Source organism: Helianthus annuus, chromosome 6, assembly GCF_002127325.2.
Source record: "Helianthus annuus cultivar XRQ/B chromosome 6, HanXRQr2.0-SUNRISE, whole genome shotgun sequence".
NCBI classification, from domain to species: Eukaryota; Viridiplantae; Streptophyta; class Magnoliopsida; order Asterales; family Asteraceae; genus Helianthus; species Helianthus annuus.
The window spans coordinates 25,724,395-25,796,483 of NC_035438.2; the positions used below are offsets into that span (position 1 = coordinate 25,724,395).

The window sequence follows — 72,089 nt, forward strand, 5'->3', positions numbered from 1 at the left end:
GATGATGTTATACTATGAGTTATGGACCGAATTGTTTACAAGCATGATGACCAATTAATTCTGATTGTTGGCATGATCATACGGGTTTAATGAGGTATAGATGTGTGTTAGAGATGTTTGGATAAAATGATGAAAACCCTAACATGATGAACAATATGAATGTGGTATGAACATGTTATGAATATTTGAAGATGCCTTGTTTGATCTATTTTTGTTATAAATCAGACAACAAAACATGTTTATGATATCCTATTGGCTAGTACACAATTACACAAAAACACAATTCTATTGGTTTGTACATGTGACAGGTTCTAGAAGGATTATGTGCACGTAACTGTGGTTGCGAGTCGAGACCTTTGGTTGCGACTCGAGACCACCTCATGATGACTCGAGACGAACTTCAGGGACTCGAGACCAGCAAGGTCTCGACTTGAGACTTCATGATCTCGACTCGAGACTGGACTCGAGACCTTTGAGGTTGCGACTCCTAACCGGCACCACCCGAGACCAAAACATGATAACACGAGATCTCCTGGTTGCGACTCGAGACCGTGTGTTCTCGAGTCGAGACCGTCTTGTCTCGACTGGGCTGCCCACTATGGTTATTGGGCCACATCATGTTTATTTGGGCTACCTGTTTAACTGGACTATGTGTTGCTGAACTCTGAATGACTGTGTAAATATTAGGGCCGGCCCAATGACCCAATGTATGTTTGTATGCATGCTATGTGTTAGCTATGTGTAGGTTATATGTGATTACTTGTACCCCAACTTGACCTATTTTTGGTAACCATGCTAGGACGTGGTGACCAACGTGATTGACCGGGTAATTAATCTACCGAGCAACCCAAGGTGAGTTCACAACCTAAAGCATGCGTTCCCGGTGGTTTGGGAAACGGAACTAAAAACAACACTATCTCCTTATGAGGGATACAACTTACTTTTCTTCCCTCGTTATTGGGAACCTTAGTTAATTACTGTTTATACGGATTGCAACAAACGGCACTAAACGAAACTCTATCACTCAAGTCCCTACTACATAATACCGATTAGTCGCCGGGGCCAGGCGAACGGGTTATTAGTTGATAGCGCTATTTAGGTTTTACCAGCCTCACACCGTGCCCGTGTATGGGATCGGGCGTGAACTAATGGACTCAGGCATCCGTCAATGATGATAGAACATTGGCGTCGGGGCATCCTGCGGAAACGCAACGGTTACCTAGTGTTCGGTATTGGAAAAACAGTTTAGTCGCTAACTTTTGGGGTAGCTCCCCACGGTATGTATAAACGGATAAATTAACTGGTGAAACAAGTTTTTGGTAATTAAAACTGGACAACTAGTGAACTCGCTCAACATTATTGTTGACACCTTACTACATGCTTTGCAGGTAACCAGTGACTGAGGAGCTTGCTGCTTGGGGATGTGTAGTGTTCGTCTACCCCTGTGTTGGGTGTTAAATAAACATGAACTACGAACCTTGTTTAAAACTGTTTTACTTATGCTTCCGCTACTTACTACTATTTGAACTTAAAACTTTAAGCTCTGAACATGATATTTGCTAATCGTATGGTTAGTAAGTATTACTTTGGTTACTAATTCAATTATTCAGTATAATTGGTGGTTGGATCCTGGTCAGTCACGCCCTCAAGCGGATGATACTCCGTAGGTGGAATTTGGGGGTGTGACAGATTGGTATCAGAGCCATTGGTTATAGTGAACTTGGTTTTAAAAAAAAGGGGGGGAAAATCTTTTTGAGAAAAACCTGACTATAACCCGTGACTCGTAACGACACTACACTCCAAGTGCAAGACTCGACTTATCTGACCTCATAGCTCGGACCCATGTTTACTTGCTTGTTTGTCTTATGCTTTCTGCTCTACTATACGTACTAGTTTGCCTAATTAGATAGATATGCCTCCCCTCTTCTATCTCATTCTCGCTATATTACGACATCACACTCATACTATGTTTTCTGGCTATGAAGACAATGAGTGGACGCGGACGCGGGAACGTCAACATGACTCAGGCTCAGTTCACTAACTTGATCAACACGGTGGCTGCAGCTTTCGCAGCTCACCCTGGAGGTAAGCGCGTTGTTTTAGGATGTTTAGATCCTACCGCCGCATCGTCTTTTCACCTCTAAACCCATTTCGCTTCACTCCTCACAACAGGTCAGCATGCGCCTGTGCAACCACGTGTTTGTACTTTCAAGACCTTCATGGATTGCAAGCCTCTTCCTTTCAATGGCACTGAGGGTGCCATAGGGCTTCTGCACTGGATCGAGAAGGTGGAAGTTGTCTTTGCTGTCTGCGAATGTCCCCCTGCTAATTGGGTGAAGTTTGCTACTGGTACCCTTGAGGGAAGCGCGCTTTCGTGGTGGAAGGCGCAAATTCAAATGCTTGGTTTGGAGACTGCTAATGCTACTGCATGGGAGGATTTCAAGGATATGATCAAGGAAGAGTATTGTCACCGGGATGACATCCACAAACTCGAGGACGAGTACTATGGTCTCAAGATGGTTGGGTCAGAGATTGAGACCTACACCAAGCTGTCCAACGACTATGCTGCACTTGCCCAAACATGTCCCGACCCATGTATCGAAGGATCGAATTGTACATCAAAGGCTTAGTCCCAGAAATCCGGAGCCATGTAACCTCGGCCAACCTCACTACTATACAGCCCGTGGCTCGTCTTGCCCACAAACTCACCAACCAGGCTGTGGAAGAGGGCAAGTTGCCCAAGAGGATCAGTGTTACGGAAGGAACATCCAGTGACGGCAAACGAAAGTGGGATGGAAATCAGGGCAAGAATGCCAACTCTACTCAGGCCCCAGCCCAGCAAAGGAAAACTGAGAACAACAAAGGCCCTCAGTAACAGGGTGGCTACCGGGGAAGCTACCCTAAGTGCAACAAGTGTAACAGGCACCACAATAGGGCATGTAACAAAGGCCAGTGCCAGCGATGCAACAAGATGGGGCATGAAGCCAAGGATTGTAGAAGTCAGTTCCCGGCAAGGCAGAATCAGCAACAACCCCAACAGCAACAGCAGCAGCGAAACAACCGCGGATGTTTTAAATGTGGGGCAACAAGGCACATGCGAAAGGATTGCCCTGAACTGAATCAGAATCGCAACAACAACCAGGGAGCTGGGAACAATGAACAAAACAACAATGCTGGGAATGGTGCAAGGGGAAGAGCTTTTGTGATTGGGGCTGGAGAAGCAAGGAATGACCCCAACGTCGTGGCGGGTAAGTTCCTACTTGATGATCATTATGTTTCTGTGTTATTTGATTCTGGAGCCGATGCTAGTTATGTGTCCCTACGTATTAGTAAGAAGCTTAAGCACCCACCTGCATTATTAAGTTCTAAGCACATCGTTGAGATAGCCAATGCTAGAAACATCGAGGCCTCGCACGTGATCCACGACTGCAAGCTAGAATTGTCTGGTCAGACGTTTAGTATCGACCTTTTCCCTGTCAAACTCGGAAGCTTCGACGTCGTCATCGGTATGGATTGGTTATCCAAACATCGCGCTGAGATCCTCTGTCAAGAGAAAGCAGTTCGTATTCCTCGTCGTTCTGGCAAACCCCTCATCGTTCAAGGTAACAAAGGCGGAGAAGTCACAGGCATTATCTCGCTTCTAAAAGCCCAGAAGTGTTTACAAAAAGGGCACACCGCTATCTTAGCACTTGTCACCGACACCCACGAAAAGGAAAAGAGGATTGATGATTTTCCAGTAGTGCGTGACTACCCCGAGGTATATCCTGAGGAACTACCTGGACTCCCTCCCCACCGTCAGGTCGAATTTCAAATCGAGCTAGCTCCCGGAGCAGCGCCTATAGCTCGTGCGCCTTATCGACTAGCCCCTGCAGAATTGAAGGAACTCTCTACGCAATTACAAGAACTGTTAGACAAAGGATTTATCCGTCCAAGTTCGTCGCCCTGGGGAGCGCCAGTACTCTTTGTCAAGAAGAAGGATGGCACATTCCGAATGTGCATCGACTATCGTGAGTTGAACAAAGTTACCGTCAAGAATCGTTACCCTCTCCCACGCATCGACGACCTATTCGATCAGTTGCAAGGATCGAGCTACTATTCTAAGATTGACCTGCGATCAGGTTATCATCAGTTGAGAGTTCGTAATGAAGACATCTCCAAGACTGCGTTCAGGACTCGCTACGGTCATTACGAGTTCCTCGTCATGCCTTTCGGAATGACTAACGCGCCTGCGGTTTTTATGGATCTCATGAACCGAGTGTGTAAGCCTTACCTCGACAAGTTCGTGATTGTGTTTATCGACGACATCCTGATCTACTCGAAAAGTCAAGAAGAGCATGAACAGCACCTACGTCTTATCCTCGAACTCTTACGCAACGAGCAATTGTACGCCAAATTCTCGAAGTGTGACTTCTGGCTTCGAGAGGTCCATTTCCTTGGGCACGTGGTCAATAAGGACGGGATTCACGTCGACCCCGCTAAGATCGACTCGATAAAGAATTGGCCTACGCCCAAGACTCCAACCGAAGTTCGCCAATTCTTGGGATTGGCAGGATACTACCGCAGATTCATCAAAGGATTCTCAAAGACTGCTCAACCCCTCACGACTCTCACTCAGAAAGGCATTGCTTACAAGTGGAATGAAGCTCAGGAATCGGCCTTTCAAAGGCTAAAGGATAACCTCTGTAGTGCTCCTATTCTCTCGTTGCCTGAAGGCACTGACGACTTTGTGGTTTACTGCGACGCGTCTATCCATGGGCTCGGTTGCGTGTTGATGCAACGCGAGAAAGTTATTGCCTACGCTTCTCGACAACTTAAGACGCATGAAAGAAACTACACTACGCATGACTTGGAACTGGGAGCAGTGATTTTTGCTCTTAAGATATGGAGACACTACCTGTACGGTACCAAGTGCACTATTTACACCGATCACAGGAGTCTCAAACATATCTTTAGGCAAAAGGAATTGAATATGCGACAGCGTCGATGGGTCGAACTCTTGAATGATTACGAATGCGCCATCAAGTACCATCCGGGCAAAGCCAATGTCGTGGCAGATGCCCTTAGCCGAAAGGACACTACACCAAAGCGCGTTCGAGCGCTACAACTTACCATCTAGTCTAACCTCCCGACTCAGACCCGAAATGCCCAGGTTGAAGCATTGAAACCGGAAAACATCAGGGCTGAGTCCCTGCGAGGATCGAGACAGCGACTAGAACAGAAAGAAGATGGCGCTTACTATGTAACAGGGCGCATTTGGGTTCCACTCTATGGAGATTTACGTGAACTCGTGATGGACGAAGCCCATAAGTCCCGTTACTCAGTACATCCTGGCTCGGATAAGATGTACCATGACTTAAGGACTACATATTGGTGGCCTGGTATGAAAGCTCACATAGCAACATATGTCAGCAAATGTTTGACTTGCGCAAGAGTCAAGACAGAATACCAGAAACCAGCAGGCCTACTCCAACAGCCAGAAATCCCGAAATGGAAATGGGAGCAAATTTCCATGGATTTTGTTACAGGGCTACCTAGGTCTCAACGCGGAAATGACACTATTTGGGTAATAGTAGATCGATTGACCAAGTCCGCACACTTTTTGGCTATTAAGGAGACAGACAAGTTTTCTACCTTGGCGGAAGTTTACTTAAAGGAAGTAGTTTCGAGGCACGGGGTGCCAACCTCAATTATTTCCGACCGAGACGCTCGTTTTACTTCGGATTTGTGGCAAGCTATGCACAAATCCTTTGGCTCACGTTTGGACATGAGCACCGCTTATCACCCGCAAACGGATGGGCAGTCTGAACGCACCATCCAAACCCTGGAAGACATGCTTAGGGCATGTGTGATCGACTTTGGCAAGAATTGGGAAAAGCACCTACCACTAGTAGAGTTCTCGTATAATAACAGCTACCACACTAGCATTCAGGCAGCACCTTTCGAGGCATTGTACGGTCGTAAATGCCGGTCACCTCTTTGCTGGGCAGAAGTCGGTGATAGTCAAATCACGGGCCCAGAGATGGTGGTAGATACGACGGAAAAGATTGCCCAGATCAGACAACGCATGGCGGCAGCTCGTGACCGTCAGAAAGACTACGCTGATAAGCGTAGGAAACCACTAGAATTCCAGGTCGGTGACCGGGTTCTACTTAAAGTCTCACCCTGGAAGGGTGTAGTTCGCTTTGGTAAGCGGGGCAAGCTTAATCCGCGATATATCGGGCCGTTCGAAATTACCGAGAAAATCGGTAAGGTGGCTTATAGATTGAATCTGCCTGAAGAACTGAGTGCGGTGCACAACGTCTTTCACGTGTCTAATCTGAAGAAGTGTCTGTCAGATGAAACACTTGTAATTCCTTTCAAGGAACTCTCTATCGATGAACAGCTACACTTTACTGAGGAACCGATTGAGATCACGGATCGAGAGATCAAAATCCTCAAACGTAGCCAGATACCTCTTGTACGAGTCCGTTGGAACTCGCGACGTGGCCCAGAGTTTACCTGGGAGCGGGAAGACCAGATGAAGCACAAGTATCCCCAGTTGTTCCCAAATGAAACCTCCGGCACTGAAGCTACAACCGAATTTCGGGACGAAATTCCAAACTAACGGGGGGATGATGTGACACCCCGTTGAAACGTTCTCATTTACACTAGCTTGTCAGTGGCTGCCTTAACTTTCGGGACGAAAGTTCTTAAAACTTGGGGATAATGTGACACTTCGGGTTTTCCCGGGCAACCTTCTTGATTTAACATTGTGTGTAAGTATATTATTAAATGAAAACTATGGATTATCTGTTATTATGTGTTGTATGTATGTATATTATATATGTGTGTGTTACAAGTGAGCCGAGACCCCAAGGATCCGACTCGAGACCACTCCCGGTCTCGAGTGAACAGTAACAAGCGGGCCGGTTGGGCCATGCAACCGAGAAGCCCATTCGGGAGCCCTCAACCCACTCGAGACGGGTATATAACCCTTATGGATAGCCAATCTTGCCATTTTTGGGCAACCAACATTCCCTTACATTCTCCTTCACTCTCTCTCAACAAAACCCTAGCATCATCACTCTCTTCTCTTGTCTCGGATCACTAGTAGCGGCTCACATTCTAAGCTAGGAGGTTCCCTTTGGCCGATTCCACAACACTCTCACACTCGAACACCATCCGGTTAGTATTTCACATTATTTGATATGTTGATGATTTTTTGATGAATGATACACATGATTAGTCTAAATGTCTCCTTGCATGATTTTGGTATGATAAACATGATAACTTGGCGAATAGATTACATGATAAAGGATAGGTGCAATGATGGTTCATAAGGGTGTGCTATTGTATATTATATGAATCAATGTAGATGATGTTATACTATGAGTTATGGACCGAATTGTTTACAAGCATGATGACCAGTTAATTCTAATTGTTGGCATGATCATACGGGTTTAATGAGGTATAGATGTGTGTTAGAGATGTTTGGATAAAATGATGAAAACCCTAACATGATGAACAATATGAATGTGGTATGAACATGTTATGAATATTTGAAGATGCCTTGTTTGATCTATTTTTGTTATAAATCAGACAACAAAACATGTTTATGATATCCTATTGGCTAGTACACAATTACACAAAAACACAATTCTATTGGTTAGTACATGTGACAGGTTCTAGAAGGATTATGTGCACGTAACTGTGGTTGCGAGTCGAGACCTTTGGTTGCGAATCGAGACCACCTCATGATGACTCGAGACGAACTTCAGGGACTCGAGACCAGCAAGGTCTCGACTTGAGACTTCATGATCTCGACTCGAGACTGGACTCGAGACCTCTGAGGTTGCGACTCCTAACCGGCACCACCCGAGACCAAAACATGATAACACGAGATCTCCTGGTTGCGACTCGAGACCGTGTGTTCTCGAGTCGAGACCGTCTTGTCTCGACTGGGCTGCCCACTATGGTTATTGGGCCACATCATGTTTATTTGGGCTACCTGTTTAACTGGACTATGTGTTGCTGAACTCTGAATGACTGTGTAAATATTAGGGCCGGCCCAATGACCCAATGTATGTTTGTATGCATGCTATATGTTAGCTATGTGTAGGTTATATGTGATTACTTGTACCCCAACTTGACCTATTTTTGGTAACCATGCTAGGACGTGGTGACCAACGTGATTGACCGGGTAATTAATCTACCGAGAAACCCAAGGTGAGTTCACAACCTAAAGCATGCGTTCCCGGTGGTTTGGGAAACGGAACTAAAAACAACACTATCTCCTTATGAGGGATACAACTTACTTTTCTTCCCTCGTTATTGGGAACCTTAGTTAATTACTGTTTATACGGATTGCAACAAACGGCACTAAACGAAACTCTATCACTCAAGTCCCTACTACATAATACCGATTAGTCGCCGGGGCCAGGCGAACGGGTTATTAGTTGATAGCGCTATTTAGGTTTTACCAGCCTCACACCGTGCCCGTGTATGGGATCGGGCGTGAACTAATGGACTCAGGCATCCGTCAATGATGATAGAACATTGGCATCGGGGCATCCTGTGGAAACGCAACGGTTACCTAGTGTTCGGTATTGGAAAAACAGTTTAGTCGCTAACTTTTGGGGTAGCTCCCCACGGTATGTATAAACGGATAAATTAACTGGTGAAACAAGTTTTTGGTAATTAAAACTGGACAACTAGTGAACTCGCTCAACATTATTGTTGACACGTTACTACATGCTTTGCAGGTAACCAGTGACTGAGGAGCTTGCTGCTTGGGGATGTGTAGTGTTCGTCTACCCCTGTGTTGGGTGTTAAATAAACATGAACTACGAACCTTGTTTAAAACTGTTTTACTTATGCTTCCGCTACTTACTACTATTTGAACTTAAAACTTTAAGCTCTGAACATGATATTTGCTAATCGTATGGTTAGTAAGTATTACTTTGGTTACTAATTCAATTATTCAGTATAATTGGTGGTTGGATCCTGGTCAGTCACGCCCTCAAGCGGATGATACTCCGTAGGTGGAATTTGGGGGTGTGACAAAACCTAACCCCCCCAAGCTAAAATGCTAAAAACTAAACCCCCAAAAAACCTAAAAAAATCTAAAAAAAATCTAAAAAAATAAAAAAAAAATCTAAATTTTTTTTTTAATATTTTTTATGCTCAAATCGCTACTTTTAGTGGCTAAAAAATATATTTTTTTTAAAAAAAAAATTAATTTTTTTTGGCTTCGAAAAGTAGCGATTTTTATATAAAAAATATTAAAAAAAAATTGTGTGATTTTTAGCTATTTTTAGGCATTTTTGGTTGTGTTCACATTGGTTCTCGCGGTTCTCGCAATAAGAGGTGGTTCTCGCATGATCTTCTACCTATATATATATATATATATAGGGAGATGATCATGAGAAAACTAGAGAACTAACTAAAAAAAACCTAAAAAAACATACCAAATTTTTTTTTACAATTTTTTATAAAAAAAATCGCTAGTTTTTATATATAAAAAAATTCAAATTTTTTGTTGTTGTACTGCACATGTGCATTATATGTGTACTACACATGTGCACTATATCCGTAATAGTGCACATGTGCAATACAACAAAAAACCTTTTTTTAATTTTTTGTTTTGAAAATTTTTTTCCATTCATAAAAAGCTGCGATTTTTTTATAAAAATTTAAAAAAAATTGGTATGTTTTTTTTGGCTTTTTTAGTTAGTTTTTTGGTTTTCTCATTTAAACTAGTTTTCTTATGATCCATCCCTTATATATATATATATATATATATATATATATATAGGGTAAGGATAGTGTAAAAAGGGCCTAAAGTGTGAGAAGTGTGAGAAGTGTATTATAACACTATATATAATACTATATAACACCCTATAAACACCGTATAACAATATGTAACACCATATAATACCATATAACACTATGTAACACTATATATCATTATATAACAAATATAACACTATACATCTATCATAGGCATGCTATCAGACAACCTATAGTGTTATATTTGTTATATAATGATATATAGTGGTACAAAGTGTTATATGGTATTATATGGTGTTACATATTGTTATACTGTGTTTATAGGGTGTTATATAGTATTATATATAGTGTTATAATACACTTCTCACACTTTGAGCACTTTTTACAGGATCCTCTACCTATATATATATATATATATATATATATATAGAGTAAGGTTAACATACAAAAAGCCTTATCATGCATCACGTAGGAGACAATGGTAACCGTTGGATCAGGGGTATAATCACGCATGGGACCACATAATCACGCATGGGACTATAATCACGCACGTTCTATGATAATAACGCACGTTATATTTTTTGTCATGTATGTTAATATAGGTTAAGCCTTGAAGTATATCTATACTACTTTAATAAGGATATAGGAAGGACAGAATGGTAATTCGGCAATGTGTTGAAAACACCCTCAATGCACAATGTACAAGTCTTAAGGCATAAACAAACACAATACTTTTACCCTTCACCCGGATCCATCAAGAGCCGTCCATTTTCTTTCACTTTTTCACACGGATCATTATCTGACGGCTGTTTTTGTGTTCACACGGATCCAGCTTTCCCATTCCTTCTCTCTCACAACTCCAGATGTCTCACAAAACTCCAGATCTTCTCTCTCTCACTCTCTCTCCTTCTCTCGCTCTACGACTCAAGAACATCATGCCAGATCTCTCATCAGATGCCGTTTCATGACAAGATCGTTGAAGGTCTGCAACCTTTGTTCTAGGAATCTTGAAAATCTTTCGTTATTACAATTTTCTGTAATCATTGTGACCACTACCGGTTGTAATGCAGTGGTTCCGACACCTGAGCTCTGGTGGAGGAGACTAGGGTTTCGGCGAAGATAAAGCCATCGGAGGCTAAACAACTCAAAAAGGTAACGGTTGTAAGATTGTTGATTTTGATAACGCGAGTTTTTTTTTCCTATAGCTTGTTTTATTCATCGATGTTGTCTATGTTTTATGTTTTCAGGCTGTTTAATTTGGTTTTTTGTCACCTGAAACCCTAATTCATTCATTGGAGGAAGTAAGTGACCCTTTTCAGCTCATAGTCACAGAATTCGCCCAAAATAGCACGAATTTCGAATTGGTACGTTTCGTATGGTACGGAATTCGTATACGAACCAATTCGCTATCAATTCGCGAATTAAAGGTTTGATTCGTCGTTTCAATTCGTTAATTTGGATCGTTCCAATTCTTGTTTCTAGAGCTGTTCGTAACTTGGGAATCCTGGTTCTGGTGCTGCAATATCAGCAGGAAAGAAGTAGAATAGCGGCTGTGCGTAGGGTTTCAACTTTAGGTTTAAATAAGTTTAGAAATTTTTAACATTTAGCCCCTTTATCTTTTACTACTTTACATTTAGTATGTAAAGCTTTAAATTTTTACATATAAAGTGTATAACTAGTTGTTTTATTTTAACATTTAACCCCCTCTATCTTCACTAGTTTACATTTGGTCTTCAAACTTATAAGTTTGTACACAAAAAAAATATAAAATGAACATTATAAATGGTACACCGTACCGGAATAGCGTACCGGATCGTACCGAAATGAACCTACCCCCGTCCGTACCGAATTCGTGCCATCTAGCGAATCGCGAACCCGAACCGCGTACCCGAACCGGAGCGAACCACGAATTAGGTGACTATGTTTCAGCTTTTTTACTGTTCTGGTTTGTTGTTTATTAGTTCTCAGTTTGAGTTAATTTGTTGTATGTTTTATTGGGTTATGGGTCAAAGAATGTAAATCGATGTTAACCCTGGTGAAATTGTAACATAGACAAAGTACAAGTGACATATTAGATAAAATTGTAATATTTTGGAGTTGATGAATAATTATGTAGTAGCTACGGTTCTAGATTATAAATTTCATTGTTCATTTGCTACATTTAGTTACTTAAAATTTAGAAATGACCGCACCTCTAACATAGAAAAACTGAAAAATCATAATTAAAATATATGGGTGATGATGAACTTTATCAGACTCAAGGAGATTTCAGTTGTGTTCTCTTAATGCTGACAATCCCATTTGAAATATTAATTCATCACTTCTGACACGTTCTTTCTTTATCACAGACTGCAGGTGTTGTGTCTGAAGGTGGTAGGGGCCTGAGCATTTGGGATGTTTTCTGCCTCACAAATCCAGGTTTGTCTTCTTCACCATGAGCACATACAGTAAGGTGTGTTAAATAGGTAGTGTTTGCCGGTTGACGGCTCCAACCCGACACTAACCTGAATACGACAAACCTTGGTTTAAAAAGCGGGAAGAACACAAAAGCAATGAGGTCTAAAATTATTTATTGGATTATTTTGAATTTAATGTTAGGTGACTGATGCGATTGAGATGTTGGTCCGTATGTTACATAGAGTTTAAGTAGAGGGTAATATATACTTATCTTTGCTGCAATAGATTGTTAATGTTTAATAATTTGAATTACAATCTCTATATTCTCAATGTAGATCAGATCCACCATCCAATGTGCCTAAAGAAGCTTCTAAAGTGATAAATCCTAGATGAAGCTTCGAGGAAAGAATATCTGGTCAATAAAGCTCTTTCTCAGATTTTATAGTTGTTTTTAGAGAGCTTGAAAATAAATGTGTTTTGTTTTCATATAGGAAAGAAAATACCTGAATCAAAGAATTGTTTGAAAATATTGAAAAGTTGGGGTAAAGTTTGATTCAATTGAAAGGCTGAATCTTGGAATGGAGAATCCTGATGGGAATTTGTAAACTTTGAAGTTATTTTAACAAAAAAAACCTTTTTTAAACCAACCCGACCCGAAACCCACTCCGGCCCGAACCCATTCTGACCTGAACCCATCCCGACCCTAACCCATTCCGACCCGCCACCCAATCCGACCCGAATCAAAGATTCGCTACCTTTTTTGGATGATTCCATGTCGGATCTGTGTAATATTTTCAGAATGTTGAATTTGATTTATGTGAAGGTGTTTTGTTGTTCGTTGTTTCTTCGAATCTCCATTTGTTGTTTTATTTTTCTTCGAAGCTCCATGTGCGGATGTTAAGTTGACTGAACAAAATAACGACTCAACGGTAAGATTATTGAGCAGATCGGTTGCAACTGAGACGAGATCCTTTAGCAGTACATGGCTGTCAAGGTTGGTTCCGACAACTCGATTCCGATTTAGCGGCCGCATGTATATTTTTCCAGAACAAAGGTACGTCTGGGATGACAGCCGTGATGACCCCTGTTCTTAAAGTTAAGCTTTCAACTATTCAGTCAAAGGCAACATCTTTGATTCTGCCCAGATTAGAATTAGTTTATGTAGTTCTCATGATATTTACTCTTTTTTTAGGTACTTTTCGTTTTCTTAATGTAACTGTATTACACGTGGTGGTGTACTTGCAGCAGTGGTCTGCAATCAAGGTGACGTTCCTCTCTTTTTTTATAATTCTAAATTTAAACGTGTTTTGTTTACTTTTTTAGGATCGTCCTGATATTATAGCAAAATATACTTGTGGTATTGTGGATGACAGGTCATTGCACCCTATGTGGTTATCCAATGGAAACCTTATTGAGAAAGGAGACCTAGAGGTGAAAATCTTTTGTGTATGGTAAGCTTTCGTTGTCGAGATAGGTCGTTGTAGTTCAAGAATCAATTGTCCCTTTATAGTTTGTATTGTCACATGTTTAATATTTAACTTATAGATCATTTGTTTTATCAGGTTGCTGCTATGAAGAAAATGAAAGATCTTGGAAATGTTTGCATGGAACAAGCAGCAGAGATTGAGAAGTTAAATAATCTGGTAAGATTTCTCTTCACAAATATGCAAGTTTAATTACTATTGTGCCACCGCATTCAATTGAAGGCCTAGATTAGATCAGATGTGCGGTTGAGATGCTCGCGTACGCATCACATGATAAGGTGGTCTGTACGTTAACTGGCCTCTTTGCATTGTTTATGTCTCTTAAATCAGTTTATTAACTAAAAAAATCATTTCCAGGGAACAGATATTTTAGAGGGTGACAGAGAACCTAAAAGTGGCCCGAGTGTTTACAACTTTGGTGGAGGAGATGAAGGCGTCAAGGCGTCAAGGTGACATGGGGGCTGGAAAGAGCACAGCTCTAAAGGACATTCTTCAAGAGTAAGTCGTTAAGTATATTATACAAATGACTCCCTCGAGGTAAGTTGAACGGGTTAGATAATAGGTCAAAACAGATATATAAAAAATAACGAGTAGGATATGCTTAAAAAAACAATATTAATATTTTATTAATCCAAATCTTTGAATTAAACAACTTAAAGGTTTTTCACATAAAAAATAGAATTGAGCTACTTTCAATGTGTTTAATACTTTCAACCCATTTGACCCACATGCAAGGCGGTTTCAGTTTAGAAAATAATAAGAATTATGGCGTTAAAAATATTGATTTTTGTTAGATTTTAAAAGTGTAAGGTTACATTTGTTACAAATAAAAGGTTTTTAAGAGTTATAATGTGGCTTTGAATGTACACAGACCAGTTTGGGCAGGAGCATCAGCAAATGCAGTTGTAATAGAAGCTTGGGTTTGGCCTAAACGGGTTTGGGCAGGAGCATCAGCAAATGCAGTTTTATCTCAAAACTATACGTCTATATAACATTCTTCTTTTCTTTTGAGACCGAAACACAATTAATAATTTTTCTTTCTATTTTAAACGACAGATGCAGACATGGGAATTATCTAATATCAAACACCTGCTTGAGTTTCTCAGATTATAAAAAAACAAATACCAAATAGATAACAGACATCACTATATATTTCTGGTTGATTGCTTTTAACCACAATACCTACTATTAATCCAATTGTTTTGACCCAAATAGTCAGAATATCAAATTCGGAAAGTTTTTCCCAATAAGATACATTGAATTTTGAATTATTGACGCAATAATCACTTTAGGCCAGTAGCCAAACAACCCCTAATAAGGGTAGCTGGATACAGTGTGTATCAACCTTTAAATAGTTGAATTTGCTGCCATATGATATGTAGATATATTCATTTTTCATTTAAATAGTTGAATTTGCTGCAATATGATATGCTGATATATTAATTTTTCATTAGAAAGGGAAGATCATGAGTGTTGCCATAGTTCCATGTGTTATCACAGTTGGATGTATGTATCCACGCATTCTTCGCTGATCTTCGTGATCCAAATACTCGCCTACTAGGTGGACGATCTTTGCCACCACTCTTTAATTTCAAGCCTCAAGGTTAGTTCCCAATGATCCTTATCTAATCAATGTGACTTATTATTATCAAGTGTCATTCTCATGCCGTTAATTACATTTTTTAGATCTAGAAGGTGCATCAGCTAAATTCATGCCATATAGCAACGCCGTAGCCAGTGCAGCTGCAACGGCGTAGCGAACGCCGCGGGCGCAGCCGCAACGGCGCAGCGAACGCCGCGGGCGCAGCCGCAACGGCGCAGCGAACGCCGCGGGCGCAGCCGCAACGGCGCAGCGAACACAGTTTTTAAATAATTACAGTTTAGGCGCTTGTCTACCCGTTTGCCTTAAATACGGGTACAAATTGACAGTTTTTTATCATTCTTTTCTTCTCACCAGGTACTTGTTGAAGGCAACCATGGATGGCGACGACATCGGGTTTTAGGCGAAACAAATTGCAAGTGATGATGGGAAAATGGGCTGGTTGGGCTGATGGATTTTGTGCGGGCCGAAACAGGCCTGGTTAGGTTGATCCAAGACAGTTGTTCAACATATTTATCTTTTTAATAAATAATTAGTTTAAGATATGATCACATATATTCCCTGAGCTAAATTTTCGAATGAAATAACTAAAAGAGATTTTAGCATTAAAAATGGAAGTTGGACGGTTGTTGACCCGTTTGATCATTTGATCCATTTCTTTTAAAGCTATTTTATATGAATTTTACCTGTTAGAAATACGACATAATCTCTAATAAAAGTGGTAAAGGGGCACTTCTTTTTTTGGATTTTAGGCAAGAAATTGAGAGAATATGATGAATGATATGAAGTAAGAGGTCAAGGGTGCTGGTCAAAAGAATTTAAAGACTAAAATTTAGTTTATAATTCAGGAAGTCAAAGTTGCGTTGAAGTTTATAATTCGGTTTGGATTTAAAGTTGAGGTGAGGTTAGATTGAAAGTTGGTGTTAAATCGGTTTTGGTTAAGAATGGTGTCAATGCTGCCAAAAAGATTAGGTTTAAGACTGTTGCCTTGAAGACCATTAATTGGGCTTGGCGTGTTATGGCTGCAACTATAGGAATGGATATGCAGATTGAAGATGAGGCTGCCACTTGCTGTTATTTCTGTCTTTGTTTTGAGTATTATGTTTACGTTTTTCATTAAAATCAAGTTGTGAATATCCCAATTGGCATATCTTTTTGTATTGCTATATCGAATGTTGGTGTCGTACCATGTACCATTACTGGAATGAACCAAAACGATACAGGCGTACTATACAAAAAATTACAAAGCGATTGATAAACTAACTATGAACAACAACCGGGTTGTAAATTGTCATCGCCGCTGCATCGCGCGGGTCCCTGCTAGTATATATATATGAGGATGAGGAGTTGGGTAGAAAGTGGATTTTTCCTAGAAACTCTAGGAAGTAGTAAGAATTGGACATGTGGCATTGAGGGATTTTAACTAGAAGGGCAAGTATGTATTTCACATTCTAATTTTATATTTGGAATTTATCTTCATTAACTAACATTGCATGTAACTGATCTTGTCCATGATTTTTAGAATATTGGTTGTTTTCTAATTCAAACTTCATTCAAATCATATGTAAATATAAATTGCTCGATCGTTTACTTGTTCACCAGCATCATCCATATTCAATATTTTTTTCAGAGAGAAAAATCATGGCTTCAAACACACTTGTTGATTGTGGAGATGGTAATTACAGTTATTTTTTCTTTATTATTATAGTTTTGTCTGTAGATTATTAACATTTAATTGGAAAACCATCAGCATGTTCTTGGTGATGTGTTCTAACTGTCAGAGAGGTTGAAGTCAATGTGTTTGTTGATCTCATAATGTGGCTGTGTTTTACCATTCATGCTGGTAGTGCTGGAGGATTTCTTGACATTGTGTTTTAACAGCAAGCAGATTAATACAGTTGTGTTTTAGCATTCATGTTGGTAATGCTGGAGGATTTCTTCACGCTGTGTTTTACCATCCATGCTGCCATGCTGGTAATGCTGGAGGATTTCTTGACATTGTGTTTTAACAACAAGCAGATTAATACAGTTGTGTTTTAGCATTCATCTTTGTAATGCTGGAGGATTTCTTGACGCTGTGTTTTACCATCCATGCTGGTAATGCTGGAGGTTTTCTTGACATTGTGTTTTAACAGCAAGCAGATTAATGCAGTTGTGTTTTAGCATTCATGTTTGTAATGCTGGAGGATTTCTTGACGCTGTGTTTTACCATCCATGCTGGTAATGCTGGAGGATTTCTTGACATTGTGTTTTAACAGCAAGCAGATTAATGCAGTTGTGTTTTAGCATTCATGTTTGTAATGCTAGAGGATTTCTTGACGTTGTGTTTTACCATCCATGCTCGTAATGCTGGAGGATTTCTTGACATTGTGTTTTAACAGCAAGCAGTTTGATACAGTTGTGTTTTAGCATTCATGCTAGTAATGCTAGAGAATTTCTTGACGCTGTGTTTTACCATTTATGCTGTTACGATGTGTGACATTTGTCGCGATGTGTTTTCTTGATGTTGTGTTTCTTCATGAAGGATAGAAGGAAGAGATACAAACGAGAGAAAGCGAGAGAGAGAGAGAGAGAGAGAGAAAAATCGCTGGAAATGTGGGGTGGTTTATGGAATGACAATTATTTCCATATTTAAAACAGGTTAAATGACATATCTACCCTTGATTAATTAAATAATCCTATTTTTAGGACACACATATTACCAAAATGCCACCAAGATTATCTCAACCATTAAACACACCCATTGGATGGCTCAGATCACTTTCTAGACTTTCTAGGAAAAACACACTTTCCGCAGGATCCCCACTCATATATATATATTAAATTGGGTAAGATGGATGTTGAGATTATAATATTGATACAATATTGATGATGAATATTAATGTAAACTTTGGATTAGTAGTGAGATTATGATAGCGAAAATGAACCTTTTAATTTATTTTTTTTTAAACGTAGAATATAAATTGTTTTCAACCATTTCAAACTAAAAGTTCGGATTAAAAGAGTTGGAGGGCTCCGATGAATCTGATAGGTATAATATACATTTTTCAAATCAATTTATTTTTCGTTTAATTTTATTTCTTGAATGATTTGTGTTTGTTAACCTTTAGAAAATTGACAGCGTAGGGGTGTTGTATTTTTTCTTCACAAAGTTGCATTCAACATAGAGTGTTTTACCGATACCATGACAGTACCCCAACGAACCGAACGGATTCCGACCGCACTGGTATCGTTATTATCAAAACCGGTATTGAAGTTCATTTATTATGGTTTTAGATCAATATAACACAACTTAATTTTTTTGAATTGGCTTTATAGTTAGGTTGTTCTAGCGAGTATTGGTACCGTACGTAACAAACCTAATCGATACCAATCAAATCCTCGACAAGTTGCGCGGAGGAATCGTCCTAGTTACTCATCATAAATCATATAAGATGTTTACTTTAATTACCTTTTAAAATTAAGCTATTAGTTTATACATTTTCTTGGTAAAATCACCAAAATAAATATCTTGACCAAGAAAATAAATGAAATGAGAAAATATATATTTAGCCGTTACCAAAGCAGACAAACCTAAAAATAGTCAACTGATAGATGTTTAATAGGATCCGTCGACTATGACAATTAGAATTTAGCTAACACAAAAAACATTGAAAAGTACAATCAGGTTCTTAAAAATCAATAAAAGAAGATACGTGTGAAGAGCTAAATTCAGTCGACATATGAAAAGTGGGGCTAGATTTAGTCGACGCCTTAATAATGGGGGGGGGGGGATCCTAGTCGATGGCTAGATTTGCCCACACTTTACACATGTTACAATCTAACTGCTATTATATGGACTCCTTTGTACTTTATCATGAGTTCTTGCGACGTTTAAGCTTTAGTTGTCTCAGTCATTGGATCCTATTTGACATCTCATTGGATCCTATCTGGCAACTCCTGATTGGCTCTGCTTTTGTTTGTCTATTTTGGTAACGACTAAATATACATTCTCGTTTCATTCATTTTCTTGGTTAACGTGTCTATTTTGGTGGTTTTCGTTTTATATTGTTTTGATTACATCCAGCTAATCAATTTTTAACCCTTATGACATGGGTGTGCCGAACCCTTAATCGAAGCCGAACCGAAAACTGACAAAATCGAACCGAAATTAGCCGAAAGTCGATTATCAGTTACTTTTTTTTACCATTGGTTAACCAAAATTAACTGAACTGAACCATTTATTTTTTTTCATATATTTCAAAATTTTATACATCCATGGGTAAGGATAATGTAAAAAAGGCCTAAAGTGTGAGAAGTGTAAGAAGTGTTTTAAATCATTAGATCTTTGATCTAATGGTTGAGATCAATAGGGACCAAATTGTGAATTGTGTTTTAATTATTTGGACTGATTTGAAAATTGTAGGGGTAATAGTGACTTTTATATGCTTCAATAAGATAACCTCTCCTAATTCCCAGCGATCCACTTTTAAACTAACACTAAAAATCCGGACATTCTAAAATCCGAAAACATGTAACTGCTATTAGAAATATATAACACTATATAACACCATATAAACACCATATAACGCTATGTAACACTATATAACAGTATACATCTATCATAGACTTGCTACCAGAAAAATAAAACACTCAATATAACACTATACATCCATCATAGACCTACTACCATAAAATATAACACTATATAACATTATACATCATCATAGACTGCTACCAGAAAATAGGCCTGTAAATGAACCGAACGTTCATGAACTGTACGTGAACTTGTTCGGTGGGAAGTTCATTTATGTTCGTTTATTTAATAAACGAACGAACACGAACAAAAAAAATGTGTTCCTTTAATTAAATAAACGAACATGAACACTCCTTGTGTTCGCTCATTTATGTTCGTCAACATTTGTTTATGTTCGTTCATTTATGTTCGATAACATTCGTTTATGTTCGCTTATTTACGTCCGTTTATATTTGTTTAAATTTTAGTAAATACATAAATAGTTATTTTATATAAATTTTAGGTTTTCTAACTACTTATATAAATATAACTAATTAGTAATTGAGTTTTCTAGTAATAAAAAATGAAATTTTAAATTTTTTCTTAGATCGTAACTAATCACTTACTTAATATTTATATAAAAAACTACTTAAATTTAGTATCTATAAACCTTAATTTAGATGTGTTTTCGGATAAAAAAACGACTATATTAGAATTGTTTGTTTGTGTTCACTAATGTTAAATTGTGTTTGTTTATATTTGTTAAATTACGTTCATTTGTGTTCGTTTATATTTGTTCAATCATGTTAGTTTATGTTTGTTTATGTTTATTTAAATATGTTCAGTTATTTTTTTTGTTTATGTTCATTTGTGTTCGTTTATGTTCGTGAACTATTCGTTTAGGCTTTAAACGAACAAACATAAACGAACATGAACATATCTGATTTCTTAATGAATGAACACGAACAAAAAAATGTGTTCGATTATATGTTCGTGTTCGGTTAAAGTTAAATGAACGAACACGAACATGATCGGTTCGTTTACAGGCCTACCAAAAAATATAACACTATAACACTGTATAAAACCTTCATTCTGCATCCATCACTATATAACACTCTATAAAAACCTTCATTCTGCGATCTTCAGAAAGTTATAATTGATGAACGATAAAAAAATACAAATTCGTAGATTAATTCGCATTCCTAAAATAAAGGGTGACAGTTATGGAAGGTTATCAATTAATTGAATCAATGAGAAAATAACTTGTTTACCCTTTTGAATTAATTTAGAATGAGAACACATGTCATCTCCACAATATTTCTCATACTTCTCACACTTTTGAATTAATGTACAGGATTTATTTGCACATCTATTTCATGTATATATACTTCTATTTCATGTATTTATACCTCCATTACATGTATCTCTAAACAAAAAATTTAGTCCTTGTTTGATTTGGTTATTAACCGAAATTAACTAAACTGAACCGAAACTCGACAAATTAACCGAACCGATTAAACGATGACTTCAGTTATGGTTACGGTTAATGCCAATTTAACGAACCGAACCATACACACCTCTAACAGGAGCACAGGTGTGCGTGTAAGGGGCCACATGGCTGTACCAGAGGCGCGAACACAGATGAAGATTTAAAGCCCTAACAAAACCCCTATGTGTCTAACCAAAATAATCATACAAATAAAATCAAGAGTGAATTGCAAAATTTGTCCTTTATCTTTATACCCCTTTTCAGACGGTGTCCTTTATCTTTAAAATTGATGTGCTTTGTACTTTATCTTTCAAAATCTTGCACGATTTGTCCTTTGAGGCTAACCCAATTAGGTTTTTTTTTTTTTTTTTGTTAAGTCAGATCACATAAGGATATTTTAGTCTTTTTCATCATTCATTTTAAAATAAGTTAATAAATAAACAAAAGATAATTAAAAATCTTGTGTATGTATGGATACATAGATATATTCCATTAAAAGAAAATTCAGGGTTTTTTTTTCACCTCTCTCTCTATCTCTCCCACTTACCACCACCATCATTCATTCATCCATCCACACCACACCACCACCATCCAACACATCACCTGCCATCGCTGCAACCCACCCCACCAAGCACCCTACATCACCTGCCACCACCCACCCAACACCACCTCGTACCACCACCGACGCCAAACCTACCCACCAGGCCGACACCTCTTTCGAACCAAGCCCTTCACATCTGCGATGGGGGTATTTAGATCTGAGCAGCGGTTCCGGCGAAGCAAAAGATCCGCCGCCTGAAACAAGTTCCGGCGAACCACCGTCGATCCTAACCCTACAAATCTGAACAGCGGTTCTGGCGAACGACCGTCGAACAACCCTACAAAACCGCCGCCCAAAACAGGTTTGCGTTATAGTGGTGATGTTGAACGGTGTAAACAAAGGTTGAAGATGGTGATTGAAGTCTTGAATTGAAAGGATTGAGTGATTTTGATTTTGGTTATAGTTAGTTTGCAAATTGCAGTTGAAAGGTTTATGGTGATTTTGATACTGTGGGTTTTAAATTGGGTTTGGTGATTTTGGTTTGCAATTGAAAGGGTTGGGTGATTTTGGTGATGTCTCGAGGCTTTGTTGTGGTGTTAGAGAGAGTTTAGAGAGGGAGAGAGAGAGAGAGAGAAATGGTGATGTAATTAAATTATTTACACAATAGTCATTTAAATGTAAAATGACAAAAATGCCCTCATGTGTAACTTGCATGATCAGATTTAACACAAAAAACTAACTAGGTTAGGCTTAAAGGACAAATCATGCATGATTTTGAAACATAAAATACAAAATACGTTAGTGACATGGTCTGAAAACAAATATAAAGATAAAAGACAAATTTTGCAATTCAATCTAAAATCAAACAACCATTGCATACAATTTTCATAAAGTGACACTTTATATAAAAGCTCTTACAAGTAAACTTGTTAACACAACAAACACTTTCAAGTGTAGAAGCAAAGAACACACCTCCATTATCCACAATGGAATCACTCTCCTCCTCTGCCCCCTCCTGTTACTACCCCTCAACCACCAATCTCCGCCACTTTCCATCCACAAAACCCCTTCAATCCTTCTCTCCCCGCCATCTATCGCCGCCGCACCACTCCATCAAATGCTCACTTCGCTCTTCCCCACCATTTGACTACAAACAAAATCTCAATATTTCATCGTCTTCACCGCAGACGCCGGCAACAGCGATGAGAGGCGCTGAATCTGACGCCATGGGGTTATTATTGCGTGAAAGGATTGTGTTTTTAGGGACCCAGATTGATGATTTTGTTGCTGATGCGATTATTAGTCAGTTGCTTTTGTTGGATGCTCAAGATCCTACAAAAGATATTCGGCTTTTTATTAATTCTACTGGTGGTTCTCTCAGGTACTGGTTTAATGTCTCCTATTTTGATTTTGAAATTGGATTTTGGTTTTTGGATTATTGAAGTTTGTGGGTTTTGTGTGAAGAAGTTTTGGTTTGTAATGGCGTGTTTTGGAGTGTAAGGGGTGTTTGGGAATTGGGATTGATTAATGTGGTTTTAAGGGGTGGATGATATTTGTTTATAGTATTTGGGTGTGGTTGAATTGGTTGTATTATTTGATTGTTTGTCATGGTCCAAGATAGGACTTCGTGGGTTAAGGACTTCTAGAGGTTATTACAGTAACGTCTTAGAGGTATTTTACGGACGTAGTTTTTTCTTATTCTTTAAGTGACTTTACCGGTGACTGCCTAATTATGTTTATGCCCAATTGATGTTGTATGCTATTATACATGATTTACATTATATTGTGTCACTCTGATCACTTTCTTGGTATTGGTGACTTCTTTTTTTTTCTATATTCTTTGACTTGGTATGTTGGTATGCTATTCGTTTTGGAGTTGAGGGTCTCCCAAGAAGTAGCCTCTCTATTCCTAGGGATAGAGGCAAGGTCTGTCTACATCCCACCCTCCCTAGACCCTATAAGTAGCTTTGCTATTTGTGGGATTCACTGGGTATGGTTGTTGTTGTACTTTTTGTATGTTTATTTGACTCTTATATCTGGATTTGGTTTAGGGGGGGGGGGGTCTCACTGGAAGCGGCTTCTCTATCCCATGGGATAGAGGTAAGGCTTGCCTACATCCCACCCTCCCCAGACCCTACCTATAGATTGGCTATAGGTGGGATTATACTAGGTATGGTTGTTTTTGTATTTGATTGTTTGTCAAATAACCAGTTTAGGGTTAGCTTCAAGGGGTGGCACGGTGTTACGCGTGCTGGATTCCCTCTAGTACAGGGATCGGGTTTGAATATAGTTTCCACCGCGTTTAAATTTTAACCCCTTGAAGGCCGTTTGCCCGACGATAAGCTACGTTTTACCTGGTCTCATTGGTTTGAATATAGCTTCCACCTCGTTAAGTTTTAACCCCTTGAAGGTCGTTTGCCCGATATAAGGCATTGGCGGCTATGTGAGTTTTCCGGTAACGGGTGGTCGGGTTACAACGGTATAGACAAAACCAATATCATCATCATCAATAGCAAAGCTAAGGTTGGGTCTGAGAAGGGTAAGATGTAGACAACCTTACCTCTACCCCGTAAGAATAGTGTGGCTGCTTCCAGATAGACCCCCGGCTCAATAGTAGTTCTGCATCAAGCCTTGGACATAAGGCACATAACACTCATCAATTAAGACAAAACTGATATACAAGGCAAAAGCAAAATTACTAGAATATCCCTTGTTTAATACTAATAGTATATAAGAATGTTCTTTTGGTCATTTTACCTGTTAATTCTGTCATGTGACATTTTTATGACGTCTTGAAGGCTCGGTTCAAAATTTGTTAGCATTGATGCTGGTGCTCAGAAACATGTTGAAAAGTGCCACGTTAGGCGACTGATCCGACACGTTCAATGACGACCCTTGCAACTGGTCGTAAAAAAGATGGCAAGGAAAAAACAAACCTTGACCTAGTTAGAGTGGTGATCAGGGGGACTTCGTGACTTCACCAAGTCTGACAATTATCTCCGGGAGTGGGGCCTGTTGCGGATCATGATCGGTTCGTTTGGCCGTACGGTTGCGTTACAATACTAGTAGTATGCCTCCGTAGCGGATTGGCATCCCCCAGGCTCTGCTCAAATTTCGAATTCTCTAGAGATCTCTAGCCAGTCTCTTCTTTTGAGAGGACAACTCAATCAACTCGGCCCCTCTTGTCAAAGTTGATAAAAACTATAAGTGTTATGTCAATCTTCTTGACATAAGTACTAGGTTATCAAAGTGCAGGGAACGTATCCGGCATAGCTACAGGGGAACATTTCCCTTGATCAGACCAACTGGGGCTCTCATGGTGAAGCGAACACTGTCAATCTAACTATTCTATAACAACTATCAAACTAATTCTATGACCATTGTAGACCTTTAAAAAACACAGTTTAACAACCTTAATGAGGGAAATATAATCTAATCAAAGTATGGATTTACCAGGCACAGATTTCAAGCTTGCTGGGGGTTGGCCAATTCTTCCCATGATTTTCTGGTGGAATAAAACCTAAACCTGGGCATGAAACGGGATATTGCTCTCTATGCGAGTTAATACGACGCAATTTGCGTGTCAAAATTTTGAACTGAGGGCAAAATCGGAGCTTGCACAGGGAGGCGCAGTCGTTGTGGGGACACGGCCCTGTGTGCAGACAGAATCCTTCGATTCTGGACTGAAGCTGTTGCCTCGGCTTGATTCTGATCATGGCGGATGCAAAATCGACGATAACGATCGCACTAGGTGACAATATCTTAGGGATAGCTTTGTCTACTAAATAGTTAATCATCTTGTGACGCAACATCCTCTTTCAAGTCTCGTAATTTAGAATGGGTACGTGTCTTCATGATTCCAAAATGGATCGTAGTCTGGAATTCACAACTTCATTCTTAGATCGTAACCTGACACTTTATCTTGGTTTTATGTGCGGCCCATCTAAGAGTTTCTTCGTTGAACCTAGAATTACCCTGACGTTCTTTATATGAGCGATGAAAACTCTAATCTTAACCGTAGGTTTGTGGAACCTTCTCTTCTACCCATTCCATTTGGCAAATATAAACCCTAATTTTAATTCCAGAGGCTAGTGAAGGGCTTGACTAAGGATTTCTTACCCTGTCGCCGATAAACTTAGCCCATGACGAAATCGAAATGGGCTATTCCGGGCGTTAAAGTGCAAAGAGGCCAAATAGGATCTCAGATCTAAAAGGGAGGGGGCATAGTCCATTAGTACACGCCCGTCCAACTGGCACGGTCGAAAAAGAGCCGCTCATCTTGTACTTGTCGTCATTCGACGAGAAAAAGTCTGATTAGTCTTCCGCAAGATGTTGTTACCCACGGAATGAATTTCGTTACCGTTTCGATACGGTACCTGGGGTCAACTGGGTCTACTGGATGTGTGGGGGGGGGGGGGGGTTCCCCTTACATATTCAATCAATCTCATAGAGAGCTCCCGGGGTTCAAATACCTGGGAGCGTGACTGACCAGGATCAAGCCACTCGCCACGTGCCCTTTGTTGTGACATCTGGGAAAGGATCCTTGGGACATGCCGGTAACAACAACTAATTTTTAAGAACCAAACCGGACGTATGTTCCGAGGAGTGGATCTGCTTGAGGAAGGTTTTATGAGAGGGATGATATACCTGTGGAGCCATGGTGGCCTCAGATTCTGAAGTGCGATCACTTCGCTCTTCTCCTTTTCTCAGCTTTAGCTTCAGCTCATGTAGTCAAAAGGTCCGAGGTTAAGCATAGAACTTTGCTCGTAGTATGCTTAGATCAACTAAAGATCTAATGGAAGACTAAAGTCGTATATGTTAGATGTCCCGGAGTATTTGTCGCTGATAGCATCCCTTTCTGAAGCCCTGATTCTGCTGGTTTGAGACTGAAAATAAATGCAGCCGAGCCTTTTTGCCTATCCCTATCCCGATGAGCCGAAAGTTCAACTGAAAAGACAACTCAACAGAGGGCGAAACCGTAATTTTAATCCAGCAGAACCACCCGATCATATCCATCTCCACAAGCTCATGGATTTGAAAGAAACGCTGCTCGCAAAGCTCAAGTGTTTCCTATAAATAAGAAAAGTGTTTTCAGGTCAATTTGACCTTTGCTACAAATTTCCTACAAAAAGGATGGTACCACTACCTACTAACGAACGGCTGATAACGTGATCACAGGTACTTTTCTCGGCTTTCCCGACGTGGTGCATCGCCAATGCATAAAAAACGGAGGATATTTGGTCATTTTTCCACATCATCCATGTTTTCTTATTGTGGATCTTAGTGTTTCGCTGATGAATCACTAGTCATACAAGCATGGTGGATACGCCGCTGGTACTTCCCCAGTGCTAGAATAGCGGTGTGCCCCTAAAATCGCACACGTCATTCTTATACAAGAATCCTTTCTTAAGCTGGTATGCTCCTTTTCCGGGCATTGAAGCAAGCCCGGAACAAATCAAAGGCAATACAACCTTTCCGTAAGCACTTTTGTTGAGCGATTATGAGAACTATAGGATTTACCGCTTTCATCTGATCTTCATGTTCGGGACACTTGTCATCATATTAGGCCAATGTAACAGTACAGAGTACCGCTCCATGCTAGCTTGCCATCAGAAGGATTCTAAGGATCGGATTTCTACTTTAGAACGAGAAAGATGAAGAAGAAGGAAATGGTAAACAGCAGCACATCCAAACAAGGGCGGACCTAAGCCCAACCCAAGGTGGGCGGGCGCACCCCCGGGGAAAAAAAAATTTAGTGCTAACTTCCGTCGAAAATCACGTCCGCACCCCTTGGAATTTTTCGTCCGCACCCCTAGGAATTTTTCGACCGCACCCTTGAAATTTTTCGTCCGCACCCCTTAGGTTAAAAGTGTTATCAATTTAAATTTTAAATTTTTTTTAGTAAACTCTTATTTAAAAAAAAAAATACTACCTAAATTATATTATATAACTTTTAATACCTAACTAACTAAACCCAAATACCATACCTTTACCCACTTATAATTCCTAACTAGCTAGCCCATTAAGTCTTAGCCCATTAACCAAACCCAACAATATTTCAAACTATAATAAAATAATTAAAGCCCAAAACCTTTAGAAATTCTCTCCCGCTCTCTCGCTCTCTTGCGTCCCTGCACTGCCAACGAACAACATCACCCATCGACAACAGTCCAGCAGCCGGCGACCTCCGTAATCAGCCACCATACCACCGTCGTTTGACACCAAATCTAACCGGAATCCGAACAAGAGTAAGTTTCTTTGTTATTTTGATGATTTTTGGTTGATATTATAGGAGGAAAAAGGGTAATAAAGTTGTTAAATAGGTTTGAAATTTTGTGTGTTTTGACGTTGTTTATGGTTGTTTATATATTTTTAGGGTGATTATGTTGTTTATATATTTTTAGGGTGATTACAATTTACGTTATGATTTCTAGGGCTTGAATATTTGAAAATTAAAATTAAAATTGAAACATTATGTTATGGAGCGATGAACTTATGTTATATAGAGAAATAATTGCTTAAGAAATTAGTTTTAGATGATATTTTGGATAGATTTCAAAAAATGAAAACCCGTAGGGCGTTGACGTTTTAATTATGTATGTAACAAGGTTTGACATGTTTTTTATAATTATATAAATTTAGTTTGATGTTCGTTTGTTTTACATGACCCGACCCGATACGAACCGATTTTTTTACTTATATACCTAGAGGCCTAAAATTTCTAAAAATGTTCCGCACCCCCATGGAAAAATTCCTGGGTCCGCCACTGCATCCAAACGCTCTCTTGCAACTCATTTTTGTTAATTTGGATTATTTCATTAATCACTTTTTAAACCTAGTGCCAAAGTCCAAACACTATTTTTCAATTTATGGCGAACATGGTTGTTTTGATTCAAGTTTTCTTTAATGTGACCAAACAGCTCTTCAATGGCGATATATGATGTTCTGAAGCTAGTGAGGGCTGATGTATCAACAATTGCACTTGGCATATCAGCATCAACCGCTTCCATAATTCTCGGTGGTGGAACCAAAGGTAAACGTCTTGCAATGCCTAATACAAGAATCATGATCCACCAACCACTCGGAGGTGCAAGCGGGCAAGCGATAGATGTTGAAATTCAAGCGCGGGAAATGATGCATAATAAGGAAAACGTGACGAGAATTATAGCAGAATCCACTGGCAGGAGTTATGAACAGGTTCAGAAAGATATTGATAGGGATCGGTATATGTCTCCTATTGAAGCGGTTGAATATGGAATAATTGATGGGGTTATTGATCAAGATAGTATTATCCCACTTGAGCCTGTACCAGATCGCGTTAAACCTACTCTTAGTTATGATGCAATTAGCAAGGATCCTGAGAAATTCTTGAATCCTGATATACCTGATGATGAAATTTACTAGTTGGGAGGTGACTACTGCCTGAAGACAATTTTACAGTTTATCTTTTGTTACTTTTGAAATTAGCTGGTCCATTTTTATCTGTCAAAACTATTGTATTCTCAAGTAAAATAATAACATTAGACCATTTCCATAATGTGTTAATTTCTTTTTTTTTTTTTTTTTTTTTTGTGTTGACCATGAAATTGATTATAATGCCCGTAAAACAAGGTCTAGAAGGCCGAGTTATTCAGAGTCAATCAAACGCGGTTTACCTCGGCCAAAATCAGATCTAGTTGGTCAACTCGGGCCGAGTTTGACTTTAAAAAAAGTAATACATAATGCCTATTTTTAATGCCTATTTTCATCAATATCATTTTTCAAGGAATAAATATCAATTTTTGAAATAATTTACCATTTAAACATGTATTTTTTAGTTAACTTATGAGATATGTCACATATGTATAATTTCCCAAAACTAATTTCTTTACGAGTTGACATGTTCGAGTACTCACAACTTCTGAGTCGACCGACTTGGGAGGTCTAGCGACTTCTGCAACATAATACCCAAATTTGTTATTTGTTATTTAGATAAAAGCCAAAATCTTGAATAGTGATTGAAACTTAAAAAAATAGCTGGTGTTTCTTTCTTTTATAACTCAAAAAGAACCGAAGATCATCTACATAAACATGTGCCCGGTATAAAAGAATCCGGGCCAAGCATATGTAGTCAATTCAGGTGTCTCGTAACTCTATGGTTTGAGCTATGACCTTTGAAGTTGGCGTGTTTTCTAGCCCATACGCCCTCACTGTTTCATGTTTCATGAACGGGTTCAATCTGATCCGCATGAAAATCCGTCACCAGTAATCCAAACACGAGCAAGAACCATCTTCAAAATGATGAAATCGAAGCTTATCACGAACAACAATCTTTCGTTTAGTCACAACAGAAATGAACTTGAATGCCATGTGGCAATCTTCACACACCCGAAGGTTCTTCACAATCCTTATAACCGATCCCTCTTGTGTTTTCAAGAGTCCAAACGCGAGTGCAAGCTTCTCGCTATGATATCTAAGCGCATGCACCCTTTCTTCCTCTTCTACCTCATGCATTACAGATTCAAACACTGGTGTATACCCTACTCCCCTGCATCTCTCCATCAACTCATCTAAATACCTGTAAATTGCGTCGGTTTCGGGGTGAGACGTATCACCCATACTAAACAAATACGTCTTGTTATCAACTTCTATGGTGGCATATCCAACTTGTTTCTTTAAACCCTTTTGAATCATCACATTTCTAACCATTTCAACTCGATCCATCTGGCCTGCCATTGCATATATATTAGAGATCAAAACAAAATGGCCAGGATGATGAGGTTCGATCGCTAAAAGATTCTCGACCGCTACAACACCAAGAGTTATGTTTTTGTGCATCTTACAGGCTCCAAGCATTGCGGTCCATACAGCTGCGGTAGGTTTGATAGGATTCATATTCTGAATGTGTTGATATGCTTCGTTTAGTAGTCCTGCACGTCCCAGCATATCAACCACGGAAACATGATGCTCGAGCTTAGGGGCAATTTGGTAATCTTGAATCATGCTAGTATAAGCAAGTTGACCTTTGGATACAAGTCCGGCATGAGCACATGCGGATAAAACAGCGATAAATGTTACAGAATTGGGAGGTGGACCATGCAGTTTCATAAGATGAAATATCTCCATTGCTTCCTTACCATAACCATGCATTCCGTAAACTGATATCATGGCGGTCCAAGTTATAACATTTTGTTGAACCAACGATTCAAAAACTTCTCTTGCTTTAATCACATCTCCACACCTACCATACATGTTGATCAACGAAGTACCAATAGTAGTATTTAAACGCAAATTGTTCCGGTTGATGTACTCGTGAATCCACTGACCTAAACCGAGAGCACCCACCTGAGAACATGCGGACAACACACTCACCATTGTCACCAAATCAAACTCAACACCCAAATCTCGCATACATTCAAACAACCCAATAGCCTCCTGAGCAAGCCCATTTTGCTCATACCCAGAAATCATCGCGTTCCACGCAACCAAACTTCTTTGCGGCATTTCATCAAACACCTTCCTCGCAACCCCCAATTCACCACACTTAGCATAAAAACTAACCAAAGCAGCCTGAACAAACAAATCCAACCCATACCCACCAACCAACACATGACAATGAACAATTTTACCAATCCCCAGAGCTGACAAATTACCACAGGCTTTAATAACAGCAGTTAAAGTGTGATTTGAACACTCTGTTTTGCAAGCTAACATGTGGCGGTAGAAGATGAGGGAATCACGTGGGAAGTTGTGTTTTGTGGAGGTTTTTATAAGGGAACTGAAGAGGAATGAATCAGGGTTGGAGATGGAGTAGAGGAGTTGGTGTGTGTAGAGGATTGAAGTTGAGGCGCATGAAGCGCAGGTGGATGTGATGAGTTTGGTGAGAAGTGGGAGAGAGGTGGTTTTGCCGGAGACGATGATCTGGGCGTGAACTTGTTGCAGAGGTTTGATCCGGTGGCCGGCGATGAGGAGAAAGTGGTAGAGAGATAACTGGCGGTGATCAATCATTCGATCTTTCAATTGCATCATGTTCAAACATTATACAGGTTAATAGGTTATCAGTTCTTTGAAATTACATTTTCCAACGGGAAATTCATAATTGTCAAATACCAGTTTTTTTTTTTTTTTTAATGGCAAACACAACTTCTAAAATCTAGCTTTAAATATGAGACTTGAAAGTAGAGGCATATCAATACAACACCTTAATAAATAATACACAGATATCTAACGGAAGCACACTAGAGAAGACTTGCTTATTAAAATTTATGTGACTATTATTAATAGCTAGTAATTAGGAATATATATGTCAGGATTAAGAATAGTGTTCGGGTGCCTGCAGAGAATACTGACTTTGTACAAAGGACTCCATCAAGGGTCTGTCTTAAGCCCTTTCATGTTTGTGGTTGTTCTAGATGAGTTGTCAAAGTTAATTCAGAAGATAATTCCTTGGTGCTTGCTTTTTGCGGATGATATTGTGTTGGTTGCGGACAGTAAACTAAGCTTGAATGAGAGGCTAGAAGAGTGACGAGTAGCTTTAGAGGGCAAAGGGTTAAGGATTAGTCGAGTTAAGACCGAGTACTTGTACTGTGACTTTAATGGAGTAAACGATGATGAGGAAACACAGATCACCATTGGGGGTCAAGTGGTTCTGCAGGTGACTAAGTTTAAGTATTTACCATTTAGGATCCTTTGTATAAAGGGATGTGGAGATAGATAGTGACGTAGCCCACCGCATCCAGGCGCGATGGTGTAGGTAGAGAGCATCAACTGGGGTTTTGGGCAACAGGAGGTTTCTAACTAAATTAAAGGGGAAATTTTGTAGGGAAGCAATTAGACCTGCTATGTTATATGGGACCGAATGTTGGGCCATCAAGAAAACGCAGGCGTGCAGGATGGATGTAGCAGAGATGAGGATGTTGGAGTGGACGTATGGGCACACACAGTTTGACCAAATAAGAAATGAGATTTTTAGGGAGAGGTTGGGAGTAGCTAGTTTATCAGATAAGAGAGAGGAGATTAAGATGGTTTTGACATATGAAGAGGAGGCAAACACTTGAGCCAGTTAGAGTGGTAGAAAACCTCACTGTGGAGAGGGGGGGGGGGGGGGGGGCTTGGTCAAAACCGGTTTAAAATCGGTTTCTAGATTTAGTGGTTCTTGATCAACCGTGTCGGTTTGAAACGATTTCGGTTCCTCCCTAGTTTGGTTGCTTTTTAGACTGGTTTAAAACATGGGTTTCGGTTCACAAACCGGTTACTGCGCGCATTTTTTTGACCGTTCTGATAAACAAAATAGTTTCAAAAAAACATAGGATACGAGTTTTTTTATATAGTTTTTGAACTATTTTATGATAAAAAATAACCAGTCCTATAAAACCAAATAACTGGAGTGGTTTTTCTTACCGGTTTGAAACCGGTTTTTCTAGGGCGGTTTCCGAACCAGTTTCACTTTGGTTTTTCGTCTGGAGGTGAAAACGGTGTGGAACCACTGGTTTGGATATCGAACCTCACTGGTTCGTGTTATTTCGGTTCCAAGATAGTTCGGTTTTTAAAAACCGGTTTGATTAACTGGTTTTATGTCCATCTCTAGTTGGAAGTGGTTCGGGTTGAAACCGGTTTTTGAATGGGGAAATCAGTTTAAAACTGGTTTCAGTTTGGGTTAAACTTGGTCAAACCAAAACATGACGATAAGCTATCTGTTTGGACATTAGCTCAATCAGAAGAACGTGGTTTTATCAGAACATAAAGAGTGGATCATAGGTGAACAGACCAATCATATGTACATTTTACCTTACAGAGATTGGGAAAAAAACCCTAACCAAATGTTGTTTGTTAGCCGCTTTGTGCGCTAGCATCTTGCTAGTCGCTTTTAATGAAGTTAGTTGTTCAATAAAAATGTTGTTTGTTCTACTTTCTTCTTGTTAACTAAGCGCATTAAGATGCGCCGTTGGAAGTCAATCATATAAATGAACCCACATGAGATTTGATCCTGACCATCAATGTGAATCATCTTGCCATGGTGTATGTGGCCCTTGATCTTGAAGTTGGGTGTGGTGTAAACAAGACTCCAGAAATCAAATTTTAGCAACTCAGATCATTGAACTAATATAACAAAAGAAACATAGAGGCTAACGAGCAACAGATTACATCTAGGAAGCGTTGAAATGTTTCGAGTTGGTTACCACCAAAAAGGGTTTAACGTTTTCCTAAGAAACATTGATCAAAATATACGCATGGCTGCTGCTACTTCAACAAGTCATTTAGGTTAAATACAATCACTGGATCTGGTTGACGATGTCAGATATGACAGCATCCATGTCCAAAGCCTTCATAGGTGCAAATGGTCGCTTCATATCCTGCACATCACAAGGTAATATCAGATTCATTTCAGGTGGCAACAATGGTTTGTAATCAATTCGACAGCTTTGTGCATTTAGACGTTTAAGACATGACATTTATATCAAGATTTTGTAGCCCATGGCTTTATAGCCTAGTGGCATCTTGGGGGTGGGATAAGGCTTTAGGACCATTAGGTCCTGGGTTCGATTCCCACAAGGGGGGTTTTCCCATATTTATTGGGTTTCCTCCTGAATTGGTGTATAGGCTTTATGCCTAGTGGAGATGGATATGATCGGGTGGTTCCGCTGGTGACACGAATACTCCAATGGTCCGTCAGTGATCCAAATTTACCGTTCAAAAAAAATATCTAGATTTTGTAATACAAATAACTGTGTAACGAGTGGGTCAAGCAGGTTGCGTAACTGACCAAAAAAGGTCAGTTGAATTGAGCCATTTTTAATGCAGCTTAAAATTGACCCGTCTGCTAGCACACGCTTTGACCATTTTTCTAAAAGAATTTACTTAGCAATCAATGCGTTATGTTTTAAAAACAATAAACATATCATTACGGTAACAATCTTATTCATTAAATTAAGAAATCTAAGAGGATGTGTGCCCCTAAATGCAAACCAAATCAACCCACTCACAAATAAATGGGTCAAATGCTTAAAACACACCAAGAATGGATCTTTTCCTACAGGTGAAGAATATTAACAAGAGTACAAGACAAGTGCTTATAATTAAAGAACGTTTTCAGTTTAATCAAAGATCGGTGATGAGCTTACCAGAAGACTGATGAACGTCTTGCCACCTTCTTCTCGCACTTCAAAGCATCCCCTTCTAGGCTGCAATAAAAAGAATCCAACTAAATAAAACTTCACAAGTGTAACCGCCCTTCTTGGCCATAATTAGAATAAATATAAATAATTTTAAGGAAAGACAAAATAGTTTAAAAAACTAAACCGGCTATTTCAAATAATAATACCTTTTCTGGGTTGACAAGCACAGTAATTCCAGATACAGCATCCTCCAAACCAAGCTTCACCTTAACAGCCCTAACTTTAAACTGGTTGCACTGTTTACTGTGATACATACATTAACTATATAAGAATGATACAAACAACACAAGTATGCTTTCCAAATGATCCCAAATGCAAATCTTTTTTACGCATTTTGACACGTTGCTCTTTTTGACCTGTTGTTTAATTTAAGTTGACCCAAATTGACCCGTATAACTTTAGTCAATCTCATTGAACCAAAATCCAAATCTTTTTGTACACCTTTTAACCCCCTACCTGTTTTGACCCCTTGCCCGGTTTGACCCCTTTTTTAGTAATTTACGTAGACCACAAGTAACTCGTATAATTTGCGTCAATCTAAATGAATCCAAACTAGGGATGAGCATTTAGTATCGGGTACAGAACCGTACCGACTATATTCGGAACCATACCCACTTTTCCTGTTTTTTGGTACAGATACCATACCGGTATTTACGGGTAAAACACCAATAAATAATGCTAACGTACCAGTACCGAACCGGTATATTCAGTACCGGTACCGGTACCCACTTTTCCCGTTTTCCGGTACTGGTACTTTCGGTACCAAACACAAACAGGTACCGTGCTCATCCCTAATCCAAACGCAAATCTTTTTGTACACCTTTTGACCACTTTCCCATTTTGACCCACTGTTTATTTTAACTATAACCCAAATTGAACTTTAAAACTTGACTTTACATTCAAAGACCCAAATGCAACTTTTTAACCCAAATGAACCGATTTACCACCACTAATGTTCAACAACCAACTGCTTTGATAAACCCTTGTAACCACATGAATAAATATCCATTATATTAAAAAGAATCAAGTAGCTTTTAGTGTTGTGTCCTGTACATTTCATTTTCTTGTACTGTATAATCCAAAATCTTTTGTGCATCAAACCATCCACCATCCATCAAAATCTCTACTTTTTTTTTCTTAAATCACAAAAAAAAATAATAATAATAGTAATAACCACAGTTTACAAAACTCAAAACAAAACCCTGATTCTTAAAAAAATTAACAAAAAAATAAAAAATACCAGTGCTCAATGACGATGGTCTTGGAGCCATTTTCAGCCTTAGAAGACGGAGGGGGTGCTTCAGTTATTTTAGCTTTTGATTCCGGCTTCTTCTTGGGGGTAACTTTAGCCTTTTTGGTCTTCGGCTCAGCCACCAGCTTTATAGACTGCTGAGTGGCTTGGCGCGTCGAGCTGCGGGTGACTCTGGTTGTTGTGTTGTGATTGTCGGAAGGTTTGTCGTCGGCTTTACGCTTGGTCGGCGCCATTGATGGTGAAAACCTAAAAGCTTTTTTTGTTTTTGTTTTTTGGAAATAAAATGTGTGGGTGTGGGATAGTGGGCAACAGCAGTTCTCTTGTTAACTAGACTAGACACCCCCTTCCTTTTCCCGCGCTTTTTTTTACATTTTGAATTTTGATGTTAGGTATACGAACGGACCAAAGCGTACGATAAAATACAAACCACATTTTGTATATAAACGACTAGTCTAAGTTCCCGTGTGTTACACGGGTGGCTAATAAGAAAAATAACTACTTTAACATGTTGACGTAAATAGTTTAATTATATATACGTTGAAATATTAACGGAAATGAGAGAGAGTACACCAAATAATTAAAATGCATGAATACAACCAAAAATTACAACTCATTGAAGATCTCTTTATAAACAACATTATCTGTTTTATTCGTAGGTTCGCCATCGTTGTCAAGTATTAGGGTCTGTTTGGTATGGGGTAATGGAATAGATAAGAGAATGGAATGGACGATGTAATGGAATGGACAATTGAATGAAATGAATCATTCCATTCCATTGTGATGTTTGGTTACTCATATGTGAATAGAATGAATCATTACTTTGTACAATTTTATAAACAAAAAAGATGAATAACGAAACACAACTGTATTATAAACGACAAAAATATAATTGCCTCAATAATAATAATAATAATAATAATAATAATAATAATAATAATAATATTAATAATAATATATTAATGATAAAAAAAATAATAATAGATTTTTGATATATATTAATATTAGTATGAATTTTATTATTAATAAATATAAATATAAATACAAATACAAATGAAAGTATAATAATAATAATAATAATAATAATAATAATAATAATAATAATAACATATTTCTTTTCATTCCTTGAAGGAATGGAAAAAAAACACCTATATACCAAGGAATGAAAATTATTATATTTGGAAGGAGTTACATTCCTTTGGAATGCTCCATTCCATTACCACATGATAACCAAACATGTTCCTTTTCATTCCATCAGAATGATCCATTCCATTCCACCTTCCATTCCTTCATACCAAACGCTACCTTAGTAGCTTGACTCAATCTCGTGTTTTAACCTTTGATAAAGCTACATACAACTAACCATGTGGGAAAACGGGTTGTCTCAAGTACAAACCAACTCTTGATATCATCACTCACATCAGTTTATTTCAAAGAAAGCAACCCATGTAAAGATCAAAGAACCCCACAAATTAAAAAGAAAATGAAACGAAAAAGGCATTATGTGACTATAATTTATGAACAACACCAAAACAAATTTCAGAAATACCAGTAGTTGACTTCATATTGTTAACTTTGTTTTTGTAGTCACATATGAAGCAGAGACGTAATAAGTGCATTATAGGGGTTTTCATCATACGCTTCATGTACCAAACAAAGTAGTATTAAAATATGTTACGTTAGTTTATTGTTAGTTTATATTGTAAATAAACTAACTTAACATGAACTGTAGTCTCAATTGTAAATTGAAAAAATAATGCAAAATTAACTTAACATGGTGGCATCAACTGGAATATCACCATAATATAGTAAATATTAGATAAGTAAGAAATAAACTCACATATAAAACAGTCGACTAGACTATGAAAAGGGTAAACTTAAAATAATAACTTGAATTGAAGTTCGACTTTTTATGATGATCTAGTCCAAATACTATAACAAATGTTCATCTCCTAATCAATAATTCAAGTAACATTAGGACAAAATTTGTGAGCAATACCTCATCAAAATCAGCAGATGCACCAATGGGTGCTGTGAGTGCGTACTGAACCAGTTTCATGTTTTCAGTTTGCTCATTTATCTCGTCCACGTCATCAATATTCCTGCACACCCAAAAAAATTCAAAAAAAATGCAATAGAAACGTAAACACGAAGCTCTAGGTCATCAATCCTTACCTTGCCGTCGGGTAATAGCACCACAACCGTTTTTTAAAAGACGACTCTAATTCGTCTGCAAGTCTTTTTCCACGTGCTTTCACAACTTTTGAATGTGAAGAATTGTCTTTTCAGTTGAAGTCCCTGTGTTATTCTTGTCGGTTTGTGATTTTAGTTTCCTCTTTTTCGCATTCTTCACATACCCAATCACATTCGAGAACTTTATTTATCATTACTTTCATGCAATTGCTAGCAAAATGTCCAAAAACTAACAATTTAACAATTTATTAATACAAAAAAATCCCATTTAATATCAACAAATAGACTTACGTGTGGTCAGCACCATCAAGACATCTACATCATATAGCAAGTAAGTCCTCACGCCCTGCATCTCCACATATATCACACACTGTCATCAACAAATATATTAGCATATTACACAGTTGAATAAATGTATTTTTAGATACTAAATAATGCCAAAAGCACAACTAATACCTATAAATTTTGAATATTAAAAACTGGAATATTCAGGAAACAAGATGTGGAAGTAAGCAACTTCAGGGAGCCTGTAACACCCCGTGTTTTCGAATGTCAAAGTCAAAGTCAAAGTCCAAGTCAACTTTGACTTTCTTTGACTGTAGATAGTCTATTTTACGTTTTAGTTGTATTATGTGGAGTAAGTGTTGTAATCAGCAAGAATCGAAGTAATCGAATGTTTTTAACGCGAACCGATCTACAACTGTGAACGATAGGAAGTAACAATGCGATAAAGTTAACTAATCAGCAATCAAACCGATCTAACAATCATCGAACTCGAGACTCGAATTATGCGAATTGTGGTATTGATATACGTGTGTGTGTGTGCCTTATGTGTTACTTGTGCGTGTTTACTTTATGTTTGGTGTGGTATTCAAGCAAATCAATCGAAGATCGAATCGAAACTCGAAAAGCAATCAAACACAATCGAAAACGACATCGAAACGTGACATATAGAAGATTGTATGTTAGATATAGTGGTTGGGATTAAAAGTAATTTGACTAGGAACCCTATCGTATTCGTATCATCGTCCATCGAAATCGAAACGTCGAAACCCGTCGCAAAATACTCAAAGTGTGACGCGGATCGAACAGGAAGCATCCTGATCGAACAGGCCAGCCGATCGGCTAGCATCTTGCCAGCCGATCGAGCAGCCCACTCGATCGGAGCTCCTGGCCGATCGGCTGCCACTTTCCTCTTTTGGAAGCCTATAAATAGGGCTGTCATTGTCTTCATTTTGCACTTTTGGAAAGTTCTGACCGGCCACCTCCTATTCTTCATCTTTTCTCAGATTTCTCGCGATCCCGGTAAGTTTTCACTCTAATTCTTGTACGTTTTTTATCATTACTTGATTCTACACCTTTCTATCTTTCAAAACTTGAATTCTAACCGTGAAATCACCAAGATCTAGGTATTCTTGGGTGATGTCATCATGGTGTTCTTGAAGAACATCATGTTTCGGCCTCATTCAACTATGAATGGCTTAGATCTAACCGATTTCCACATAAACAAGCTAAGATCTATCAAAGATCTAAACATCCACATGTTGTGAAGAATTGAAAGAAGGAATCCCAACTTTCTTTCAACTCTTTTACACTCAATGCCTTCAAACCGGTAGAAACGGAGCCTGAGCCAACCCACCGATCATTCCAGTGGTTGGATGGTTCAAGATTCGGGTTCTATCTACGAGGTTCACCAACAATGGGTTAAACTCTAAGCCGACGTTCCGAACCGCTCAACGGACGGATTTGGGTGATTCCTGTCCGAGCCGGAGAGACAAGTAAGAACGAAGGTGTCATAGTTCAACTCATTATCAAACTATCTCGATATAATGACAAATAATCAAACAGCCAAGTGCTAGACGAAAGGCCGACCAGGTCAGACTTGCTGGCCGAATGGCTAGGCTGTTCGAACAGCCCAGCCGGTCGGACATGCCAGCCGATCGACCGGGCCAGCCGATCGGCTAGCACATGGTCCCACACTTTAAAATTTCAAGGAGCCATTGAGGAAGAGATGTTCGATCGAACTACGTTTAGTGAACATTACTCTTCGGATCATGAAATACTATACTTCAACACTTAATCGTTTTCACAACTCGTTCGTAGTAGGAATGCCAGCCGATCGAACAGACTGTTCGATCGAGTGACATTCTGTTGAGGACCACTTCTGAAGTTCCTAGCCGATCGAGTGAGCTAGCCGATCGAACGAACTGTTCGATCGATCGACTTGAAAGGTAGGAACACTTCAGTGTTCTCAAATGCTGCAACGAAAACTTCAAAAGTTCAAATCCTCAAACACAAACACACCAGAGGAAGAAACAATCCACTCGAATGGCCCAGCCGATCGAGCCTACCGGCCGATCGAACAGGACTGTCCAACCGGACATACCAGCCGACCGAACAGCCCGTTCGATCGAACCTGCCGTTCGATCGACCAGTCCATTCGATCCATCCACACTTGTTTACTTTTCCGTGTTACTTATCGTTATGCTATCGAACTATTCAGGCTAATCTTACTCTCAGCGCTCCCTTCAATCCACAATCAATCACTGTGAGTATACTCGATCCCTTTTTGCTTTTAGCACTTTTGGGCGTTACATACGTTACCTACCAAATCACAATCAAACACAAACTATTTGAACGCTGACCATTTACATGTGCTACTTGACTAAATGAATGCTGTTTATTATGTTTACACGTGGAGTGCTATCTACCTGCCTTAGCAACATAGTACTATAGTTTGGACTCAGCACCCGTTTACATGGGGGTTGTTAAGGACAATTACTTGCATGGATTACGGTGGTAACCATGTATTGCGAACCGTCTCGGACGGTCAACCCGCAGTCGTTGGTATCGATGGTCCCATGTCGATAATTAACATGCATCGTTTTCCTCTGTGTACGTGCCTGGTTATGCGTAAACTATTCGAACTCTGTATGCTATTATCAAACTTGTGTACTCACCTTTACATTTTATGTATTGACTTTATTTTAACGTATGTGACAGGTGCTTAAGTTGCTAGGATGCTTAGGCGCGTGGTGATGAAATCGAGGCTAGGGAGTCTAGAAATAATAAACAATTGTCTGTAATAATAATTGAATCTGAGTTGTCGGAACGGAATTATTTGCTTAGCTGCTTTCTATGATAACTTGTTTATTTATTTGGGATACGGTATGGGACGTATCATTTAACTAAATTTGTAATAATAGTTGTTGTGGAAACATCTGGACAATCTGTTTCGCTCAGTGCCGCGCCCCGATGATTCCGCCATCGGTTGGGGTGTGACAGAGCCAATGATCCCACTACCACTGAAATATCATTTGAAGTAGTGTATATTTCTTTCTACACTTTGAAATCATTAGATTGAATTGAGTGGTGTTTTTAAAATGAAGAAAGTAAGCGTGTTCACTAATAGAGCGAATAAATATCATATCTAGTCTAAGTTCCCGTGTGCTACACGGGTGATCTTACAATAAATTGTACTACTTAGAAATATTGACCTAAACTTTTAAACACCAGTACCGTACCGTACATTTTCGGTACCGGTATCCATATTTGGCGAATGTCGGTACCGATACCGTACTCATCCAACTTAATCATCTTATTCAAGACACCAATCTTCAGAGCTGTGCAGAGGCAGTCGCAATGGCACCTGCTTCAGTTAGCAACGGCACCAGCTTCCCAGCTCGATGCTTCTCCATAATAGCTGCATAAAATACCACAATATCAATCAATCCGACAAACACCCAAAAACAGACACAAAATTGCTCAAACAACTTACCATCCGAGCCACCAATGTGCTTCCCACCTATGAATACATTAGGAACAATACTCTGACCGGTCCACTCCTTTAGAGTGGATTGGATTTCACCTCCATCACCTATCAAATCCATGCATATTACTTCTTGAAATGTTATTGATACAAACTCCGATATGAATCAATTCATCGAAAGAGTCAAAAGTCACTACTTACTTTCTCCATCCAGTTCGATAACCTTGTAGGACACGTTAAGCTCGGAGAACAGTTTCTTCACGCTCTTGCAATAGCCACACCAAGTCTTGCTGCCAAAATCAAGTTAAAATTTCTTAGTTCCTAATCACACAACATCATTCATCAAGACAAACCAAGAAAGATAGCTTTGCATCTATACTTTCATGATTTGTCCTGAAAAAGGAACTTAAATGTTCTTACAGTAACACTTGTTATTAGGAATCAAGTTAAATTCCTAATTGCTGATCCGAGAGATTAGCTATAAGTCTATGATAAAAATAACATCATTCAGCAAGATAAGCTAATCGAAAACGCTTGTTAGTAAATAAAACTATAATACTCACCTTCTTTTGGTTAGGGGTGTTGTCGGATCTACATAAAGTTGAATGTCGGACAAATAAGGAACATTGTATTGAACAACTGAATCACTTTCATTCAACACAAGAGGAACTCCAGCTCCATATGCATTCCATTCCTTTAAAGACTCCCAAAGATCCACAAGTACAAAATATGGGTTGTAATCGTTTACTTTATTCCTCTATTCCTTCATGCTAGTCTACATATATGATATATCAAATAAATCACCAATAAGATCGTGTTTTTATGCCACTCAACAAACTTAATCATAAGTGTTAATGTATTATCAATAGTCACATGCAAGTATCATGAACACTAATATAATCGCTACTTTACTTGTATGCAACTTTAGCATCATCTAATTTCACAGCAGCATCAGATGCTGAATTAGTAAACTAATGTTAACTTTCTAGTAGAGCTAACACATCACATGCAAAATCATTGACAATACATAATGAACCACAATGATCAATTATTACTCAAAAACATGCATTGTTTCCTAATCCAGTCAAATTCATACAGTACCAATTTTGTTAAGGACCCATGTAACTAATCATTAAAAAACACATAAACAACTTGCAATTTCTTCATTATCAAAGTTTTTATTTTTTCTTGAATCTTGTTTTGATACATTTTAATGACTACCAATAATCAAAAACTATAAAAAAAATCACATTTTATAACTACCCATGTAACCAATCATCAAAAAACACAGAACCAACTTGCAATTTCTTCACTATCAAAGTTTTTATTTTTTTCTTGAATCTTGTTTTGATACATTTTAATGCCTACAAATAACCAAAACCCAAAAAAAATTACGTTTTTATAACTACCCATGTAACCAATCATCAAAAAACACATAAAAAAAACATGCAACTCCTCCATCATCAAACCATTTTAACTTAAAACTTGTAACAATACCTTAGGGAAATGCGGTTTAAGTCACAACTGGAGTCGTGTGTTAATTGAACACCCTACCTACACATCACATTGATTGTTTAAGAAGACCGGAAGAAAATGAAAAAGAACACCAAAAACACATCACATTGATTGTGTAGAGAAACACAATGTGAGTGTAATCAGCCATAAAAAGAGCTGAATTGGAGGCAACTGATCAAACACCAGGTAGGCAACCACTTTCTTAGACAGTTCTGACCCTTCATTATTCTCTGATCTTTATTTCCTCATCAACTTTAATTGTTTGTGTTTGTTTTAAAGATGAAAGATGATAATAAGATGAACAATATGCTGCAGTGTTAGGATCTGAGTTTAATTGTTTGTGTTTGTTTTAATAAATGTAAGATGAAAGTGACATCTAACAACATTAAACAACTCTAAACACTGCTTAATACAAAACACTAATATAATTAAACATTGATTACTAAAGTGTTGTTGATGCTATGATCTGATGGGCTCAACCACTGATTACTAAAGTGTTGTTTATGCAGAGTAGTTTTGGCTTTGTATCATTTGTTCTTCAAGGAAGGATCACATGAGCCAACAATCTTCCCCCTAGAACAGATGATGCCAAAACCCTTCATTATTCTCTGATCTTTATTTCTTCATCAACAATTCCCTGATTTTCCCTTTGAATTGAAGTTCAAAGTCCAAGGAATCTGTGTCTTCTTCATCCCTACTCAGTTGAAGGTTTAATTGATCTTGAAGGTCACCTGCATTCAGACCATATGCATCCTTCCTTGATATCATTTCCACATTACCATCTGATCTGAGATGAGTCAATACATGGGTGTCTTTATCAGACTTCCACTTTAGTATTTTTGGATCAGATGGCTTTCTAGGGACAAGATTTATTTGAGATGAGTTTGGGGATTGAGGTCTGCTTGGCAACTGTTTGATTATTTCAGCAATTTGAGCAGCAAGTTGGTTAGCAGCATTATCCACTCCAAATTGAAGTTGGTTTCTGATGGCCTCTTTTCTATGTTCAGCATACCTCTTCTCATCTTCCTCATCCATCTGCTTTTGCCTTTTTAATTGATTTAAGGCACCGATGGGTAAAGCAGATGATGAGAACAACTTTTAGGGGCATGGGTCTGTTGAGGCCTACCAGCAGTGGTTTCAGTATATATTGGCTTTTGAGGAACATTTAGGTCTTTCTTTCTGAGCTCTTCTAGCCTTCTATAGGTCTCATCAACATTCTGCTTTGACCGTCTTGCAATTGATCTTGCAAGCCCATATCCCGCAGCAACAAGCTATGCTCTCCTTCTTTTGTACCTTAATGCCTCATCTTGATCAACCTGCTTGTATTTGTTCCAATTTGGAGCAATTCTTTTGATCTTAGGATCTTTTTTCATCATTTCAAATTTGTTAATTTCTTCTTTGAGAGCATATAGAGGCCAATCTTTGAATTGAGACTTGTTAGCTTTGTAGGGCTTGGTCTTCATGATGATGTCTAAATAGTCAACCCTTAACTCCTCTTGAAGACCAGCATTTGGTGGCAACTCTGACGTGGACTTACTCAGGTCTCTAGCAAAGTCTTCAAGTTTCCTAACTTTGCTAAGCTCATGTTGATACATACCCTGGTATCTCCTGTCTCCTAACCCTTTACTCTCTTCTTTGGCAATATGCTCTGCTTGCTTAGCTTTCAACTTTAAGTATTCATCCATATTTTGAGGTATTCCGAAGCCAAATAGAGATGGGAAAGTTCTTTTGGATGGATCCTCTTCCTTATAAAATTGTATCATTTCATCTTGGACTGCAAATAGTTCAAGAGGATATTGAGTTGCCAAAAGGGTGACACGTGGCATGTAACCAATGGGTGGATGATTGAGTCGGTTTGTTTGTAGAGATGATAAGGGTGGAATGATTTTAACAGGAGCAGATGATAAAAGCATGGCTGATGGAATCTCCTTTTCTTCTTCAAGTACAACAAATTTTCTTTTTCTAGCATAGGAAAATTTTGGAGGAGGAGGAGTCTTTGATGGAGAAGGTGGTTTAGGTGAAAAAGGTTGATTGTAAATGGAATCTTTGAGGTGTTGGTGGTTGTGTTGAAGGTGGAGGATCAAAATGAATGGAAGCAATGGATTGGCTAACAACTGTTGAAACCAATGGTGTCTCAACAGCTGTTGCCTTAACATCTGCCAACATCTGTTGGTTTGGGGGGGGGGGGGGAAATGGTGGCTTTGAAGCTGTTTTCTGCTTCTTTTGAGGTGGTTTTTGAGGTGAGGGTTTAGGTTTGGTTGAAGTAGTGATTTGAGGCTTTTTAGAAGCAGCAGTGGTTTTAGGGAATGTGGCAATTGGAGGTTTGTTGCTTCTGAAAGATTTTCTTCTATTAGAAGTGCCAATATTTTGTGTTTGGTTTTCTCTTTTCATCTTATGCTCATGTTCCTTCTTCCAAACATCTGCTTTACTCTCTGTTGTATCTTTTCTCTTCTACTTTGCCACAATCTCTTCATCTGTTTGGATGTTAAGGGTCTCATAAACTCACTTTTTCTTTCCAACATCGGATTTTTCAGAGGATTTTGCAGAAGTATATTTGGCAGACTCTGGATTTTGTTTTGGCTGACCTTTCGGATTTGCTTTAGGATCAACATCCAGCTTTCTCATTGAATCTTTCTCCCCCTTTTTAGCATCATATTGATCATCCTTTTCAAAAACAGGTGCAGGGGAAGAGCCAGTAAGTTTAGCAAGGGATTCTTTAATACCCCTTATGTTTGCATGAGTATCTTTTGTGACAACCCTCAAAATTCCATGTATTCCGTACAACTTATTAATGAAAATTAAAGTGCTTGACGACTGTGTGGAATTACTTAACTGCTTTCTGATATCTGTGTTATGCTTACATGTGCTTGTTAATATACTAGTAGTGTGCAGAAAAGTCACTAAATAGTCCGTTATAATTTCCTAAGTGTTGAGAATTAAAAATGCTACAAAAATATATATTTAGGACACTTTACGGATTAACTAAGCACTTTAACGGAACAGTGTCAAACCGAACAACCGGACTTTACCCGGAACATCAAAATATTGTCGAGCACATCGTTTTTACTTTTCTGAGCCAGTTAGGGTCCCCGAGCACCCTAACACACCATATATTACTTAACACCCATAAATCCCTAACTAAGCACTTGGAAACTAACTAAATTCCCTAACCATCATCACCACCCAACCCCATACCCCCCCTCTCTTGACGGTTACATGTGGGGGGACACCCCCACATTTCTTTTTATTATTTTATTAATGTTGTTGTTGGTTAAGTAAACATAATACATGATGGACATTAGGGAAACATGGTCTATATATTAACCCACTAGAACTTGAGCTTTCATTTCACCTAAACACATCAAACAACAACCTTCTCTCCTCCCTCCTACACCTCACGGCCACCACCCTCCTCCACCATACCTCCACCATCAACTTCCATTCTAGCCATTTCTCAGACATACAAAGGTGCTACGGGTCATACAACGAAGCTTGGTGCCCTCGAAAGTTGAAGGACCTTCTCCATTCGCTATTAACCATCACTTTTCTACACTCGAACTCCCCTAGCCTTGAGCTAGTGGTAAGAACTTAGATCCGTTCATTTTTTCATGTTATTAGAGTGGTTAATAGTTGTTTGATGATGAAAATCCATGAACACTAAAGAACCATGAACAAAGTCTTGCATATAAACTAACTTGTAATGAAATATTGATGAAACATCATGAAGTGATGATAAACTGAAGTTGTCTTGATTATGTTACTGATTTACTTGCTGATCTACTTGTAATATTGATATTTGATGTTGTTGTGATCACTAAACATGTTAACGGAATCAATCGAACACAAGTTAAAAAGATAAAAGCTGAAACAGTAGGCTGTTTGGTTTAACGAAAAACTGATTTTCTGAAGTCTAGAGTTATGTATTATGAAATACGGTTCTAATGGCACTAGAATCGTAATTTTTGGACTTCGTTTACTATTTTTAAAGTGTCATTTTGTAACAACAGCTAGAGCTGTATTTTTACTACTGAAAATATGCATTCTGTTTTCTGTCATAACTTGATTTCTGTGTAGAGTTAGATCACGAAATTGGTACTGTAGATGGACACTGATTTCGTAGTAATTGTCCCACTGGAATTTCGTCAATCCGACTTGCAATGAATTTTTAATGAATTATTCAATCGACTGCAGTCAGAAAAAGAAAAATCTGAGTGCAGTCCGGAAAATGATTTTTTTAAAATATTGGTGATGATTTGGATCCCGAGATTTTTACACAATAATATTTGGATCGTTTAGCACCTTCTGTAAAAAGTTGGGAATTTTTGAAATAAGATAACTATTTTATTAAAATGCTCGAAAACAGCCCAGTTTTGGATATTTAAGTTGAAATGACATAAGTAGTAATTTGCGTGTCTAAATGTCAAGTATGTTATCTGTGAATTATCTAACATGTTATGTGTCAATAAAAGTGTTATCTGCAATGTCGTATGTTTATTTGTGAATGGGAATAGATGAGGAGTTTATATGGGCATAAACCGTTAAAGTAATGCATGTTATGTGATAGATACGTGTAGGAACTTTGTGCTCTATTTGAAAACCACTAAATGACTAACTGGTAATCATATTAGGACGTGATTGACCGACCTTGACTGTTAGCTATACTTGAGAATCTAACCGAGCAAACCGAGGTGAGTTCACACACTTTCTAAGGCATGGGATTTCCGGTGGTTTGGGAATGGGTTAAAGAATTAAAACGGAATCTACATATCTTACTTAGGTAGGATATGTACGGCCATCCTCCTTGGGTAGGATGCCAATATTAATCCTGCGTATTCTCTTTGGGAGAACTACGTACGTTCATCCTCCTTGGGTAGGACAACAACCTTAAAACTTACTAGACAAAACTCTATCATAAGTCCCTCATTTTATATAGACTTAATCGCCGAGGCCGATGGCGAGCGGGTCATTAGTTAATAGCGCAATTAGGTTTAACAAACCTCACACCGTGTCGTCCGAACGGGAGTGTACTAATGGACTAAGGCAAAGGGTCAATGCTGATAGACATTGACTTAGGGCACAACTTACTTTCGTTAGTAGTCGATATTATATCGTCTAGTGGTTCATATGGGGAAGCCCCCACTAATCATGGATATGGTTTGGGTAATAAAGAATGAACTGGTTAATCATGCTTTCAACTACGGGGTAACCCCCACGGCAATTACGCCAACGAAAGACAAACCACGTTTTTAGAAACGACTTAAAACTAAACAACCAAACGTGAACTCACTCAACTTTGTTGTTGACTCGTTGTTACATGCCTTACAGGTCATTAAATGCTTGGAGCTTGCACGAGGAAGGAGTCGTTGTGGGATACGGACTGTTATGTTCCGTGTTTAATATTTAAATCCTTATGAACTTATTAAACTCACGCTTTGGACTTTAAACTTATAAACTATGGACTTATGTTTTTGGGTTTTACTTTTAATGCTTCCGCTGTTTAATTTGAACTTAGTTAACTAGCTTTGGTCACCAATTGTATTGTGGTTGAATTTATTTACTTATTACGTTGTTCAATATGATTGGTGGCTCGACCCTGGTGACGTCACGCCTCCAAGCGGTGGTACTCCGCATGGTGGATTTTGGGGTTGTGACATCTTTGTACCTAGCATCAACCATAACTCTGATCAGTTCCATGTGTGAGTTGTGTTGAAGTTCAGCTAATTCCTTTTGAGTTGTTTATACGTGGTCGAATACCGGTGTTCGTATTTGTATAAATCGATGTTTTTACATGGTTTTTAATTCTGAATAGCCTACTTTTAATTAAAAGTTTGTTTTGCAGGTTTAATGAAGTTTAAGGAGCTATTTTGGGAGCTTTACGGACCATCGGGATGAAAAACGGACCACCGGAACGTGAATCAGGTCAACCGGGAGCAAGGAAATGGCAAAACAGAGAAGTGAACATGTGGGCATCGTCGCCATTGGAAAAGCACCGTCGCCACAAAACATCTACAAACAGTCAGATAGGGCGTCGGACGAGTTTGACATATCCACGCACCGTCGGCGACGGTTTCAGTTTCATCAGTCACGAATTGTTTGATTTTTGGGGGTTGTTGGATGAGTATATCACATCTCTTGACCTATAAACCGGGGTTACACTTTGCTTTTGAGTTTTTGAATCACCTTGGAGCCTAAAACCATCATCCAATTCATTCCTAGTCATCCACTACACGAATCAATCAACCGAATCATCATAATCTTCATTTTACAACCCTAATCCATCTTCACCATCGTTCATCAAACCTTCAACCTTCCATCACCACAAACCCTAACATCAATTTTCATCACATTAAGGTTTCAAGATGTTCAAGCTTAAGTTTCTTTCATCCGGTGATCGTGTCTCTTTGAATATGAGCGGCTAATCACCTCGGTTTCACCCTGGTGTAGAATTTTGTAAGGTTAGGGTTTATTATTTGTTTGATACTTGGTTTGTGACAATTTGAATTGTATTTGAAACATTGGATAATTGTCTTACGTTTGTATTAAATTTGCAAATCGTCGAACGAGTTATGAAATTTGACTTCGTGAAACGAATATGCCTATTTATTCCTTGTCTTGTGTTAGGATTTAATTGTCTGAGGTAATGAAGTGCATTGTGGTCCGTCTTGAATGTCGATAGTAATTGGCACCTAAGCCTTGTGATTATAAAACTGTTAATGAACTAATTCATCTGAACTAAGTTAAAACATTTAGTAACCCTAAGCTTTGCAATTGTTGAACTGGGTGTGAACCTTGTTTTTATATATTGTTTTAAACCAATCGTTAAGTTCGTGTTTCATTGTTTAAAGTTCGTCGTAGTTAATAATCAAAATCAAATTGTCGGTTCATTCCGACCCATTTTCCAACAAACAAAATTCATATAAATTATAGCAAGCTTCATAAGTTGTGACAATCTTTTAAATCAATCAAGTCCATTTGCAAACCACAGACTCTTCGTGGTTCGACCCCTTACTACCGCTAACTATTTGTTAAGGGTAATTCGGGATTATAAATATTATCTTTGACCGGAGCGTGACACTCCAATCAACTTTTGGTGCCATTGCCGAGGAGTAAGTGCGCTTTGCGTTTGGATTGTGTTTGACAATTGTGATAAACTGTTTAAGTGCTTGATTCTTTCATTTTATTTGCTTTTGTGTTACGCGGGGTGTGTTACTTGTGCAGATTACAGGTCGAACTCAAAAGACATATGTCACAAGAATAACAGTAAGTTTGGAGATGAATGAAAATATTCAATAGACAAACCCTAAACCTGCAATTGGCACATAATCTTATCTTCATCTGCAAAGCTTAGGGTTACTAAATTAAGCTTAATTGCAAACCTGGATAAGATTATGTTTTCTTCATTAGACCTGCAAAACACACTTTTAATTAAAAGCAGGCTATTCTTCTTGCTACCTACCAGACCTTACTGTTATTGTTAAAGGTTTCCCCATGGAAGGGAATAGTCAGATTCGTTAAGAAGGGAAAGCTAAGCCCCAGGTATGTTGGACCTTTTGAGATTATTAAAAGAATAGGACATGTAGCCTATCAGCTACAACTGTCAGAGGAAATGGCTGGAATGCATGATGTGTTTCATGTATGTAATCTCAAAACGTGCTTAGCAGACGAATCACTAGTGATGCCTCTCAAAGACATAGAAGTAAATGAAAAACTTAAGTTTATCGAGAAACCCATTCAGATTGAAGATAGAAAGATCAAGAACCTCAAACACAAAAGACTAGTTCTGGTCAAAGTAAAGTGAGATTCCAAGAGAGGACCAGAATACACTTGGGAACCCGAATCAGAGATGCAAAGGAAATACCCACACCTGTTCCAGTAGACCTCGAGGACGAGATCTAAAACAAGGTGGGGAGGATATAACAACCCTCCTAGAACCCTTAACGTGACCTAAATGTCCTAAATTATACCCCGTACGCGAGAAACAGACCCGAAATAACCCTATACTTATAAAAAAACAAGAAAAACAAAGTTTGGCAGTCGCTCGCGGGGCGCGACCAAGACCTCATTGGTCTGTCACGGGGCGCGAGGACCCTTACTTGCTCGACACTGCATAGTGCCACGTGGTACATGACTCGGCAAAGCTAGGCTATTGACTGGCTAAGCCTATACACGATACGCGTCTTGTCGCGGGCCGCGAAGGCCTTAGCCTTCTTTGTCGCAGGCCGCGAAGGCCTTAGCCTTCTTTGTCGCAGGCCGTGAGTCGCCCTATTCCAGCCCTATAAATAGGAGGTCGAGGTTCAGTTGTTACTCGTTCAAAATTCTGTAATCTCTCTCAACTTCTTAATAGTAGAAGTAATACCCGGGCATAATACCCACTATAAAGCGAAGGTTTGCCTCGTTGTAAGTATTATAACCCTGTTGTTACCCTACACGATCGATTTAGGGCTCCATAACGCATGTCAGGGCTCTGCCCGACTCAGTCGTTGGAGTTCTGTCTCGTGTGTAAACCCGATTGATTTAGGATTCCGTAATGCATGTCAAGGCTCTGCCTGACTCAGTCATTGGAATTCTGTCTCGAGTTGTACGGTTAATGTGATTTGGGTTATTTTACTAACACGTGTGCATTGTTTAATTTTAATAGATAATAACCAGAAGATACAACAGGAAGCTTTAGTATTACCTAAGTAAACGATGTGAGTACATCTACTTTTAACACCTTTTTGTAAATTACTTTTGTGAGTCAAACTGTTTTACCAAATTCTCAAATGTTTTAAATAACACTCAACAGTAATTGAGTATTTGTGATTCTACAATTACTGCTGGTATGTTGGGGTTTTGTATACATTACTTGAAACTCGTTACTATTGGAATAGTAGCATGGCCAACCAGTCAGGAAAGACAATACCTGGAGAAAGAGTAACTGGATAGATATAAGCAAATGTAATTGCGGATGCCCTCAATTATGTAAAAGTGATAAAACTGTTTTGATTAAACTGGAATGCACTCACCAGTATTTCTTGCTGATAAAATATTTTTAAAACGCGTTTCAGGTAACAAAATGTGAAAGCCAATAGAAGTTAGCTGGAGAGCACTGAAGGCTTGGAAAAGTGGCTATAAAAGTTACCTAAATAAAAAGGAGTTTTGTTTTCAATAAATTGGGTTTATCCCTACAAATGTATTGTCAAATGAAGTTGGGTTTTATCCCAAAGATTTATTATTATAAAAGTTTGGTGTTTTACTCTGATCAAAATATTTCCTAACTACGGTCCTGATGTGTAAGGCCTCCTAATCCAAGATCTCACTCAGCTAAAGCAACCAACAGGTGTGCGGAATCCACCTGATGATCAACCACTGTAGATGAAACACAAGAATGCAAGGATTTGAGAGAGAAATCAAGAATACACTGAGTATTCTTGATGAAGATGAATGACGTCACTCACACAAAGCGCCGCCAGACAAAACACAATGATTAGGGCACAGAAATTCACACAGAAATCGTTACCTTGTCTATTCCATATTAAAGTATATATACAAGGTGAAACCCGGACTTTCAAGACTAACTAGAAAGCCCGGACAAACATAAAGCACAAAGCTCAGAGCTTTTGCCACAAAACTCAGACAAAAGCTATAACTATACAAAAACTCTGACTAAAGAAAATCCTTCCAAACCTTGGACAAATTGTCCCTAGGAACTTCTTGGGACTAAATTTTGCATAAAACTCTGACCAAGAGCTCCTTCCAAAACTTGGAGAAATTGTCCCTAGGAACTTCTTGGGACTAACTATTGGCACTTATACAATAAAGACCCTAAATATTGGAAGACTTGCACTTATCACCAAAAGTGCATTAACAAACTCCCCCTTGATCAGTGCATGGTCTTCATTGAACTTGAGATCTTCAAACTTTCATTGGTAACATGGGAGTCATGCACTTATCACCTAAGGTGCATTAACAAACTCCCCCTTGATCAGTGCATGGTCTTCATTGAACTTGAGATCTTCAAATCCTCTTTGAAAAGCTGCTACCTGCCCAGACCTTGTTTTTCACACAGAACTGGACCACCTTGATGAACTGGTCCGCAAGAACACGATCTTCTGCATTGTATTTTAGGGGCAGGCGACAAAGCTTCTTCAAGTGAGCTTCTCCAAATCTTCCATCTTGTGAAGAACGATCCAGATGCACACAGCTTCTCCAAATCTTCCATCTTGAGATGAACGATCCAGATGCACACAGCTTCTCCAAATCTTCCATCTTGAGATGAACGATCCAGACCTGAAACACTTAACCCCGGATTAAGAAACTTGACCCCGGAGACATCAGCCCAAACCTGGATCCCAAGAATAAATTCCAATACCCCAGAATAAACAATTGAAATATTAAACAACCAACATTTAATAACTTATATAAACAATTTTCACAACCCCAGAGTATTCTTAATAAGATAACTCGCACATAGAAACAAGAAAGCGAAATCTTTTTTTTTTTCAATTTGAACTAAATTAAATAGGTTAAACCTAAGAACATATTTACACTAATTATCTTTTTGTGAAGTCGGAGCAAAGGAGTCATATCGGTTTTACTGTCAGTACCTAACACAAGAACCATGCCATTTAGCTTTAATGTTTTAGAATGATGTTGACAGTTCAAGACGTTCAACGGTATTGTGGTCCACTTAAGTTTTAGCACGCTTTCGAACACTGTTTTCGAGATATGGAATTAAGTGTATTAAGCTGACAGTAACTATGTTTACCCACCTCAGAATATACTCCCGTATCAAGGTATGCGCGAGAGATCATCTTACTGGTGAGTATACCATTTATCATCTGTTTTTGACGTATAAGCTAATGTGAGATACTCACTTATTTGGGATTGAAAACAAGTCCTTTGTGATAGAATCACTTATTGAGGAGGAACTTGAATTTCAGATGCAAAGGGCACAGGAGCAAGTCCTTTGTGATAGAATCACTTATTGAGGAGGAACTTGACTCCCGCATAATTTTGTGGAACATGTGATTGTTTATCACTTATTTGGGTCGGATGCATCATGTATTGAAGATATTTACACGTATGTATGGTATCATGGAAGATCTATCCCCGTTGTTTTCCGGTAAAAGAAACAACCATGATACCCAGATGATAAACAGCATAAAGACCACGTATCTCAGAACCTCGGCAATCTATCAAACGAAATTACGGTACCAAGACCATATATCCGAGAGATGCGCCACACGAGTTACGCAGTTCATTATGTTTATATACCAAAAACAGGTTCTTATTTACGCGTAAAACCTACCGAAGCAACGTATAATGAAGCTGTCACATTTAACAGTTACCTTTACATATGTATATAGCCATAGTCCTGCACCAGATACGACTAACCGATGTACTATCATTTCCCTTATATCTCAACACGACTTCATTTTAGATTTTTCAAATGTTTTTGTATTTTTCTGAAAATTTATCCTACAACTAAGTAAAATATTTTTGGAGTTTTTCAATTTTTCGAAAGCGGTAAGAACTGTACAGAAAAGATAAACTAAAGTTTCTATGCGAGTTTAGAAAGCATTTTACTCTGGGTTGATCATGCCAATCATTCGGACCAGATTTTCAAATCTAGCCCGATCGAATGTTTTCGTAAACAGGTCGGCAAGATTATCCAAGGTGTCTACCCTAACCACTTCTATTAAACCCTTCTCAGCACAGTCGCGAATAAAATGATGCCTAACATCTATGTGCTTAGTGCGTGAGTGATTTACCGGATTGTTTGTTATGGAAATGGCAGAGTTATTATCAACAAGGATAGGAGTTCGAGTAAAATTCAAACCGTAGTCCCTCATTTGCTGCTGAATCCACAAAACCTGAGCACAACAGCTTGAAGCAGCAATGTACTCGGCCTCGCACGTGGATAAAGAAACGGCAACTTGCTTTTTGCATTGCCAAGAGACAAGACGATTTCCTAGAAGTTGTGCGCCGCCAGAGGTTGACTTTCTATTCATCCGGCACCCTCCGAAATCTGCGTCAGCATACACCATCAAGTCCAAACCACCTTCAGCTGGATACCACAATCCAAGCTTAGGCGTCCCTTTCAGATATCTGAAAATACGCTTGACAGCTTTCAAGTGCGACTCCTTCGGAGTTGATTGGTACCTAGCACACAAACAAACAGAGAACATAATATCTGGTCGTGAAGCAGTAAGATACATCAATGAACCTATCATTGCTCGATATAGAGTCGGATCCACTTCAGGATCTTTCTCATCATCGGGTGAAAGCTTGAGATTTGTCGGTAGAGGCGTGTCATAGGGTAAGCTATCTTCCAATCCAAATCTTTTGAGAATCTCGTGGACATACTTTGTCTGATGCACGTACGTCCCGGTTTTTTCTTGACTCACTTGAAGACCTAGAAAGAATGATAACTCGCCCATCGCGCTCATTTCAAACTTTGACTTCATCACCGTCTCAAACTCACGACACAACTCTTCATTTGAAGAACCAAAGATTATGTCATCAACGTAAATTTGCACGATCAGAAAATCTCCCCCTTTCTTCAAAATGAACAGTGTGGAGTCGATTGCACCACGCGAGAACCCATGCTCCAAAAGATGCTTTGACAACGTCTCGTACCAAGCTCGAGGGGCTTGATGGAGACCATAGAGAGCCTTATCCAACAAATAGACCTTGTTGTCTAACCCTGGAGCTTCGAAACCCGGTGGTTGGGACACATACACGGTTTCATGCAGTTTCCCGTAAAGGAAGGCGCTTTTCACATCCAACTGATAGACTTTGATACGCATATGTGCAGCAAAGGCTAGAAACAAACGAATAGCTTCCAGTCTTGCCACCGGTGCATAAACTTCTGTATAATCAATCCCTTATTCCTGATTGAAGCCTTGAACAACCAACCGTGCTTTATTTCTGACAACGACACCCTCATCGTCTTTCTTGCACTTGAAAACCCATTTCGTGTTGATTGCATGCTGGCCCTTTGGAAGATCGACCAAATTCCACACCTTTAACTTGTCGAACTGAGCTAACTCTTCTTGCATTGCCTCACACCAAGAATTATCCTTCAGAGCCATTTGATAGTTCTTTGGCTCTATCTGAGAGATAAAACATTCATGCAGGCTAAGATTGTAGATTTCCTCTTTCTTGATAGCAGAGAACAGACATTGCATTTCTGAAATACTCCTTCGCGTTTGCACTCCCGCAGTTGGATTCCCAATAATATTATCAACAGGATGATGAATATTTGTTCTTGGAACTGGGATTGCAGGAGCTTGAAGATTGTTTCCCAAATTTGATTGAATCTCCCCCTCAGCATGTGCATTACTACTAGAAGCTCCACCATTGCCAGAAGACGCATCAACATTTGGATATGCTGAAAAGTCAACGTATAGATCTCCACTTGTAGTTTGAGCAGCTGCATTGGGGATCTGCTCAGCAACAACATCATTTACGGTCGAAGAATCAGCGACTGGAACATTCGAAGACACATTAGTAGGAATACTTGCTCTCCAGCTCGCATCCACTTCATCTTGGTTCACAAGATGTGTGTATACAACCTCCGAATCTTCTTCTGAAACATCAGGAAGATCAAATGAATCAAATAATTTATCATAATCATAACCGCTTTTGGGACCGAATTCGGACGGTGGAGGATTGAAACTCAAAGGAGTTATATCAAACACGATCTCCACTGTTCGCTTCTTGATGTTATAAACGCGTTTGTTTGGAGTTCCATTGGCATAACCCAAAAAGAACCCAATTTCACCAACTTCCCCCATTTTCGGAGTATCTTTGGTGCGTTTGATAACACACTTAATCCCAAAAGGTTGAAAACCGGATAAGTTCGGTTTCCTGTTTTCAAGCAATTCATAACACGTTTTATCTTCTCTTTTGACAGTAAGCACATGATTTAACACATAACATGCAGTGTTCACCGCCTCGGCCCAGAAGAAAATTGGCAATTTTGATTCAGAAAGCATAGTGCGGGCCGCCTCAATCAGGGTACGATTCTTCCGTTCTGCAACTCCGTTCTGTTGAGGAACATATGGAGCGCTGAACTGATGAATGATTCTCATTTCCCGACATAACTCATCCATATAATGGTTTTTAAACTCAGTGCCGTTGTCACTTCGGATTTTCTTAATAGGAAGTGAATAATTTTTCTCAAGTTGTTTGAATAAGTCTCTTAAAATACCAGCGGTTTGATCCTTTGTTTTTAAGAAAAATACCCATGAATAACGTGAAAAATCGTCAGTGACAACTAAGCAATAAGACATACCACCGATGCTAGCAACATGGATCGGACCGAAAAGATCCATGTGAAGCAACTCAAGTGGTTTTTGGATTGAGTTAACTGTTTTCGGTTTATGAGGCTTTCGTTTGATTTTTCCTTTTTCACATGATTCACATTTGTTGTGCATGTTGAAACTACGTAAAGGAACCCCCAACACCAAGTTGTTTTTCACTAAGTGGTTCATTTTTCGCAGATGCGCGTGGCCCATTCTCCTATGCCAGAGATACGATTGATCTTCAGTCGCCTTCGAAAGTAAACATGTCGCTGGAGCAGACGAGTTGACCAATGGGCGCATGTCCATGACATATGTGTTATTCACCCTTGGAGCCCTAATAACGATCCAATCTTCAGGAACAGCAAATCCCGGACGCAAAACGAAGCAAGCTTTATCAGTGAACAGCATCGTGTACTTGTTATCACAGATTTGAGAAACCGACATCAAGTTATGCTTCAGTTCTTCAACGTAGTTCACTTTATGCAGCGTGATTTTTCCATTTGACACAGAGCCTTCACCGGTGATGTAACCACCCTTTTCACCGGCAAAATTCACATAACCACCACGAAATTGTTTAAAATTGTTCAATAATTCTTTATTTCCTGTCATGTGTCTGGAACAGCCACTATCGATATACCAAATATAGATAGCCCTCTTCAGCTGCTCCTACACTCCCCAAAAAAAATTTAGTTAGAATGTGGGACCCAAGCCATGATGGTCTTGGGTCGTCCTGATTCGTCAACATAAGAAAACTCTTTGAAATAACCATCATCGCCTCTGTGTCCACCATTTCCATTTCGGAAATTGTTGGAATGATTCCCCACAAATCGTGGATTATACGGAGTTGACGATCTGTTGGTATAACCAGAGTTTCCATACCCTCGGCTTCCATAGTTTTGGTAATTGTAATTTTGATTCCTGGGAGGCTCAAAATTCCTACCAAATCTAGGAGCATCTTCGTGTCTTGAGAATGATCGTGGATGATTATCCGAATGCGGTCTTTGATTTGGAAATCGGGGGGGGGGGGTGACGCATTTCGATCATTCACGAATCTGTTCTGTGCATGAGGTCTAGCATAGTTGTTGTTCGAACCTCCAGAACGTTTGTCATTCTCAACTCCTTGAAAGGTGACATGATTTTGTCGTCTGTGAGGGGTTTTCTCACGAGTATCATGTCTTTGAGGCACATTTTCTGATCTGTCCCCACGGTTAATAACAACGGGTTTCTCTTCTTGATCCTGATTTTGTTGAGATTTAACATTTGGTTTAACATCAGGTTTTACTTCTTGTTTAATCACTTTGTTTTTCTCAACCTTTTGATATTTACCATTTTTCTTTTCAACATTAACTGATTCATTTTGTGGCTTGTCAACAAAAGGTTTCTTTTGATCAGGATCAACAAGTGATTTACCCCTGTCATCTGGACAGTCTGCTGCTAAGTGTCCTTTCCCACGACACTTGTAGCATTTGCGAATTTTCGCAGCGTTCTTCAGACGTTCCTCATGATCGGTCGAAGATGAAGAGGCGTTGGTGGAATTTTTCAAAATTTGGTTCACAAACTGAGAGTTGGAACCTGTTTCGATTTTTACTTCTTCTTTGACAAAATCCTCCCCTTTAACAAACTCAGTTTTAGGGATATTTTTCAAAGTCCTTTTAGTTTTCCCACGTGACTTAGGTTTTGACTTCTCATTTTGAACTTGATTGAAAATTTCTAAAATCTTGTTGCTTATCAAATTTTCAATATTTTCAAGGTTCACCTCATTTTTCTTTGAAATTCCACTCTTCTTCGACTGATCTGAGTCAGTGACTTCATCTGGTTCAGATTCTGACTCACTTTGTGGTTCAACTGTCAGAGGGGTCGTTGGCACAAAGTTTGCCAATTCAGGATCAATGCTTGGCATTGATGTATAATTATGGTTTACCGGTGGAGGCACCTTATTATAACCAACACCGAACATTTCTTCCTCAGATTCTTTGAGACGTTGGCTGTTAATACAGAAGTTCATCACTTCGGATGAATCCCTGAACTTTTCGATCTTTCGTTGCAAATCTAAAATCAGATTATCTTTTTCCAAAATGATTTTGTTCTTTTCCAAAACACAATTTTGATTCATTTCAAGTGCAGATTTTAATTCCTGATTTCGAAGATTACCCACAGCCACAAGTCTCTCAAATTCAGAGATATCATTTTTCAGTGCTTTTATCTTAATTCGGTGTTCTTTATCCGAATTAGACAAAACAGCAATGAGTTCTCTGGATTTTTCTAAATCTGCAATTAAGTTTGTGTTATGAAGTGCATATCTATCTATCTTAGTCACAAACTCAACACATCTAGCACATCGCTTATCTACAGAAGATGATTTTACCTCAATGCCAGCCATGAATGCACAAGCCTCGTTTTCTATGGAGTTTTCTTCCAACCTTTTAGCTTCTGCATCCGCAAATTGCTGCATTTCGGCTGTGGAGATGTTGAATTCAAAGCGTTCTCCCTTTTCTCCATCTTCTGTCTTGCTAGACTTCTCAACAGTCTCTTCGATCGAAAGACTTTCATTCTCAGCAACATTCCCCGAATCCAATTCTTCCCCAATAACCTCAGCTACAACCGTAAGCTCCTCAATGCTAGTCTCTTCGACAACCTCTTCACACACTTCTTCGTTCACAATTTCAGCTATAAAAGCTTGTGACACAATAGCTCCCGAAATGTCTTCCAAGGCACAACCCCAATCATAAGGCTCAGTCACACTCTGTAGAGGTTGAGCCACCATAGCGTTGTTTGTCGAAGGTGTAAGATTTTCAGACCCACTTGAACGAGCACTTGAGTTGGAGGCAGCATTTGATGCATTGTTTTGAGGTCTTGAATTGTTTCCTCGGGAGTTGTTGTCTCTGTCAGATCTTTCCATCTTCGGCTTTCGACAATCACGTGCGAAATGCCCGTAGATCCCGCAGTTGTAACACTTTACCTTTGACATGTCGACCCCCATTCGTGTCTTTGTCTGACCTCCTATGAACTTCCTACCCGTCTTCAGCAGAAACTTCTTCGCTCTACGGACTAACAGTGCCATATTGAGCTGTAGATCAAGTTCTTCCATCTCGTCTTGATCTATCTGATCAAAGTCTTCATCGAGACTTGACGGTTCAACGAGTTTCCCAAGACAGAAGTTCTCGTATGCAGTCATGAAGGACGCCAACAGACCCATATTTTCTTCAATCAACTTCAAACCGCTTGCATCTATCTTAGGAATGTTCACACTTGTTCCTTGAGATTTCTGAGCGCCACTAGAAGAGTACATCCCTTGATTTGAATTGGTTGTTCCACTTGAGCTGACAGTGTTGCTTATGAAGGCGTGTTCACTTGCAGGACCTTCATTCTCCGAATACAAAGCAACACCGACTCCACCATTACTACCCTTATCCGTTGGTTTCGAAGCCTTATACAACTGAGGATCTTGGATCTTCTCGAAATCAGATGCTTGATCTTCCATATTCCAAGCGTAACCCCTCAGCTTCTGAACAACTTCTTCCAATGAAAGCTCTTCGTAGAGAACACCCTCTCTGATCAAAGCGGTGTACATATTCCATTCTACAATTCAGAAACTTCTCAACCTTCTCGAATTCAGTGTAGATACCCTCTTTACTTCTATCAAGTTCGCTCAGCAGATGATAAAATCGATTCACTGTGTCATCAAATGATTCATTCTTCAACGCCTTGAACACAACGAATTGAGTCTTCAAGCGTTCGAGACGTCGTTTCTTGTACATTTCGTTTCCTTCATATCGCTGGATCATGCTATCCCATAATTCCTTTGAGCTATTTCTCTTACGGAACGTGTGAAGTATAGATTGTGTCATTGCCATCGTTATCATTGACATAGCTTTCTCTTCACAGTCATAAAACTTTTTCTGGTCGTCAGTGAGTGCCAAGTACGTATCTATCGTCAACGTACGTACTGGAGTAGCTCCACATCCTTTAACGATGCACAACCAGATTTTGATGTCTTTTGCTCGAACATATCTTTCGAAACGCTCCTTCCACTCAGGAAAATCAAGTTCGTTGATCAACAAAGGAGGTTTGTCATTACTTCTACCTCAGCATTGTGCTTGAGGTTTTGCACCATTGTAGTCAGATTGTTGTTTGCCATTTTTAGGAAACAACAGAGAACTTCCAAGCAGTGAAGTGAGCTTTAATCAGAGTGTGAACCCGGATCACAGAAACCTGAAATACAACACAAACAAAGCTCGGACTGCACTGTTAAAACTTTAAACTCAGACACCCTAACAGACTGAAAAATTCGGACAGATCTTAAAAGAGAGGTCGGACTCTATTATATATAAAAACTCGGACTCTAAACTCAGACAAACAACTCGGACTCAATATATCACTTAAAAAAAAAAACTCGGACTCTAAATATATTTAAAAACACTAAACTCGGACTAAAGGATGAAACTCGGACTTTAATGATACCTTATAAAAACTCGGACTCTATATATCAATTAAAAAACTCGGACTCTAAATATATTTAAAATACTCGGACTACTCTAATATATAAGAACTCGGACTAATCAAATAATAAAAAAAAATCGGACAACTTAACCAAAAAACAAAATCGGACAAAAGGAACTATTAAAAAATACACTGACACAAAGTCAAAAGGAAACCTAAACCTAAAAGATAAAAGAGATTATAGAAAGTCGGACCTATTGAAATAAAACAACAACCTCAGCCTTAACTAACACAGAAAACTAGGACCTACTTGGACATAATAAGACAAAATTTTGGACTCAATTTTAGATCTAAAATTCGGACAGGACAATATATCATTCGGACTCAATATTAAATAAACCTCGGACTCAACAAAAAAACTTAAAGTCGGACTCAACAAGGAAAGATAACTCGGACTCAACAAGAACTCGGACTAAGACTCAAATAAAACCAGAAACTCGGACACGAAGACACATATAAAACTCGGATTTTACACAAAGAACTCGGACCAAATAAATCTTAAAAGAACTCGGACAAACTAAAACCTAAAGAACTTCGGACCTAATATAATGAACTAAACTCGGACTAGACAAAAACTCAGACTAATTTACCTAAACAAGAAAAATTCGGACAAAACTAAAAGGAAAACTCAGACTCAAATAACTCTAAAAGGAAAACTCGGACAAGGAGAAAGCTCAGACTGAATGAATTGAAACTCAGACAAGTCTCAAAACTCAGAAGGAACCAATCTTCGGAGTATCTCCCCAATGTGACTACACACTGGTTCAACAATACCCCGGAGACACAAACACAAAGTGTAAACCACGGACCAAGCTTCCAAAGATCAAAACTCAGAATCTTTATCTCCTTCAAAGCTCTGTATGAACAAGAACAAAAACCCCTGTAAAACCCAGATGAAGAAAACACTAAAAACTCACTAAACTACTCAAAATCCATAATCAAATCACTAGAAATGAATGAAGAATCATGAATAAAACACAAAAACTCACTAAAATCTCACTAAACCCAATCAAAATAAGAACTCTTCTCACCAAAACCTTCAAACTAAGAAACACCTACAGTAGTATGAGCACACTGCTCTGATACCACTTGTAAGGCCTCCTAATCCAAGATCTCACTCAGCTAAAGCAACCAACAGGTGTGCGGAATCCACCTGATGATCAACCACTGTAGATGAAACACAAGAATGCAAGGATTTGAGAGAGAAATCAAGAATACACTGAGTATTCTTGATGAAGATGAATGACGTCACTCACACAAAGCGCCGCCAGACAAAACACAATGATTAGGGCACAGAAATTCACACAGAAATCGTTACCTTGTCTACTCCATATTAAAGTATATATACAAGGTGAAACCCGGACTTTCAAGACTAACTAGAAAGCCCGGACAAACATAAAGCACAAAGCTCAGAGCTTTTGCCACAAAACTCAGACAAAAGCTATAACTATACAAAAACTCTGACTAAAGAAAATCCTTCCAAACCTTGGACAAATTGTCCCTAGGAACTTCTTGGGACTAAATTTTGCATAAAACTCTGACCAAGAGCTCCTTCCAAAACATGGAGAAATTGTCCCTAGGAACTTCTTGGGACTAACTATTGGCACTTATACAATAAAGACCCTAAATATTGGAAGACTTGCACTTATCACCAAAAGTGCATTAACATGATGTATTCCACTGCCAAATTAATAAACACCGATAGCACCCATCTGAGCTCACGGCACCCGCTCCCGGGATAAGTGTTGGGGGTTGCGACATGAAAAAGTAAAAGTAGACACAGGATATGCGAGGAAAGCCCTTGATCAATCTAGATCTCCGGCATAAAACCTCGGGAGCTGACAATCGTCGACTACCTTGTTCTTCTTATTACTTAAATATTTAGGATACAGTGTAGGATAAAGCTCAGATCGCCACTAAGTGTTACAAAGATTGCTAGTGTGGAGTGTTAGTGCGTAAATGTAAGAAAGAATTGTACGAGTTCGAGAACTGTTGTGTAGTGTGTGACCTAGAGATCTGGCTATCCATTTATGGTTACAAATAACAAACAAACTATCCTAAAAACTTGGGGTGCTCCGGAATATTCCTTTTGGAACGTTAGAGACCTAGTCTTCCGGCTTCAACGTCCACTTCTCAACCAAATGGAGCGAGTCTTCAGGAGAATGAGTCCTCGTTAACGTTATGATCCTGCAGCCATAACCTGCAAGCGAATTGTTAGCAACCACCAGGATACTACATCAGGATGTCACCAATATCCTGGTCTGGTATCCTGATCATAAACAGCTATTATATATTCAAGATATAATTCAGGATATGGGCTCAGAATTCCACCCATAACAATTGTCCCCCAAAAATGTTATCGTTGAGGATCCTAAGTCCTAACGGTAATATTTTTTACGTTTACCAAGGAAATTAAGAGATAAGCCCTCTGAGTTGAGAACTTGTAACCACCCAGACTGAAATGACTCATTACCCTCTATATCTTCTCACCCTAATCAACATTTAACCATCACCAAGAAAGTAAAAGGTAAAAATCTTCTCTCTCATCTTCATCCCTTTTCTCTTTTCTTTTCTCAGTTTCCGGCGAAAAATGGCGTGACAAACAAGATCGAGTTTCGGTGATTCAGCCCCTACGTTCTCACCATAAAATCTTCTCCAGTATCTGGAGAAGGAATGGTGTACCTTTGACAGTGCCTATATGTCAGCCCTTCAAACCTCTGGTATCTTCCCGAAGGGGACGATATTTGGGCCATATGATTGGGAACTCCGATCAGATATGTCGTCCACCGAATGGCTGTGTTTTAATGCTTTCCCTTTCACATTAGGTCTTCGATTCCCTTTTTCTGATTTCATCACCGATTTTTTCCGCATCACCGGCCTCAGTTTCAGTCAGACCATGCCTATGCTTTGGCGTGTGTTGGTCAGGATGCTGGTGCTGAGGAGGTGGAGAAGGTTGGTGAAGATGCTGCTGTGTGAGAACATTGAAGTGGGCAATGATGGATATTGTTGCTTAGGCCGGAGCCCACTTTTTTAGATTTGAATGTTCTGTAACCCCAAAACCATTTACTTTTCCTGCAATTTACTTTTCCTGCACTTGAACAATTTATATCTCCAGCATGCTTTTGAATAATCAACAGTTGAAGGTGGAGGGATCCTGTGTTTTCAGGACGAAGCCTTCAACTGTTTATGTAAATATGCTTTAAAACTAGTTGTACTTTTGGTGGATGGGTCTCGTTTTGAGATGAAGCCAACAGTACAACCTTTTGGACCGTTAATAATAACTAACCTTTTAGCCTTATCTGTTGTTGTTATGTCTTCCTTTGATTTTGAGAATTATGTTCTAAATGTTATGACCAAATATCCTGGTCAGGATACTGATGAAATGTTCAATACTTTTGTTATAAAAATGTTAGACAAAAACTTAATTGAATATGACCTTTTAGAAAATTTAGATCATTTAAATAAGGCTTTCAAGACATAAGAAATCATATCAAAAACACTTGAGCCATAATTTTCAACCTTTGAATCCCTTGCAGTGTCCCCAACATGGATGTCCCCTGTCTGTGCAGGATATTGCATTAGTGCATAACATACTTGAATATTTTTTCACTTAGTGATTAAACTTCGTAGCTTTTATCCACAAAAGAATGTGTGTAATCATAGTTTGTTTGGAACTTATCCAAGAACTTTTGTTTTACCGGGGATAAACCCTTAATGTCCTGGGAATAAGCCCTTAGTATCCTGGGGATAAACCCTTAGTTTCGTGCGCTACAGGCGGGAGTGTATAAACTCCAAGACTTAGAAAGGTGAAAACCTTAAACCTTAGAGAGTATGAAAATACCCTTTCGTGAAAGAGGGTGATCAATCCTCATATACCTTAAGGATCCACGATATAGCCAATAATAACAAAATTGTCAGCCACTGTTACATGAACTAGTCCCGCTATGTTGAACTATTCCTGGATAACTTGCGCTCCAGGCGAGGTGTTTAAACCAATTCGAGAGAAAAGTGAATACCTTTAAACCTTTGAAGGGATATGAATCCATTAAACGTGAGAGAGGGGCCAATCCTCTAATCTTTCTACTCATCTTGAGTATATATTCTGAAGTAATATCCTGAAGCGTATCCTACAAAACACCTTTAAACTAAGGTGGGTGTTAGCTTGGCTAACACCCCTCCGATGCTTAAGTCAGTATTGGGTTTCAAAGAATAATAAATTAAATTAAATATATTTAAAAGAGATAGAATTCATACCATCCTGAGTTTGAAATTAAATTCTAAACTCACTTGAAATAAGCTTTAAGGTGTATAACATATTAGCATTCCAGGATCCTGGTAACATATCCCCTTCCATGGTCTTGAGTTGGTATGCTCCTTTTCCGGATTCTGATTCAACTTCATAAGGTCCTTCCCATTTTGGGGCTAGCTTCCCATCAGCAGGATTGGTTGTATTCTGAAAAGCCTTCCTTAACACCCATTCTCCAACTTGAAATCTCCTAGTCCTTAAATTCTTGTTATATGACTTGGATATCCTCTGCTGATATGCTGCCATCCTTAGTTTTGCTGCGTCTCTTGTTTCATCAACAGTATCCAGCTCCTAACATAAGACTTCAGGATTTGATTCAGGATCCTGCAGGCTTGATCTGGCTGTAGGTATCACCATTTCTGTCGGGATCACTGATTCTGTCCCAAACACCAAAGAAAATGGGGTTTGCCCAGTAGCATTCTTCACAGTTGTTCTATCAGCCCATAGAACAAATGGTAGTTCTTCTGCCCATCTTCCTTTTTTAGCACCTAACCTCTTCTTTAAGTTGTGATAATTATCTTGTTTGAGGATTCTGCCTGTCCATTTGCTTGAGGATGTACTGGAGTTGATGTGATCATCTTGATTCCCCAACTTTTGCAAAAATCAATAGTTCTTTAGCTGATGAATTGGGAGCCATTATCACAAATTATTTCGGCCGGTACCCCAAATCTTGTAAGCATATTCCTCTTTATGAAGGATACCACTTCTTGATCCCTAACCTGGACAAAGGCTTCTCCTTCAACCCATTTGGAGAAATAATCTGTCATTGCCAACATGAATACCTTTCCTCCTGGAGCTTTTGGGAGTTTCCCCACTATATCCGTACCCCATTTCATAAATGGCCAAGGGGATACAATAGGATACAATGGCTCAGCAGGCTGATGCAGTATAATGCTGTGTCTCTGACATGCATCACACTTTCGAGTATACTCTGCAGCATCCTTTCTCATAGTCGGCCAGTAGTATCCTGTTCTTAACACTTTCGAGAACAAAGATCTACCCCCATGTATGGTTGCCACAGTCTCCTTCATGTATATCCTGAAGTACCTCATTGGTTTCAGGATCTTTCAAGCACCTTATGTATAGACCTGCAAGAGACTTCTTATACAAAATATTATTTATAATAGTAAAACGGGATACCTTCATTCTGAAAGCCTTAGGATTTTCGTCCTTTGGGATATCTCCTTTTTCAAGATATTTCACAATTGGAGCCATCCAAGATTCAGGATTCTTCTCCGGATATTCACTACCAGGATCCTGGATACTTGCTACCTCCTTATCCTGAGATTTGAAGTGCTCCATCGCAGGATATAGGATATGTAGTATTGGTATCCGAGTTCCTTCCGGTATCCTGACTGTAGATCCTAAATTTGCCAGAGCATATGCCTCAGCATTTTCCTCTCTTGGTACCTGTTCAAGTGTAAAAACTTCGAAATATCCTGCTAAGTTTTTAACGATTTCAAGATATTCGACTAACCTTTCACCTTTGACTGCATAAGATCCATTGAAATGGTTAGTGATCAACAAGGAATCAACATATACTTGTAAACATTTGATATTCATATTCTTAGCCAATTCTAATCCTACAGTCAGAGCTTCATACTCAGCTTCATTATTAGTAGTAGGAAAGTCATATCTAATAGCCTGGGGTAATATGTCCCCCTATGGCGATTTTAGTAGTACCCCTAATCCTACACCTCTTATGTTAGATGCACCATCAGTATATAATATCCAAGATCTTGAATTCTCACCTAGTTGCTGTACTTCTAGGTCAACTTCATTTTAAATATCACTACTAAAATCAGCCACAAAGTCTGAGACTTTATAGCATTTCTAGGTTCATATATCAAATCATATGCACTTAGTTTTACAGACCACTTAGCCATCCTACCAGACATTTCAGGTTTCCTAAGAACATTTATAATAGGATAATTGTTTTTTATATGAATCCTATGTGTTTCAAAATAATGTATAAGCTTAGTTGATGCCATAACTAGAGCTAATATCAATTTTTCTAAATGTGAGTATCTAGTTTCAGCATCTAACAAACTTTTACTGACATAATAAACAGGATACTGCTGACCTTCATGATCCTTTACCAGAACCACACTTACTGCATTCCCTGACACTGCAAGATACAGGGATAAGGGTTCACTATCCTTGGGCTTCATCAACAAAGGTGCACTTGAAAGATACTGCTTTAATTCTTGTAGGGCAGCTTCGTGTTTTTCTCCACATTCAAATTTTTTGTTCTTCTTCAGGATATCGTAGAATTCCTTGCATTTTTCTGAGGATCTTGATATGAACCTGTTTAATGCCGCTACTCGTCCTGTTAACCTTTGCACATCTTTCATGTTGGATGGTGATTTGAGATCCAGGATAGCTTTAATCTGTTCAGGAGTTGCTTCTATTCCCCTCTTGGTCACCATATATCCTAAAAATTTTCCTGCCCCCACTCCGAAATGGCACTTAGCAGGATTCAGCTTCATATTGTATTGGTCCAGGATGTTGAAGGCACATTCAAGATCCTGGAGGTGATCCTACGCCTTCTTGGATTTCACCACCATATCATCAATATACACCTCCATTGTGTCCCCCAGTTTGTCTTTAAACATCATATTCACTAGTCTCTGATACGTTGCACCTGCATTTTTCAAACCAAAAGGCATGGCAGTATAACAGTATATACCTGTGGCTGTCATGAAAGCTGTGTCTTCCTGTTCGGATGGTTCCATCTGGATTTGCTGGAATCCTGAGGATGCATCCATAAAGGTCAGCATTTCATGACCGGCGGTTGCATCTACCATCGAATCTATGTGAGGCAAGGGAAATGGGTCTTTAGGACAAGCTTTATTGAGGTCTGTGTAGTCTACACAAACTCTGCATTTCCCATTTTTCTTTTGAACCACCACCACGTTTGCTAACCACTTGGGGAATTTGACTTCCCTAATCATCTTGGACTTCAATAATCTTTCAACCTCTTCTTGTATGATCGCATTTCTTTTAGGAGCAAATTTTCTTCTCTTTTGCTGAACGGGCTTAAAAGACCTGTCAATTCCAAGCTTGTGAGTTATAATATCTTTTGAAATACCTGTCATGTCTTCGTGTTTCCATGCGAACATAGACATCCTGCATTTTAGAAAATTAGTAAGTTGATTCTCAATATCCTGAGGGATATTAGTCCCTACAAGCACCGAGATATCTGGATTATCCTGATCCAGGATAACTCTCTTAAGATCCTGCTCCGAAGCTTCCACGATATCCTGGGCTTGTATCTTTAATTTCTATCCTGCTTTGGACTTTGTTGAGGCTTTCATCGAAGAGGAATAACATTCCTTCGCCTCCTGTTGATCGCTTTCCACTTTGACTACCCCCCAAGGAGTAGTGATCTTGATGCACTGATGATAGGTTGATGGCACAGCTTTCATATCGTGAATCCATGGCCTGCCTAATATAATATTATAACAGGATAGTGAATCCATGACACATAATCGTTGCATTTAGTTCACCGCTTCAACACATACAGGCAGTTTTATTTCTCCAACAGTGTTCTTTGCTTCTCCACTGAATCCTACAAGCACAGTGGACTTTGAAGTGATCTCCATTTGGGGGATGTTCATTCTCTTCAGGGTTTCCAACTGGATGATGTTAACCGAGCTACCGCTGTCCACCAGTATCCTGCGTACAAAATGATTAGCAATATATAAATTGATTACCAAACCATCATGATGAGGATCCTGAATGTTGTCCCAGTCATCACTGTCAAACGTTATCACTTTGTCAGTTGTAAGTGTTGTCATCCTTGTCGGCTCGTCCCCTCTTTCTGCCTTAGCCTCCTTGGCATGTCTCTTTGATGCAGAATAAGAGGTTCCACATATATTGGATCCTCTAGATATGAAGTTGATTATCTTAGCGTCTGGAGGAGGTGATGCTGCTCGTTCATGATCCTTCTTAGTATCCTGACCCTTATTCTTCTTTCTGCTCAGAAGATCTTTCAAATATCCCTTGCTCAACAGGTAGCTTATTTCCTTCCTCGGGGCTATGCAATCTTCCGTCACATGTCCAAAATCCTCATGGAAGGCACACCACTTGGATTTATCCTTCCAATCGGCCTTTTGCTGGTTCTTCCTTGGCCACCTCGCTTTATCTCCTAAACCCTGCATAGCATACATCAGTTCAGGTATATTAACAGAAAAACAATATTCTGACAATTCAGGATATTCTTCGCCATCTTCATCCTCAACAACATTCACTTTCTTGCTGTCATTTTTACCATACGGCCTAGAGCGGTATGGTTTGTACGAGGACTCCGATTTCCTGTTTGTTGATTCGTATGTCGAGAATAAATTCATCCTCTCTTTCATTTTCTTGTCGTCTTCAAGTCTGATATATCTCAAAGCCCTGTTCCGAGCTTCATCCAGGTTCCTGCAAGGATTCATCATAAGATCCTGATAAAATTGGAAATCCTTTTGCAATCCCATCTTGAATTCCTGCACAGCTGTAGCAACGTCAAGGTGTGGGATATCCAAGGATTCCCTGCTGAACTTGTTCACGTAATCCCTTAAGGATTCTTGAGGACCCTGAGTTATCCTGTAGAGGTCACTTGTTAGTTTTTCAAAGCTTCTACTGCAAGAAAACTGAGTGTTAAACAAATTAACCAAATGAGCAAATGATGTAATTGAATGAGGTGGAACGTTTAAAAGCCATTTCAAGGCTGATCATGTTAGAGTAGAGCCGAAGCCCTTGCAGAGGCATGCTTCCTTAAGTTCCGGTGGAATAGGGTTAATCTCCATTCTCTCCCTATACTGAGCAATATGTTCCTCAGGATCCGTGGTCCCGTCATAAAGCTTCATATTGGGAGTTTGGAATCTTTTTGGGATTTCAGCATCACATATAGGATATGCAAACCGGGATATCCTGTGACTGTCCTGGGATACTTCCGGTATAGGCTACACCACCCCAAGTACACTGGATATCATATCCTTCAGCTTCTGAAGCTCTTTGGAGAGTGCCGACGTTATACCTGTATCCTGCGAAGATCCAAGATTTGTAGTAGCAAGAGTATTAACATTATTAGGTAAGTTACCAGTTTGAGGATTATGGCCATATCTAGGAGCATATCCTGGTCCCCTGACAGTCGATATCCTGGCTATTGAGGGTATTTCAGGAGTATTGCCCTGGGAATGACTTGGTACAACATTGCCCTGACTATCCTTAGTATACACTGCTGAACTAAAGTTCAGCGCTCTGGGCTGCAAGGGAGTGACAGTATCCTCAGTATGTCTCTTGGAGTTAGACTTCAAGAGTTGTATTTCTCTCATTCTCATCTGGTTAGTTT

At 39.0% G+C, this 72,089-nt stretch overlaps 4 protein-coding genes, 1 long non-coding RNA gene and 1 other non-coding gene across 17 annotated transcripts in view; 2 read left to right on the forward strand and 4 right to left on the reverse strand.

Moving 5' to 3' along the window:
* The first annotated feature begins 10,606 nt into the window (after positions 1–10,606).
* On the forward strand, positions 10,607–15,800 carry LOC110865038. Of its 12 annotated transcripts, none has more exons than XR_004860352.1 (12): positions 10,607–10,750; positions 10,839–10,920; positions 11,016–11,069; positions 12,117–12,186; positions 12,367–12,421; positions 12,501–13,219; positions 13,358–13,428; positions 13,539–13,616; positions 13,728–13,808; positions 14,007–14,147; positions 15,104–15,252; positions 15,607–15,800. It is a non-coding gene; the product is annotated as an uncharacterized LOC110865038 (long non-coding RNA). The 12 variants fall into 12 exon arrangements; XR_004860353.1 differs by having other exon boundaries at positions 12,506–13,219; XR_004860349.1 differs by having other exon boundaries at positions 12,117–12,421.
* Positions 15,801–22,701: 6,901 nt separating this feature from the next.
* LOC110865040 (ATP-dependent Clp protease proteolytic subunit 4, chloroplastic) lies at positions 22,702–29,311 on the forward strand. The gene is made up of 2 exons (XM_022114234.2): positions 22,702–23,155; positions 28,695–29,311. The coding sequence occupies exons 1-2, from the start codon at positions 22,761–22,763 to the stop codon at positions 29,176–29,178; spliced, it is 879 nt and encodes a 292-aa protein (XP_021969926.1). The 5' UTR covers positions 22,702–22,760; the 3' UTR covers positions 29,179–29,311.
* Positions 29,312–29,771: 460 nt separating this feature from the next.
* Positions 29,772–31,923, reverse strand: LOC110865041 (pentatricopeptide repeat-containing protein At2g33760). The gene has a single exon (XM_022114235.2). The coding sequence runs from the start codon at positions 31,780–31,782 to the stop codon at positions 30,013–30,015; it is 1,770 nt and encodes a 589-aa protein (XP_021969927.1). The 5' UTR covers positions 31,783–31,923; the 3' UTR covers positions 29,772–30,012.
* A 1,906-nt stretch (positions 31,924–33,829) lies between these two features.
* LOC110865042 (selenoprotein H) lies at positions 33,830–36,492 on the reverse strand. Its single transcript, XM_022114237.2, has 4 exons — positions 36,169–36,492; positions 35,075–35,171; positions 34,875–34,934; positions 33,830–34,106 (listed from the first exon to the last, which is right to left on the reverse strand). The coding sequence occupies exons 1-4, from the start codon at positions 36,411–36,413 to the stop codon at positions 34,026–34,028; spliced, it is 483 nt and encodes a 160-aa protein (XP_021969929.1). The 5' UTR covers positions 36,414–36,492; the 3' UTR covers positions 33,830–34,025.
* Positions 36,493–42,348: 5,856 nt separating this feature from the next.
* LOC110944545 lies at positions 42,349–43,867 on the reverse strand. The gene is made up of 3 exons (XR_004860358.1): positions 43,637–43,867; positions 42,703–42,914; positions 42,349–42,429 (listed from the first exon to the last, which is right to left on the reverse strand). It is a non-coding gene; the product is annotated as an uncharacterized LOC110944545 (transcript).
* Positions 43,868–70,251: 26,384 nt separating this feature from the next.
* LOC110944546 overlaps positions 70,252–72,089 on the reverse strand; it is a 2,091-nt gene continuing 253 nt past the window's right edge. Inside the window, exons 1-4 of the mRNA XM_022186207.1 lie at positions 72,019–72,089; positions 71,719–71,781; positions 70,841–70,908; positions 70,252–70,729 (exon numbers count right to left, since the gene is read on the reverse strand). The exon at positions 72,019–72,089 is cut by the window's right edge and continues 253 nt beyond it. Coding sequence (XP_022041899.1) covers positions 70,252–70,729; positions 70,841–70,908; positions 71,719–71,781; positions 72,019–72,089 — 680 coding nt within the window. The remainder of the gene's footprint in view (positions 70,730–70,840; positions 70,909–71,718; positions 71,782–72,018) is intronic.

Bases quoted from the DNA above. Each gene is read 5' to 3' on its own strand.
- LOC110865040 (XM_022114234.2), top strand. From the start codon at position 22,761: ATGGAATCACTCTCCTCCTCTGCCCCCTCCTGTTACTACCCCTCAACC. The intron at 23,156-28,694 runs GTACTGGTTTAA...GTGACCAAACAG, and splicing joins TCTACTGGTGGTTCTCTCAG to CTCTTCAATGGCGATATATG.
- LOC110865041 (XM_022114235.2), bottom strand. From the start codon at position 31,782: ATGATGCAATTGAAAGATCGAATGATTGATCACCGCCAGTTATCTCTC.
- LOC110865042 (XM_022114237.2), bottom strand. From the start codon at position 36,413: ATGGCGCCGACCAAGCGTAAAGCCGACGACAAACCTTCCGACAATCAC. The intron at 34,935-35,074 runs GTATTATTATTT...TTTTTATTGCAG, and splicing joins TGCTTGTCAACCCAGAAAAG to CCTAGAAGGGGATGCTTTGA. The intron at 34,107-34,874 runs GTAAGCTCATCA...TGTGATGTGCAG, and splicing joins AGACGTTCATCAGTCTTCTG to GATATGAAGCGACCATTTGC.